This window comes from Lolium rigidum, chromosome 4 (assembly GCF_022539505.1).
Source record: "Lolium rigidum isolate FL_2022 chromosome 4, APGP_CSIRO_Lrig_0.1, whole genome shotgun sequence".
In the NCBI taxonomy this organism is placed as follows: domain Eukaryota; kingdom Viridiplantae; phylum Streptophyta; class Magnoliopsida; order Poales; family Poaceae; genus Lolium; species Lolium rigidum.
In genome coordinates this window covers 165,292,214-165,345,773 of record NC_061511.1, presented here as the reverse complement: position 1 = coordinate 165,345,773, position 53,560 = coordinate 165,292,214, and the positions used below count along the sequence as shown (strand labels likewise).

Below are 53,560 nucleotides of genomic sequence, written 5' to 3'. Positions count from 1 at the left end.
TGTGGTTCATCTCTCTCCTATGTGTGTCAATACAATAATCTCATGAGCTGCCTTACATGATTGAGATTCATATGATGATGCTTGTAATCTAGATGTCATTATGCTAGTCAAGTGGGTTTTACTTATGTGATCTCCGGAGACTCCTCGTCCCACGTGTGTAAAGGTGACAGTGTGTGCACCGTGTGGGTCTCTTAGGCTAGATTTCACAGAATACTTACTCATTGAATGGCATAGTGAGGTGCTTATTTATATCCCTTTAAGATTGCAGCATGTTTGTATCACTACTATCTATGTGCTACTCTAGTGATGTGTTATTAAAGTAGTTTATTCCTCCTGCATGTGTGCAAAGGTGACAGTGCGTGCACCGTGTTAGTACTTGGTTTATGCTATGATCATGATCTCTTGTAGATTATGGAGTTAACTATTGCTATGATAATATTGATGTGATCTATTCCTCCTACATATGCATGAAGGTGACAAGTGTGCATGCTATGCTAGTACTTGGTTTAGTAGCGTTGATCTATCTTACACTAAAGGTTACTAAAACATGAGCATTATTGTGGAGCTTGTTAACTCCGGCATTGAGGGTTCGTGTAATCCTACGCAATGTGTTCATCATCCAACAAAAGTGTAGAGTATGCATTTATCTATTCTGTTATGTGATCAATGTTGAGAGTGTCCACTAGTGAAAGTCTATTCCCTAGGCCTTGTTCCTAAATACCGCTGAGTTACTACTGCTTGTTTACTACTCGCTGCGTTACTACTACTGCGTTACTACTGCTTGTTTATTGTTTTATTGCGTTACTACTCGCTGCAATACCACCACCATCAACTACACGCCAAGCACTTTTCTGGTACCGTTGCTACTGCTCATACTTATTCATACCACCTGTATTTCACTATCTCTTCGCCGAACTAGTGCACCTATTAGGTGTGTTGGGGACACAAGAGACTTCTTGCTTTGTGGTTGCAGGGTTGCATGAGAGGGATATCTTTGACCTCTTCCTCCCTGAGTTCGATAAACCTTGGGTATCCACTTAAGGGAAACTTGCTGCTGTTCTACAAACCTCTGCACTTGGAGGCCCAACACTGTCTACAAGAATAGAAGCTCCCGTAGACATCACCCCCCCCCCCCGTGGAAGTCAACGTCAACGTACTACCTCTGCATTCATCGCCGGCAAACAACGTCACCGCCGCTCAGGATGCCCTCGCTAATCTCCCTGACACCGGGGAGGGTGCCATCTTCGTCCAGCACACCAAGGCCCTAGTCGCCAAGGCCCTGGAGCAACAGTATGTTGTCGCGGATTCTCAGGGGCGGTTGTACTCGCGCTCCACCACCAGTCGCGCTGCGTCCTCCGCGGCGGCAAATCGCGCGGTCGCCAACGTCAACAAATGCCCGCCCCCAGCAGCGCGTGCTGCTCACTCGACCAACAATCCAGCCGAGCCGCGCCCACCACGTGCGATGGTAGCCGCCGACGGACAGCCAATCTACGCGCGCACGCACATTGTCAACGATCAAGCGTGGCGAGCGCGCAACCACCTGAACGATAACTACAGGGACGAGCCCTCGCGCCAAAGCGCGTTCAACCGGGTCGGCCCAGCGTGCTTTGGTCCTATGATCCGAGGCGAGTAGTACCTGTAACATCCCAATTTTTTCAAAACAAAGAAGAAATGCAAATTCCCTTTTCCAAATTTTGGAGCCAACAAATTTTTTGAATTACAATACCCTATGTGCATAGTACCATGCATGTATGTGGTGATATTTGCCATGATGGTTTGTTGAAGTGTTTGAAAAGGTTTCAAAACCCTAAACCTTGCTCTTTGGAGTCAAAAAGAAACAAAGCAAAAGAAAAATAAAATAAAATAAAAAGCATATGTGAGCTTATGGCAACTTTTCCAAATCTTGACCTAGGCCATGATTACTTTGTGTAATGGTTTGAAAACTTTTCTAAACCCAAAAGAATACATTTTGGTCAAAGAAAATCAAAACAAAAGAAAAGAAAATGGAAAATGCAAGCCACATATGACAATGGTCATATGTGACAATTTTAACATGTTACCCACTTTGGACCCCTGTGGTTATTTATTTTGAAACCAAACTTCCCCACTTCTTTGCACCTCATCCAAGAACTCATCAAGGTGATCACTTTTGGTGTTGACCATCCATCCAAATTCTTTTTCAATTGCTTATTATAAGCATGCCAAGTGGCAACATTGAAACAGATTATAGATCATCCCCATTTTGGATTTTCACCAAACTTTCCCAAATTTCAAACCAAGACCACCAAGAGGTGCCAAACATTATGTGAGTCACACCCATAAAATTTTATGCGAAAATTCAAAAATATTTCTATTTCGGCTATTTCATCAAACACACTAGTAGGAAAACCCTTATAGGCAAAGCTTAGTTCTGTGGCGCACCACTGAAAATGCGCCACAGAATGTTATTTTGTGGCGCATCATGCTAGGTGCGCCATAGAAATAGCTTAATTTTGTGGCGCACTGCTGAACATTGCGCCACAGAAATTGTATGGGGCCCACATCCTGCCACCACCAATTATTAGTGTAGGTATTCTGTGGCGCACATGGCGTGCTCGCGCCACGAAATAACTCTTCCGTGGCGCACGTGCTTCGGTGCGCCACAGAAGTAGTTGATTCTGTGGCGCACTTGCTCGGGTGCGCCACAGAATTAAGGTAACTTATATCATCTCGCCCGTGCCCTCCCCCGCCTGTTCACCTCTCCCCTCCCCTCTCCCCTCCCCTCTCCCCTCTCCCCTCTCCTCCGATCCGCCGCGCGCCGCCATGGTCGTCGCCATCGCCGTCGCCGCCGCCTTCCTCCGCGAGGGCCGCATGCCGCCACGATCCTCCCATCCCCGCCACCTGCAGCACAAGATGCCGCTACGGCGAGGAGGGGCCGCTGTGAGGAGGGGCCGCCGTCACGTGAAGGTGGAGGAGCCGCCGCGTCCTCCTCCTCCTCCACCGCTGCCGTCATCGTCAACCTCCTCCTCCACCCCTGTCGTCGGTGAACTCTCTCCCTCCCCTCCCCTCCCCTCCCTCTTCCTCTCCCGCGCGAGCACAAAGTGCTCGACGAAATGCTTGTGTGCTGCTCCGGTTGTGCTGCTTGTTGTTGTTGCTTGTGCTAGCTGCTTGTTCTTGTTGATGTGCTACTCGGATGCAATCTATCTATCTATCCTAGCTTGATGTCATTGTTGCTGCAGCTAGATGCATGCTCTGGTTGTGCTTCTTCGTTGCTTGTTGATGTCTTGGCTGCTTGTTGCTTGTTGATCTATCTATCCTAGCTTGTTGTCATTGTTGTCTGCAGCTAGATGCATGCTCTTGCAGCTTCTCACCATTCCTGGTGAACTATACTGTTGCTATTGCTTGTGTGTCCATGCTCTAAATGGTCAAATGATCATCATGTGCTAGTGATTTACTTACTCGGCTCATTGCTCATGGTTGATGTACCTCGGTAGGGGTTCGGATGCATTGCTGTCTTGTTGCTCTGGATGCATTCGTTGTTGTTGCTCTGGATGCATTGCCCCTAATTGTTATTGATGAACCATGTGATGGTAATGATTCAATTTAATTCAATGATGTTAATTTGATTTCCATCCTTTGTTGGAAATAAATCCATGTCCGAACCTGTACAAGGTAATGAAGACTTGCTCACTTGGTATTGCTTGCTAGTTGGACATTTGGTTGGTTTTGATGCTACTTGGTTCATTTAAATGCATTAAATGCTACTATGGTATGCTACTTGTGGTATCCTTGTGAAGAAAATGATGGATTCTTGTGAGCTTATGGTATGCTACTATGCTACTTGTGGTATCCTTGTGAACATTTACTTGATGGATTGTTGTGAGCTTATGGTATGCTACTATGCTTACTTGGATCATGTGCATATAGTTCATATAGTTCCCTAAAAGAAAGAAGCTCCCTGGCCGGATGCTTGATGTCTTGGCTTAGCCAATGATGCAAAGGCTGAGGCAAAAACTTGGATAAGAACGAGATACTAAAATAGAGATATTCACATTAGGGAATCATGTAAATGAATGCCACTGTGGTATCCTTTGAAGAAAATGGGAAGTTTCGATGGTTTAAAAGACTAGGTGATGCTAGGTTATTAAGTTGGTCTGTCAAGGTTGGTTTTATCCGGTTAACTTGGATAGGCTATGTGTTCTTGCTTACTTATGCATATCCATCTCTACTTGGATTGACTAGCTCGGGCTTGGCCTCTCTCTTGCCGGCATCACTTGGTTACTACCAAGTGATGAATAATCCCTTATGGTACCCCAGCTTTGTTTTGAACTCAAGCTGAGTAATGATAAATTTCTATTTCTTGTTGGCTTTGATGAAAATAGAGATATCCACGATAGGGGATCATGTAAATGAATGCCACTTGTGGTATCCTTTGAAGAAAAAGGACTGTTTCGATGGTTTTAAAAGGCTAGGTGGTGCTAGGTGATTCAGTTGGCTACCAAGACTTGTCTCATCCGGTTAGCTGGGATATGCTATGTGTTGTTGCTTGTTTAGGCATATCTATCACTTACTGGATTTCTTGGTTCTTGATTGGCCTCTCTTTTGCCGGCATCACTTGGTCTATATACCAAGTGATGAATAATCCCTTTGGAGCATCTTCTCCATGCATTCTATGTGTGTTTGAGCATCTTGACTTATGTCACCATGGTTGCTTGGTTTGTTGGTGTTTTTGTACTTGCCGATGATTAGATGGTTGGTCGATCACTCGTACACTCGGGGTGGAGCAAGTGAGCCTGGTATGATGGCACAAGTATCAATATTTTGTGCATCCTACACGGCCTCGCTTACTCCATCCCTGGATGTTAATATTTGTTTCGCCCAACAAAGTATGAGGCATTCCATTTAGTTCATACTAGCTACTTCTTAATTGCATTGGCATTTCTTCCATTTAGTGCCGATGATTAAATTGTTTGGTCACTTGTACACTGCGGGGTGGGGCCGGTGAGCCCGGTGCGATGGCACAAATATCAATCTCTTGTGCATCCTACCCGGCCTCACCGACCCCATCCCGGAATGTTAATATTTCTTTCGACCAACAAAGTATGAGGCATATGATATCTAGTTGAGATACCACTTGGCTCTTTCTTCCATTTTAGTGCCGATGATTAGAATGTTTGGTCACCTATACGCCGCAATATACTTTGTAGACGGGCCCCCCTTTCCCCGGCCGTCGTTCCGTGAACGAGTCTTTGACGAGACAACAACGCCGACCTGCCTCTCCAGCGCATCACCACTTTTCTTCTCTCGCCGTCCAGTACGTGAACGAGTCCTTAATGCAAAGACGGTGCTAGCCTCCCTAGCATCATGCCGACCCTGTTGCCGCGTTTCAGGCCGTGTCTCACGCGCCCTGCACTCTTCGCCTTTTTGCCCGGTGAACGAATAGACCAATCGTTGGAATAAGGAAGCCGATGACGGCCGATCGCAATTTAATCTTGCGACCGGCCGTCATCGGTTTCCTTATTCCAACGATCAGTCTATTGGTTCACCGGGAAAAAGGCGAACAGTGCAGGGCGCGGGCACGGCCTGAAGCGCGGCAACACGGCCCGGCATAATGCTGGGCAGGCCGGCACGGTCTTTGCATCAAGGACTCGTTCACTGGACGGCGAGGGGCTACCGTGGTTCTGCGGCCGGAGAGGCGAGATCGGCGTCGTTGTGTCGTCAAGCACCCGTTCACGGAACGGCGGCCGGGGAAAGGGGGCCCTTCTGCAAAGTATACTGCGGTGTATACTGCAACTATGGTTTCTGTCCATAGTATTTGTGTTGACCAACAATGTATGAGGCACTTATTCCATTTTGTCATTCCATTTGCTTTGAGATTTTCAAAATGCCGATGATTAAAATGTTTGGTCAACGTACACTCGGGGGCGGCGTAAGTGAGCCTGGTAAGATAGCACAAATATCAATCTCTTGTGCATCGGACTTGGTCTCACTTACGTCGTCCCTGAATGTTAATATTTGTGTTGACCAACAATGTATGAGGCATTTATTCCATTTCTCTTGTGCATCGGACTTGTTGGTCTCACTTTCTTCCATTTTCATCATAGTAGGAACTGGATGAAGGACCCCGATGCAAGCGAGCCTGGTGGGTAGAGATGAGGGAGCAAAGGAGGAACCGGATGAAGACTACTTTGTATCTCGAAATTGTGAATTTTGTATGAATTAAGAGTTGTATGCAAAACATTTGACACTTGCCACTATATATGTATCTCGATCGTGCTCTAAGTAATGTGATGATGATGTCTATGTTATATCTGTGCAATGTACATGATATTTATATTATATCTGAATGTTGCTGTATATAACTCTGTATATACGTATATTGCTGTCTATAAACTGCATGTGTATAGCGAGCAGCACAAAATCGTGTATAATACAAGCAAATTCTGTGGCGCACTGAAAACCAATTCTGTGGCGCACGCTTTTTCTCGTGGTGCACCTAAGAACACGTGCGCCACGAAACCTTAATTACGTGGCGCATGGGCAGGTGCGCCACAGAAACCTTATTTTTGTGGCGACGTTTCTGTGGCGCACCTCCCATGCGCCACAGAAGCCATTTTTGGTGCGCCACTAATGAGGCTTTTCCTACTAGTGACACTTGGTGAGCACAATTTGATTTTGAGCATACACACCAAAATCCAATGGATCTTAGCATAAACCCTAGCCTTACTTGTCACCCACAGTGCCCTCTGTCCTTCCTTGACCTCACCATGCCCTTTCACCACTGTTCAATGGAGAAGAATGACATCATCAAAAACTGACTGCCCAGCCGTGGGCTAGGCCCACCAGGTCATGTCCCGCCAGTTGCACCGCAGCGGTTGCTACGTCCGCAATGACATCATCAAAAGTATCAGCTCCTTCATGGCAGAGCTCCCGAACAAATTTCTGAACCCGACGAAATCTGCACTACTCGATTCAGCCATTTAGAGCCTATACATGGCTATTATACATCCATCCACAGGCTTGGGGGCTACTCCCATCAGGAGCGCTAATCGCGCACCTGATAAAAAGGATTGAAGCCTCGTCGATAATAACAAACTTACCAGTTTCAACTCCCGTGTACAAGGAAGAAGTGAAACCGAAGGTTCTTCGGGTGACCCGAAGGTTTCAAACTTTTTTGCGGACCTTAAGGTTCCAACAATCTAGGTTCGAGCCCGAGGACTTGAATCTTTGTAGGGTAACGATGTTTTGCTCTGGCAGTTAACCAGTCTCGATTTATCGAGTAAATATGGGCTCGTTACTCCATCCCTTACGTGTACTCAACTGTTCGGCGATTACCAAGCCTGTATGCTTTGAATACCCAACAGATTGGAAAGTATCTGTCGGTATCAACTTCAGTCTCTGCCCGAAGCTTCGTTTCAGCCAGTCACTCAGGGGTACTGATGTGGGCATTACCCTTCGGGTACTCGGCATTGCCCTACCTCGTCTGGCCTCTGGAGCGCCGCAGCCCAAGGAGGTCCACGACGTCGGTTGCACGGTGAATAGATGTAACGAGACGATTTCTTGACGTACAGGGCAAGGAAACACACAAGTATTGAAAGATTAGATAGAATATATTTGTATTGTAACCGAATCGGGGCAGGACTCTCGGGACCTGGCCTCCTATATAAGGGCCAGGAGAGGGTTGCCGGATTTCTCTCTCTCTCAACCCTTTCACGCATACACCAAGCCCTAATCACCTTGTCTCTCCGTGAGAACTCATCCACGTAGTCTATCGGCTGCCTCATTGTAATCAATTTCACCCATAATCAAGATCAGACACGCAGGACGTAAGGGTATTACCTCTATGTGGGCCCCGAACATAGATAAATCTCGCCTCCCGCTTGTCTGGTATCCAATGTCTAGTGTGGTATCCAATGTCTAGTGCTAACATGCAGGCTTCCACTAACCCTAAGCCCCTCATGGTGGGCATTGCTGAGGAGCCACCTCGTCAATGCAGTCGTCGGTGTCTCAGCTGCACCTTTACAACATGAAGGGGGTGGGGTCCAACTTTTGAAGGAGGTCGACTACGGCTGGATGGCGGACGAAACGCAGGCGCCAGTCTGATAAATAGTGCCTCTCTCGGCCGGATCCCAATTCCTCCATCCCTGCCTCCCTACGTAGTGCGAGGAGCCAGATGGCAAACTTCTTCCCCTTGTGCGTCAGCGTTGGCGGCTGGTGTATCCCCCGCGGGGCGCGTCGACGTCTGCGGCTGGTACGGCCACCGCGAGGCACCTCGCACGTTGGGCTTGGAGGGCACGGCGCCGTCCAGGGAGGTGACGGTGCTCGTGGGTGGCATCAAGCACGATGGTGACGCAAGAGATGGAGGGTGTGGGGTCAGTTTCTTTCAGTGATGGTAGGTGATGGTAGGTGCATGCGAGCGGATAATGATGTACGTTAAACACGGGAACTACGTCCACCGTTAGATAAACTGGTTGGATGAACAAGATGGATTGCATCCGACCCTCTTGGTCTTTTATTATTAGTGGTGATGTTATTGATGCTAGATATTAACCAGAGGCTAGAGTTTGTAGCTAGCTTATGAAATATGAATACACAGTTACACACATAGGCATCCTATAATTCAAGAGTAATAAAGGGAGGGAAGAGATAATTAAAACCCAGATTTTAAATCTCTTATTTAGAAACCATTGTACTAGGAATTCTAATAAAATTAAATATATAATTTACATTGGCCACATAAATAACCTTAAACTTAACACTGAGTCACTGACATAGCTAACTGTTGCATGTCTTGTTCAGTACTAGCAAAAGATGGCGCGGTGGCACGCCGCACCCAAATGTGGTTGCAAGTTGAAGAATGAAATATAGGTATTTTTTAGAGTACGCTGCATTTTTTCCTGAATGGTTTTTCAGCATTATGATTGTTAGCGAAATCATGAATCAAGCAAAAGTGTAGTTACATGTGGATGTGGCACATGTATGTGTACATTGATGTGCATAATAGCTGACTCCTGAATGCCTATTCGTCGTTTTCAGTATCATTCGGATGTGATTGTCACAGGAATCATTTACCAGGCAAGAGTAGATGCATGTGGTACATGTATGGGTGATTTGTCTCAAATTTCATTACACCATTGAACATAAACGAAATGATAAAAATCTTGGATTCAAGAACTCAACACACACTTGGTAACCAGAGAACGTCTTGAATGAGTATATCGCTCCGGAGCTGCACCGTAGGAGACCCGACGCCAAGGATTCCAAACAGCAATGACGCCAATTCAGCTCATATTCTTATTGGATCATCACACCGCATATTCACCGATTGAAATGTATACTAAGCACTCAGGTCACTGTTAGGGCAATATACTTGTTGTATTACCAGGAGGCCAAAGGCCACAATATATAGTACATGTACAGGTGCACATATGCAGAAAGCCCCCTAACATATGGGGAAACTACAATAGACAGATATATACATCTAACACCCCCCCCCCAAACTCATGGTGGATCAACAACACTGAGTTTGGAGAGTAAGAAATCATGATGCGCTCGAGTCTGTGTCTTCGTAAAGAAATCCGCCACTGCAAATCTGAAGGCACATAATGAACCGCAACAACATCATCCTGTACCTGTGCACGTGTGTAAAAAGCATCAACACCGATATGCTTGGTCAGCTCATGCTTGACCGGATCACGTGCAATACTGATAGCACATGTACTGTCAGACAAAAGTGGAGTGGGTGTCGTAACAGAGACCCCAAAATCTGCAAGCAACCACCGTAACCAAGTTACCTCAGCAATCAGCAAAGCCATAGCCCGCAACTCAGCCTCAACACTCGAACGGGAAACTGCGACCTGTTTCTTCGTCTTCCAAGCAACAAGCGAACCACCAAGAAACACACGGTAAGCGAGAAGCGAACGACGATCCATAGGATCACTCGCCCACGTAGCATCCGAATAGCACTGGAGCTGGAGAGAGCTGGAACGGGGAAAGAAAAGGCGACGAGTGATCGTGCCACGAAGATAACGAAGAACACGGAGGAGATGACTATAGTGAACAATGGTAGGAGCTGAGACAAACTGACTTAGAATATGAACAGGATACGAAATATCAGGACGAGTGATAGCAAGATAAACAAGACTCTCAACAAGATGGCGATAACGGGTGGGATCAGGAAGAGGATCACCATCAGTGGGACGAAGCTTAACATTAAGCTCCATAGGAGTATCGACTGTGCGCTCATCCCCAAGAGCAGCACGAGCAAGAAGATCCTGAATGTACTTTTCCCGAGAGATAGAAAAGCCATCAGAAGTGGAGGAAACCTCAATGCCAAGAAAATAGCGAAGAGGACCAAGATCAGTCATAAGAAACTGATCACGAAGACGAGCCTTGACGAAGGCAATATACTCGGGATCATCACCAGTAATGATCATATCATCAACATAGAGAAGAAGAAGAGTACGTCCACGAGGAGAAGTGTGAACGAAAAGTGCTGGATCATGAAGACTAGGAGAGAAACCAGCAGCGGTCACCACAGAGGCGAAGCGCTCAAACCAGGCACGAGGGGCCTGTTTGAGACCATAGAGAGAACGTCGAAGACGACAAACCATCCCATCGAGAACAGAATACCAAGGAGGAGGCTGCATGTAAACCTCCTCACTCAACTCGCCATTAAGAAAAGCGTTCTGAAGATCAAGCTGAGATACAGACCATCGTCGAACAGAAGCAACATCAAGAAGAGTACGCACAGTGGTCATATGAGCCACAGGGGCATAAGTCTCATCATAGTCACGGCAGTGCTCCTGCTGAAAGCCACGAGCCACAAGACGCGCTTTATAGCGCTCAAGAGATCCATCGGAGCGAGTCTTAATTTTATAGACCCACTTACACGTGATGGGACGAACACCGGAAGGGGAGAAACAAGATCCCAAGTGCCAGTGCGCTCAAGCGCAGCGATCTCCTCAGCCATGGCAAGCTGCCATTCAGGATGACGCTCGGCATCCCGATAAGAAGTCGGCTCGGAAATGACATAGAGACCATACTGACTAGGAGAGTAACGAACTGGAGCACGACGCCGACGAACAGGCCGTGAAGGGGGAAGCTTATCTGCAGAAGACAAGTCATCAGAAGAAGAGGGAGTAACGAACTGGAGCACGACGCCGACGAACAGGCCGTGAAGGGGGAAGCTTATCTGCAGAAGACAAGTCATCAGAAGAAGAGGAAGAAGGGACAACATCGGAAGGAGCCGAAGCCGGAGAACGAGGAGTACTAGGTGGACTAGACGAACGAGAGGATGGCGCCGAAGGGGGCACATCAGAAGTAGGAGGGAGGGGAGGAGGGACAACAGGGGGTGCATCCGGAAAAAGAAGAATAGAGATATCATCCACCGGGTAAGTACCCGAGGTGGGGCGAGGATAGAAGGGACACGTCTCATCAAACGTGACGTCACGAGAGATGCGCATCCGACGACCAACGGGGTCCCAACAGCGATAGCCCTTATGCTCATCACTGTATCCGAGAAAAACACACTTAACAGACTGAGCGATCAGTTTGGTGCGTTCGCGAGGAAGCAGAAGGACATAGCAGACGCAACCAAATGAACGGAGAGTCGAGTAGTCTGGAGAAACACCAGAGAGACGCTCGAGAGGAATGCCACCCTGTAGGGCAGCGGAAGGCTGAATGTTAATGAGGTGGGCCGACGTAGCGACAGCCTCAGCCCAGAAATGTGGCGGAAGAGAAGAAGCAACCATCATAGCACGGGTGGTCTCAAGAAGATGACGATGCTTACGATCGGCGACGCCATTTTGAGCATGCGTGCCGGGACAAGAAAACTGAGCGAGGGTGCCCTCCTCAGCAAGGACACCACGAAGGTGTTGGGAGATATACTCACCAGCAGAATCAACACGGAACACGCGAATGTGTGAGGAATACTGAGTGCGGACCATGGCCGCAAAACGCTGATAAATAGAGAGCACCTCACTGCGAGAGCGCATGAAAAACACCCAGGTGTACCGTGAAAAATCATCAATGAATAAGATATAGTATCGATGGCCCCCTTTCGAAGCGAAGGGAGCCGGACCCCAAACATCCGAATGGACTAAATCGAACGGTCGGCGAGAGACGGACACACTAGTAGGATAGGGAAGCTGGATCTCGTTTGCCTAACCTACAACCACCGACGAGTGTAACGACCCATCTCCGGAGACGGACCCCAGAAGGCCACGATGAACCAAAGACGACGAAGCGAGAGTCACAAAGGTGACCAAGACGATGATACCACTGCTGAAAAGAGCCGGTGACAGAGGCAACAACCGGAGGAGAACTGACAGATGGAGTGGCAGCGGAAGGAACACGAAGCCAGTCTAACTCCCAAAGCCCCGGAGGCCGACGGCTACGAGGGCCAGCTCCAACCAGGGCTCTGTGTGCGACGATCCCGAACCGCACAAGACTCAGCGTCAAGAATGACGCGACAACCAGAATCGGTGAGCTGGCTAGCAGAGAAAAGGTTCATCTGAAGGCGAGGAACATGAGAAACATCAGGGACAAAGAAAGAGGGAGTAGAAAGGGTGCCTCTACTAGACACCTGAATAGAGGTACCATCAGCCGTGACAACACGGACAGGAGAAATAAGAGGTCGAAGAGCGAACTGGAATAGAAGACTCGGAGGTCATATGAAAGGAAGCTCCAGAATCCAGATACCACGGGGACGTACTCGACTGTGTAGAAAGTGGTGGTCGCGCAGTGCCAGAAGAGCCAGTCACCAGAACCAGCAGCGCCCGGCGAGGAAGAGTCTGTAGTAGCGAGCAGACCACGAAGACCCCTGAGAATGTCCTGATCAGAGAGTGCAACTGCAGAAGATCCTGAAGAGCCAGCCTGCTGACGATCCTGGAACTGCTGACGTAAACTGGGATCCCGCGTCCAGCAGGTGGAGGAAGTGTGGCCAACCTTGCCACAGTAGGTGCAATGAGGACGAGGGCGGAGACTCGGACCGCGAGGCTGCTGACGTAAACTGGAATCCCAAGCATCAAGCAGGCAGTGAAGCTGCGTTATCTCATGCGCAGAGAGGGGCGCGACTTGAGAGGTCGACGTACAATCAGATGCCGACGAGAGGAGCTATCACCCATACGCACAGAGGCCACCAAAGGGGGCGACGGAGAGCAACACGCCGATGAAGACAGAGTCGGCAAAGCGCGGTCATAACCACGTGAAGAGGCCGCGAAAGTCGATGTAGAGCGGCAGGCCGACGTAGACGAAGTCGACGAAGCGCGGCCATAACCGCGGGAAGAGGCCGCAAAAGTCGATGTAGAGCGGCAGGCCGACGTAGACGAAGTCGGTGAAGCGCGGGCAGAGCCGCGTGAAGAGGACGCAAACGGCGACGAAGAATGGCTAGCCGTCATACACGGTGGCAGCGGACAAATACCAAGTACCGAAGGGAGGCCCAAAGATAAGGCGGGATCAGCGGAAGAAGACATCGGATAACAACATCCGATTACAGTATTTTTTTTTGATTTTTGATTTTTTTTTTAACCTCAGATTGAAATCAACTGAGAGACCGGAACGGGCCCAATCGGGAGTGAAGCTAGCGGCCCAGATCGGGGAGAGACGCGGATCGGATCAGGCGTCGGGGAGCAGAGCGGCCACGCGCGGGGGGTAGAGCGGCCACGCACGGGGCGGGCGCCGGGCGGAGCAGGGACTGGCGCGCGCCTGGGCGGAACGCGTCGGGCGGCCTCGCACGGGAAAGCAGCAGAGGAGGCGGGCGCGCGGGGAAGCAGCAGAGGAGGCGGCCTCGCGCGGAATCAAGGCGGGCGGCCTCGCGCGGGGAATCGGGCCGCGGGCGGATTGGAGCAGGCGTCGGGCGTCGGGCGGGCCTGGCGCCTGGAGAGCAAGGAGATCGAGATCGAGGGACGGACGGGCGACGGAACAAGCAACGTCGGCCGGGAATTTAGGGATCAATTTTGCTCTGATACCATGTTAGGGCAATATACTTGTTGTATTACCATGCGGCCAAAGGCCACAATATATAGTACATGTACAGGTGCACATATGCAGAAAGCCCCCTAACATATGGGGAAACTACAATAGATAGATATATACATCTAACAGTCACAATGGCACTAACTTCACTTAGTTGATTCTATGTCTCTATAGATTGTGTGATTCAAACCTGCAAAAGTTTATCATCGTCAACTTCAACTGAATAAATTACCTTATACCGTAAAGTGAGACAGAAAATTTCTTTGGCACCTGAAGGAGTGTATGCATTGAAGCAAAGAGCATGGATAATATAGAAGAAAATATTGTAATGCTCAAAGTGAGAAAGAAGATTCTTTGGCACTTGAAGAAGAGTATGCATTTAAGCAAAGAGCGTAGATAATATAAAAGAAAATTTTGTAATGCTCAAAGTGCTATCCTTAGAGATATGTCCGACACTCAAAGGGGACTCCTGCTAATTTATTTTGTGTTCTGATGCGCTTATGAGAGTCCATACAGTAGTACCTAAAACCAGGTGTGACATGTTGGTGCAGTGAGAAAATAAGGATGACGTAACTTCTAGGTGAGTAATCCAGATGTAAACATATTACCAAGAAGAGAACTACCTCCTGCTGCTTTAAAAACACCTAACGAAATTGCAGGGTATCAAATCCTCACAAGAGAACAAATTTCTTTGAGGACTATGGTAGAGATAATCAACCCTCTAATTTCTGCTTCTCCCATAACTCATGTTTCCCTTCCAATGTTGCAGTGGCATATACATACATGCAACATGTAGTCTCCTTTTTAGTAGTTAAATCCTATAACCATGCTTCAGCTATGACATTATGCTCATATCCAACAATGCATACATTGCAAGATCTCAACTTCCATAACACTGAATGCAAATGTATACTGGCAAATTAGTCCTACTGAATTGCCGACCAAAGAAAATGCAATTGCAGAAACTTAATGTTCAAGCATGTCCAATGGTAGATAAACTATGGAGCTGATATTTTAGGAAGAAACACGGCATCGAATACACCGCCTAGTTATACATTTTGAGTGTACAAATTTAAAAACCACTTTTGCCTAGGCTTACCACCATATCTAGTTATTTGCTATATAACTTTTGGAAACAATATTTGTAATTTTTCTTGTGAATGTAATCAATGAAAATTCTGACCCTTGCAGGTGTTTTAGCCTCAAGGTAGGTGACCTTTTGACTGAGGCAATGTATAGCCATTTCCCAGGTCTACACTACTTTAGTTGATTTGTGAGATATATCTTCATCCAAAATTTGTGAGCGGAATATAACAAAGAAAGTAGCATTCAAACTAAAAGTGTTAGATAATGAATAATAATTCGCTAAAGAATAGTCATGATATAACAAATATTTAGGCCATATCATGCACAATCTTTTTGAACATGATTTCCACCTTAATATCATCTTTTATTGCCATAAGAAGCATTTCTTGGTTATGAAGAAGCAACCAAAGCTTTGGCATCAAGACAATAGCTTCTAACTGATACAGTAAAAAAGCACCAGTAACTAGTAATATTAACTGGAAGGCCATAGGATCACATTTTTTGTAGATGTTCTTCAGCTTTTAAATACTAAGTTCCGGATCTACATGTTTTTCTGCTGAATAAAATCACATGATATTCAGTGAGTACGTAAACCACTCTAATCATATCCTGTAGGCCTTAGGTAATTCTCGGCTCATGAACAGAACATAGGCTTAGACCACTAATATTTTCATCAGGCAGCAGGCACCTAAATCAACTATAAAACGCTAGTGCAAAGAATTTATACCTGAGAATTCACAGTGTCGAGGTAAACGAAATCTTAGAGCTGCTAGTTCTACCAGGGCCTCCTCTAAGAGCGTACCTCACGTCCTGGTCTTCATCTCTAACATCCATCCACCTCTCACAGGAGCAGCTTCTAGTGAACGTGTAAGGGCTGAATCTTCCCATCTTCTATGTTCTGGAAGTTAAATATATAACCATGTTCTCAACATCGTCTTCTTTCTTTTAAATTATGCTTGATTATATTTTAAGAAACGAAAGAAACCATCCAGAGTTGCTCACAATACAATTCAGTAGTCTTTTGAGTAATGTCTATAGATAAAATGATTTCTTCTGAGATGTTATACCAAAAGAGCAGACCTAATAGAAAACCAAGCACCATGGACCTTTCAATAAAGACACGGTCATCAATTGATTAACCTTATGGGAAAGAACAATTATAAAGGCATATTTCTTTAGCTTCTCTGATATATATGAACTCATATGGGACCTATAAGCATTTGCATGGTTGATATATATGAACTCCTATGACACCTATAGGTATCATAGGATCGCGGTAGCACAACGTCATTCGCTAGACAGGCACATTACTTCTTCGGGCTTGCCCTCTTAACCTGGAGACCAAAAGCGAACTAATTTAGGAACCATAATATATTAACACTACTTTCCTCTTACCTGAGTTATGAGATTACTTTAGATAAGGGGAAGGCATACATTTTACTTATTATCCACACAAATACGTCGATGTACATAAACACCATATTTTTACTGCTCAGTGCTCCTCGAGATAATATACAACCAATATTATACCTTCAACACACATGGAAGTGACATCAAAGGCTTTTATGAAGAAATGACAACATGATTAAGAAATATTGTGGCTCTTCTAGCACATACCAAATTCATAATGTAGCACCACACACTTCAACACAAAAGTTCGAACATAGTTCCAATGTGCAAAAAAGATCAATTTATATTAAAGGGTTTTTGATTTGTAGGTACATAATAGGGTGGAAAAACTATAGCTTTGATGAAACATAAGCCAGAACATTATTTACAATTGTAACAATAAAGCTTAGAAATACTTATGTTCAGAATAAATACTTGTGTTTGCCCGTAGTTTTTTCCTTATATATTCACTAACTAAAATTAGTATAGTATATTTTCTATGTACCGAATAGAAGAACACCTTACTAAGATATGCCTGGTTAGAACTACTTGCGAAGACCATGGTCCCCATTTCCCAAAACCTCCTATTTGGTTGTGTTGCAACAGTTTCACCATCTCTATTTTGGCACTCTCTTATTGGACATAATTGTTTCAGAAAAAGATTGAGCGGCATATAGAAGAAAACCAACTAAGTTATGTATATTTCATAAGCAAGAACACCACAAGGAATTAATGTAAAATTGTTCGTTTGAATCAATAACAAACTTGTACATGATTCATATGCTCACAATACCGCAAGCTAACCAGTGATCATTCGAAAATAGATGCACATAAATCCAAATTATATGAAAGTTTGACATCACATACTTATTTTTTAGATAAGCAAAGAAGCAATTTGGCCAATTGATCTTCAGGGCAGCACATTTTGCCCTACTATATGGAACAAACAAATATGTGAAGTTTCAGAAAGCAAGAGAAAGAATAATACCTAAGCAAGTTAAACATCTTAGCGATTCATTAACAATTGGGGCACTGTAGATTCGTTTTGATGGGGAGCGTTGCGCTTCCTCCTTGCAATGCGTGTCCTTTTTCCACAAAAGGATTATGCGTAAGTAATTCAGGTTACCTATCAATAGGATGTAAAAAAACAAATAAAGATAGTACAACTGGAAGATAGTGACTAAAAAGAATTATACCGAGAATATGTCTAAAAAGAATTAGATACAACATTTGCAATCTTTTCACCTTAACAGAAAAATTAATAATTTCCATGCCAAGTAAACTACTCCTAACTCTTATAGTTACTTTAAGCTGACCATCGGACCAAAAAAAAACAGGTGTAGATATAACAAAAACAAACTGGTACTCCTCAAAGGAAAACCTCCTAATAAATTTCTAAGGTCCTTAGTTCCTCAATCTGATTGAAACAAATTACTATTCTCTGTCCTACATTGACATCTGATACACACCATTTTATCATTAACCTGGTTGAAAAAATTTAAGTTTCCTTCCCTTAACATTGAAACGTGATGCTGAAATAACGTCACATGGTAAAAGAAGATAGGGAATTACATAAGCACTTACACCATACCCGAGCCTTCATAAGAGTTATAGCTTAATGTTTTCTTCTTGAGATGTACATGAATCCCTGAATCACAGAACTGAGCCATTCTCAAAACGCCATCTTCAGTTTCTGCATCTAGTCGAGAGTAAGAGCTTCAAATTCGGAGTGGAGTGACTAAAGTTGGCAGCACATATGCAGTTCCACAATTTTGATTCACTTGCCTGAGATTTGCATCAGTATGGTCAAGTCAGTAAAAGGAAAAATATGCAAATTATCTGAATATGAAATGAGCATATTACTGTACATGAGTATGGAGAAATATTCATTCAGCAGGTGAACGACCTATATCAAGTCTGATGTGTTGTGCATATGAATATAAAAGAAACTGAACCCAACCAAAAAAGCCTTCCTCAATTTGGAAGAACTCGGAGAACTCAACACCACAGAACACAAGACGCATAGTGGCAATCGTTGATGATGTTGAGTCGAACGGCAATCTATCATGCGTCTCGGAAACTACTGCCGAATAGCATGGAGCAGCACGTACACATACCCCCCTAGGCCCAGACCGCTCCCCACATTTGTAATCCGTGATAATCACCAAACAATTTTTCATATAAGTTGATAACGAACCAAGTCGAGAGACTCACCAGATCCACATATGCAATGGCTGGGCGTGGTGTGAATCAAGGGGACGCGGTCAGAGCATCGGCGGTGGCGCCTAGCTTCTCGGCCCGCCTTTTCCACCCGTGCTCCCCGAGCCAGCGACAACAATTTGGTTGTTGCACGGGCGTCCACACGTAGAGCGCCGCGGCAGTGGAGCCGTCCTCGACCATACCGGCAATACCTCGCTGGAAGCTTGTACCGGCCAGGCCCTGGCCGACCTCGACGCTGGCCGCTGTTCCCCGCCTCCTCTACCACGTCGCCCAAGCAGCGCCGCTTGCTGACGGCTACCTCCGGCCCCAATGCTTGGCTCCAACTTCTGCTCGACCGGTGCCGCAACGCCCCTCCTCAACTCCCGCTCGTTCGACCACAATGGAGTCTGCCGGCGTCCGCAAGGGAAGGAGGAAGAGGAGCTCGCTCGCCCCAGACCCTGCGCCGACCAACAAGTGACCAGATCCCAGCGCGGCGCCTGCTCCTCCCGCTCCGCACTGCCCCACTGCAAGCAGCGCATTGACGGAGATCTCGAGCTCCTCCGTGCAGGAGAAGAGGAGCAGCGGTAGACATCCTTATGCCTCACCCACGCCGCTCTGGGGCACCACGCTTTCGTCCCAGAGCACCCCGCCGAACGGGGCCCAGCACGGCGCTGTGAAGAAGCTGGGACGACGGGTCGATCTCGACCATGGGCCTGACGTGGCTGCAGTTGGAGCGGATGCCTTCCTCTGTGCCGCCCTCCATCGGGAAGTCAAACACGATTTGGGCGTGGTGTTGCAGTGAGGCCTGAGTGATGCATCCACCTCTGCCCGGAGGAGGCGTCGGTGGAGGACGCCATGGCGGAGACGTAGTTTCCCATCGCCCCTGCGTGTCGGCCGTTGGAGGTGGGACTGCGGAATCCCGAGTTTCCGAGGCTGGTGGATGTGGTTTACCATCACAGGAGCAGACGCGTGATGTGGTCAGGCCCCTCCTTCCCGTGATTCCCGAACAACGACCAGGACCTTGTCGAACCGCTCGTAAACGTAGAGAAGGCGGGAACAACGACGTGGTTAGCCGGCGAGCACACGCACGTCCACTCTGAAGCAGCGTCTAGGCCAGCACGGGGTGTCGGTGCGGTGGCTAGGGAGGGAGAGGAAGACGATGGATGGCGGGGCAAAACGACCGCTCGATTCGTTTGGTAGTGGAGTTCTCAGAACCGCTTTGACCAGCCACACGTGGGCACGAACAGAAAAACGAAAATTGTACGTCCACCCAGTCCATAGAGAAAATAATCACCGTCGGAGCAATACTGAGGAAATCAACCTTTCTCAAATTGCAAGATGGCACCTAAACTGCACACTGAAAAAATACTGCAGAAATCACTTATAAAAGAGCATACGTGTCATCTCCACATTAACACAAAAGATAACTCAAAATTATGAGAAAAAAGATGTTGGTTACCCTATAATATAGTAGTTATTAAGTAATTACATGAACTCAGCAATATCCATCCGTGTGTGTGTGTGTGATAGATTAACGGTAGTAATAATATGCATATCCTTCTCGTGTGTGAGGCCTGCGAATTTGTGGTCATCGTTTCGTCGAAGATGGCCCAACACACACGCGAGGATCCACTCCGGGTTCAGAGCCCTTGACAACCGCCCTAGCCTCGTGACATCCTCCTCCCGTGTCCATCCGCTCTTCGACCAGCTCCGGTCCCCATGGTCTCCACGACCATCGTAACCCCATGCCCTTGAGGACCGCCGGAGACAGATTCAGAGCCGACAACGCCTTCCTGTTTTCCTTGGAGTAGCCATGCCCACGCCTCAGCGTCTCAGCCCTGGCCGCTCCCAGCTGAGGCAGCCCTGCAGAGGATGATCGCCCGAGCCTAGTGTTCTCCTTCTCCGTGGCCAGCCGCTCCTCGACCAGCTCCGGTCCCCATGGCCTCCACGACCAGCGTAGCCCCATGCCCTTGAGGACGGCCGGAGAAAGATTCATGGCTGAACACGCCTTCAGGCCTTCCTTGGAGTATGTGCACCTGAACGTATCGGCCCTTGCTACCCTGATCAGCTGAGCCCGCGGCGGCGTGTTGGCGGGAGCGGCAATGACGACGGTGGTGGCGCTGTACGTAGCCATTTGCTGATGCGTCTGATGTGTGGTGTACTCGGCGGGACAAGTGCTGTACTCTGTGCGAGTTTGGCTACTAAGGAACGGCGTATGTAGTCCATATGTAGTCCTTGATCATAGGCATGCAACTGCACTTGCCACCCTGACATCACAGATTCTTTTGGAGTTCCACAACGGGAGACGAGCGCAAGCAGGTGTTCGCTGCCAACCTGGAAATCCAACAGACAGCGTCACAGGAATGAGAAGTTTGCAAGCAGGGCTGTAGCTTGATAGCGACGAAAGATGAAGAAGGGCAAATGAAATGTGCGCTTTTGGCTGGAGCCTGGAGCCACAGAGAGGTAACAAATCCTTTTGCATGTACGGTAGCTAGACATAAACACAACCGCTGGAGACAGATTTGTTATAAAAGCAAGCAAATAGCCAAATAATAGGGGACACAAGATTTTAACGTAAAAAACTCTCTCCAATAAAGAGAGGTAAAAAACCATGGGCGCCAGCCAGCAAAACTTCACTATATCGGGTGGTTATTTACAAACACCGTGAGTTATCTTATATTTTGATAAGTCATAGTCGGTGGCTTGCAAGAGGTATTTATAGACGGGGCATCGATAAGTACTGCGGGGGCTGCCGCCCCCGCACTCCCCTTCACGGGCGTCCCTTTAGAAATGAATTTGGATCACAATATAACAAACTCCATCTTGAGATAAATTTCATCTTATAGCAAGAACTTCAATAGACTCATGCCGCCAACAATCACTTGGGCTAAACAGTTATACCAATCAAGCTTGAACAAAGCTCAAACTTGAAAACATGAACTGGTTTTGTCATCATATCAGCAGGATTATCATGAGTACTTATCTTGCATATCTTCAGTTTACCTTGTGCAACAATATCGCGAATATAATGGTACTTGATATCAATGTGTTTTGTCCTCTTATGAAATATTTGATCTTTAGTAAGGTCTATGGTATTTTGACTGTCAGAAAACAAGTTAATACCATGTACACAAAGCTGAGTATACAAACCTTTCAACCAAACCGACTTTTTGCAAGTTTCAGCAATAACCATATATTCTCCTTCGGTTGATGTCACCTGCGAAAATGGCGACCCCATGGCTTTCCTAGACTGTTTTGTCTCGTTGTGTGCTCTAGTATATGATATCTAGCTAATTTTTCATGGTGGGGAAGTATATCTTGCTAGCTAGATTTTTTTTAGGGTAGTACATTACGCTAATATCAAGCTAGATTTTTTTTGTAGTGCAAAAGGATCGGGTACCTGTGTGGCTTCAGCCAAAATGCATATTTCCCTAATTTGTCTTTATTCACTTATATTCGTCCATCCTTTGTCGCTAGCTATGGTTCTTGTCGTGTACCATGGGATCTTGAATCTTCTGGTACCTATATCGCTTGCAGCCCTCTTATTCCTATGGCTTGGTATGTTGTCTTTCCTTTAATCAAAGTTGATTGCGATCGCCCGTTTGGCCTCGTTCGTCAGCCCCCCTGCAAGACCCCTAGCAAATATCGCACGAGGAATCTGTGTGATGTACAGGTAGCAAGTGCATATGCCCGTCGCACGTACCTATGATCGGGAGTACATATACGGTTCCTCGATACCCAAACTCCTCACACGACCACATACCACACCTCATGCTGCCATTCGTGCGCTCGCTCCTCGCTGCACCTCCCCGAAAGCACACACCAGCAATGGCGACATTCGGCGCCACCACCGTCGGTATTGCATCCGTCGCCAGGCCGCGGCCTCAGCTACGGGTGGCCAGAGTCGGATCTCGCTTCGCTCGTTAGAAGTTAACCTCCATTTATAATAAATTTAGATCACAATATAACAAGATTTACACAACCACACAATTCGAAGCGGTCCAACCAATTTCGATCTTGAAGGAAGAAGCTAGGAAACAACATGCATCCTGTTTTACTCGAGAAAGAAAATCCAGTAGACCAAGTTATAAGATATCACAGGGTTGCAACAGGTACCCGAGGATCGAATGGTATGGCAAAGGCTGTTGTTGGTATCAGCAAAAGGATGATGAAGGACAAACGAAATGTGCATTATAGCTGGAGTTGTCACGCAGAGATAGCAGATCCATTTCACTGCGTTGCTAGATGTACTAGAATCGGACTACGAGACACAGGAGACAGAAGTGAGTTCAGGAAAGCATTGTCGCCGCCATTCCCGCAGGTGGCATCGACCTGTCCGGCCGAGAGGCGACGGGCTGAAGGAAGCTGGGTATACGTCGAGGACAGAGGAGAGTGCAGCAGTACCAGCAAAAAAGAAATGACCAGGTTCTGATTTGCTCGATTTCACCTGATGATTCAGGTGAATACATGACGACCCAAGTTGTCGAGGAGCAGTTTCATCATTAGTGGTCGTGAGAGAAGAATCGAAGCCAACTGAGCAACCTCCTCGTTGAGTTACTACATCGAAGCAATACATATCAGTCACTTCCTAACTGTTGGGGGACAAGTGCTGAGCCTAGCTTAATTGGTTGGATCCGGGAAGTAAAATTATCCCCATTTTAATTGTCAAGAGGAAACGCATCTAGAAACCCTCCCAGCTCGCTCCCTCCCGAACGACTCTGGAGGCGGCACCCTCCACCCTCTCCGCCTCTGGCCGCAGCCGCTCTCACCGGCGGTGGTAGCGGCCCCTTCCCGTCAACAGCGGTGGGGATGGAGATGTGCTTCCCGACGGCTTCTCACGGGAGTTGGGGAATCGCTGGTGGGGGCATAGAGCGGCGCAGTCATTGCTGGCCGAGGCCTGAGGATCTCCGTCGGGGGTTGACGAGGAAGAGGCGGTACATCGATGGCACGGCTTCGGCGGGCACGACGGTGATCTGCGCCATCTGGACGAGATCTAGGTTGTGAGGCCCGATCTTGACCATTTGGGTTCAGCCAGGGCCGGTGTTGTGTGGTCTCCTCTGGACCTCGTTGACTTGCATCCAAGCGATGGACTACCTTCTTCCTCTTCGGTTCCATCAAGAAGACGACTAGCGGCATGGGGGCATGCTAGTCTCGTGAATAAAGGTGGAGGTCCTAGAGTTTCTCTTGTGCGAAGATGAGAACTGCCCGAGGTTTGTCATTATTGATATGGCCGGAGTGTTGAGCTCCGGAAGGCTTTGCCGGCGAATGTAACAGTGCGCATATTGCCTGGAGTTTGTTGGGTCAGGTGTCCCGATCGTTTGGTTCTGTGTTGACATCAGATGCTCAATTTCCCCTGATGAAGGAGCTCAAATGAAGTTCATCGGTAGTCAGCTACAGATCGATAAGGACCACCAAAAATTGAAACGCCGAAGTCGAATTTGAAGCAGGATTTCATGGAGGAAAAGAAATCCCCGATCGTAGTTATGAAAAGCACTCCCTTGAACATAAACAAAAAAACATGATTAAGTTCACATATGCTCAATTTCGCCTGAAGCTTCAGGTGTAATGCGACGACCCAAATTTTCACTGAGCATTTCATCATTACGAATCATTTGTTTGGGGTGAGAGAGGCTCGAACTCTCGACCTCGGGATCACTAAAACTGAAACCGGGAAGTCGACTTTGAAGCAGGGTTTTGGAATTTGTCGAGGAAAAATAAAGCTCCGATTGAAATTATGAAAAGCACTCCTTTGAACATACAAAAAAAGATGACGAAGTTCAGATGCTCAATTTCCCCTGATGAAGGAGCTCAAATGAAGTTCGTCGGTAGTCAGCTACAGATCGATAAGGACCACCAAACATTGAAACCCGGAAGTCGAATTTGAATCAGGATTTCGTGGAGGAAAAGCAAAGCCCCGATTGTAGTTATGAAAAGTACTCTCTTGAATATAAACAAAAAAAAAAACATGATGAAGTTTAGAGTTGCTCAATTTCACCTGAAGCTTCAGGTGTTATGTGACGACCCAAGTTGTCATTGAGCATTTCATCATAACGAAACATTTGTTTGGGGTGAGAGAGGCTCAACCTCAGGATCACTAAAACTGAAACCAGGAAGTCGATTTTGAAGCAGGGTTTTGGAATTTGTCGAGGAAAAACAAAGCTCCGATTGAGATTATGAAAAGCACTCCTTTGAACATAAATAAAAAAAAGATGATAAAGTTCAGATGCTCAATTTCCCCTGATGAAGGAGCTCAAATGAAGTTTGTCGGTAGTCAGCTACAGATCGATAAGGACCACCAAAAATTGAAGGACTTTGCTATGCGGCAGCGCCGCACAATTACCGATCCGTGCGGCGGCTTCTGCTGGGCTGGACGATCGCCTATAAACACGCGTTGCATGCATACCGCATAGTAGTATACTATTAAATAAATAATTAAGATGTCTAGGCGGAAGTTAATTCTATTTTATTGCATGTAGTAGTAGCAAGCACGCATGCAAGAGAAAAGTTAATCGTGCATGTAGCTGTCAGTGCACATAAATGTACTACCCGACATTGGCACAATTTGCACTAGCTTTCTCTTCCATATTGTACTACGTAGTTCTCCAGTATTAACTAGTTTTCAAAATTGCAATGCATGATTGCCAAGTTAATTATATTTTTGAGCTAACCAAGTTAGTGCCTAACTGCCTGGTTAATTTCACCTAGTTGCCAAGTTTGTAGTGCATTGCTTGCAAGTTCATACATTTTGTTGTCAACCAAAATTAGTGTCTAATTGCCAGGTTAATTTCACCTACTTGCCGGAATTGCAGTGCATAACTAACAGGTTAATTGCATTCGGTATTCAGCCCAAATTAGTGCCTAAACTGCCAGGTTAATTTCACCTAGTTGCCGGAATTGCATTGCATGACTGACTAGTTAATTGTATTTGGCCGCCAACCAAAATTAGTGCCTAAGCTGCCAGGTTAATTCCACCTAGCTGCCAAGAATTGCAGTGCATAATTGCAGGTTAATTTCGCAAAAAGAGCTTTTCCTCCAACAACGAAATCGGAGAGTTCGAGACACAGAACTATAGAATCACTCACAGGATTTTGGTGCACATACAAAATTCCAAAACAAACAGATAAATTGCAAACAATTTGAGATCTAGGGAGAAGAGGAAAAACTCAGCCGGCTGCCACAAAAATGATCACCGTGCGTGCCTCCTCCTGCTCGGCGGCGACGGCCAGACAGAGCCCCCGCTGCATCCTGCTTCCTCTCCCCTTGTCGGAGGCGGACTGTTGAAGCCCTTGCTGTGACGCGCCGCCTCATCCCTTGTCGCCGGCGGCGGACTGTTGAGGCCCTTGCTGCGACGCGCCGCCTCAACCCTTGTCGCCGGCGGCCTGGTGGAGCTCGTACTGCACCTCACCTCCTCCTTCCTTTCGTTGACGGCCTGGTGCCGCATCTCCTCCTCGCTCGTCGGGGGCAGTGGAGCCCTCCTTTGGCGGAGCTACGCGCGTGCCTCGCGTCCTCCTCGATCGGCGGCGGTGGCTTAGTAGAGACGTCCGTACGCCGCGCGTCCTCGTTGCTGGACGGCGGCGGCTTGGCGGAGCTGGGCGTGCGCCGCGCGTCCTCGTCGATTGACGGCGGCGGCTTGGCGTAGTTGGGCATGCGCCGCGCGTCCTCGTAGCTCGGTAGCGGCGGGCTCGGCGGCTTGGGGGAGCCGGGTGTGCGCCGCGAATCCACCACGCTCGGCGTCGGCGGAGCAATCCATGCGTCGCGCCTCGCGCGTCCTCCCGTAGACGCGTGGCGATTTTTCTGTGAGAGAGAGAACGAGTGGACAGGAAGAGTCCGTGAACGGATAAAGGAGAAAGGATTAGGAAGAGTTGATGTGGACCGTGCGATCTCTTTATGCGAATCGTCATGCACCGCCGCACGCGGAAGGCAGCCATGCGGCGCTTATAAGTAGATTTTCCCAAAATTGAAATGCGGAAGCCGAATTTGAAGCAGGATTTGGTGGAGGAAAAGCAAAGGCCCCATCATAGTTACGAAAAGCACTCCCTTGAACATAAACTTAAAAACATAATTATGTTCAGAGTTGCTCAATTTCACCTAAAGGTTCAAGTGTTATGTGAAAACCCACGTTTACTAAGCATTTCATCATTAATTTGGGGTGAGAAGGCTCGAAATCTCTACCTCAAGATCACTCGCATTAGCTATGAGACCTACACACTAGCCAACTGCGCGACCACCCCTTTGTGTTGGTTATGTGAAACAAGCTTTATTTAATTGAAACCTTTCCACTTAAGCAAGCTCCAAAAAGAGCGAGGATGCATGCAGGATATGAATATGATATGTTAACTAGGTGATACCCCGCGCGTTGCTGCGAAAATTGGTAACGAATATATATTATGCTTGGAAAAACCCCATCAAAAATAATATTTAGAGTGAAGGGTATTACATATCACACACAATCAAAAACATAATCATAATAATTATTTGTAAGAATTTAGGCCAACAAACATCCTCTTTTGCACGGAGAATTAATGAAGCACATAAGTTGACCCAAGAAGTATTTGATATGGTTAATAGTTATGAGAATGTGAAATCAAAGCTTACAATAATATTTCCACTTCTAATGCTTCCGACCAAGTGAGCTATTCGATTTTGTTGCATGTTGTAGTTTGTAAATGTAAAATGTAACCGCAATACCTGTATACATTGATTTAGATGCATCAGACGGTCCTCTAGAAAAAATGCATCGAACGTAATCAGTTTTAGCAATGGCTTCAGCTCTGCCCAATTCAGACACCCAGGACATGTAAACTTAAGCCTAAAGTGCAATGGACCAACTGAGTCGTGAAACCAATGCAACTATGGATTCCATGCTTCTTTTTCTGCCAGAAATTGGACGCGCACATGGATAAAAGATAGATCTGTCTATCAAGGCCACACAAAATAAATCTTCATCTTTCCCCTGATTCACAACATGGAGCCGAATCTGGGACTTGCATACAAAAACCCTGAGCAGAAGATAACTGACAAGGAAATACCTGGACCTCACCAGGTTAGAGAATACAGCCATGAAAACCAGTCCTTGGCAAATTGGATGACCATTACATACAGGCTGCGCTAGCCACATAACTCTGATTGATACGATGCCAATATAACAAACAATCAGCCACCATATCTACTATTCAGGAATCAGGAGTATAACATCCACGTCGAATCCCGACTCAGGCAATAGGAAAGAAATCGAACCTGGATTCCAGAACAAATCACATGGCTGACAGAAAAAAATACCTAAATTAAACAGAATCGGCTAAGGGGATACATAGAGAGAGGAGGACCAAGGTTCGAGGAGAGGAATAGAGTATCGACAGGGAAGGGGAAGATATAGTGCCAGACATGCAGGAGAGAATGCGAGCAGTTGGGAGGCGAAGCAGCATGGACGGCGACCCTTGATGTGGAGGATTGCGAACAGTTAGGACATGGGGGAGAAGAAGTGTCTCGGACGGGCGACGCTTGGTCTGGCTGGAGGATGTCGTGGTTTATTACGACTGACGACGATGATAACAGAACTTAAGGAACGCTCTTTTTTCTTCTTTTTTGCAAATAAAAAACGGTGTTGGGCTGGCCTTGATGTAAGGTAGCATTTGTGGGCTGGGCCCGTTGAAGGTTTCACCCAGCTGGTAGTAGAACCATATTGGCGAAGGCTTTGCTCAAAACATGATGGGGAACAGAGTTAGGCAGGATTATGTGGGTAATAAGATGACGTGGATACTCTGCATGTGCAGCTTGCAAACATTAAATGAAGAAAGTGGGGATCAACTTTATAGATATTATATATTACGAGAGATTATACGGTACCCAGGTACTCTATAAATACAGGCCGGAGTACCACTTTAATATGACCATCCATATGAAACGGTTATTTGGTCTGATCTAATTGCCCATTAAACGGGGTACTAATCCGCGACTGAACTGCTCGGCGGCAACGCTCGCCATTAGACTAGTCACAATAGGAGTACTATCATACTTAATCATATAGTAGTATCAAGTATATGATATTAGTGTATGATATTATCTTCACAATGCATATTATTATATAGTAGTATCATATATTTATTATATTATGATTTGTAGAATCTCAATATAAAAGTGTGTACAAGATTTGTTTAACATTTTTTTTTGTTCTACGTGATCTACCTATGATCATTAATTGGTATGACAAATCATATTTTCGCATACATATAATGCATGATACTAGCTATGATACTCCCATTGTGGGTAGTCTTAGCGGCTATCATCAGGCCGCCGCCGTCCCATTTAAGAGGACGTGAATATATTTTTTTGATAAAGGAAATATATTAATATTAAAAAATACCAATTACACCTAGCCTTTGCAACAACGCACCGCTCTAATGGTAGTACGGATGCTCATAGCAAAAAAAAACTAAGTAACAAAAGTCCCGCTACAGTATGACATGCCTAATAATAGCAATACATCCACCACCAAGACAACACCTGAAATACAGACTCTCCAAAAGTGGCGCCTCCAAGAAGGGAACATTACTCCAACACCGTCGTCGCTCGACCAAAGATCTTAGGTTTTCACCTTGAAGATAGTCCCCGCTCTCAAAACAATGCCTCCAACAAGATCATTGCCATGCACAACCAGTTAAGGGCATACCTTGGATTTTCACCATGAAAGGTAAAACTCAGAACTTCACATGTGCTATCGCCCCCACTTTCATACCTCTGCTGTGAACTCGGAACACCGAGAAAATCCCTCAACGACGCGGGGACTTGAACATCCCTTAGCTAGTCCTTACATCCGGCTTTCATAAATATTCTCTTCTTCTGACTTTCATCATGGATCCATAGTCACTTGATGTCAACACAGAAAAAGAGTTTTGCGCCGCTCCCTCCAGCACCAAACGTCGGAATAAAAGCATGGGTACGCGCGACCGAATACCACCCGATCCAGCAAACTCCAGGCAAAAGATGTGTTGTTCCATTCGCCGGCGGAGCCTTCCGGAACTCAACACTCCGGCTAGATGAAAAGGATCAGAATCCGGTAGGTCTTCATCTTCATAGAAGAAGAACCCTAGGATCACCACCTTCAAACCCAAAGCAGACAAACATGCCCCCAGGCCGCTATCCGCTGACCAACAGCGACGAAGGAGGAATCGGTGGACGGCGGAGCCGCAACCACACCATCCTCGCCCCGTAAATCGCCGCACCCTTCCTCGCGTCACCAGCAAGCCGACGATGGATCTCGGCGGGCACAAGATCCACCAGTCGCCGCCACCATCCAACGTCGGAGGCCGTGGAGGAGGAGCTGCCGCCGCACGTCCAGGGTCGCCGCCCTAACATGCGGAGCTCATCGAATCCGGTAGCCGCCGCCCCAGCTGCCACTGCCGGTCGCCGCCTCCATCACCCCCCAGGCACTTTCCCGCTGGGGCCCGCCACCACCGTGGCCAGCGCCGACGACAGCGGCGGAGGGAGAGAGGGCGCGGAGGGAGGGGGAGGCAGTGGATGGGTCTTGGCCCCCGGTGGCGCCCTGGGGAGCACCACGGGAGGGATGGGTTAGGGTTTTCTAGCTCGATTTCCTCCTGTCGGGTGATATACGCTGACGCCATCCGATTTCAGGTGAGTTCTCGACTGCACCGGCCCAGTGGTGGCCGCCTCTCCTTTGCAAACGCGATGCGCCATCCATCAGTACCCATTGGCATTAATCAATCGAACACCTGATAGGTCATATTTTTCGTTGCATAAAGTGTTACCGCTAAAGCAAACTATGGCTATAATTCTCTGGGAAACAACAGAAATCCCTAAGATAGGCCCTGGAATTCTAAAAGGAAAAATGATCGCGTTATGGAACACAGATTGCCACAAGAAATATTTATCTTCTGAGATAAAGGTACGACGTAGGGGCTTGATCCCAAGCAGAGCAGGCCGACTGCTGCATGCGTGCGTCGCTCTGGGCGGTGACCGTAGTAGACGCCGTCGAGCGACCAACTCCATTCATCTCTGGGGTGTGCATGGTCACCCACGTCATAAAATGAGGCAAATATTAATAAAATTACAGACTGCAGTGTAGATTACAATTTTACCCCTAAGGCTTCATTCGGTTATCACGGAACAAATTCAAGAATTGATCTGAGCCCCAGGCTCGACAAAATCCCTTCAGGGGTTAATCACCATAATCCAATGTAACAATTTTTCGTTTGGTCATCCTAGAACCAGTAAAACCTCACCATGGAAACAAGGAGGTCACAGCTTCATTTTCGCGTTCGCTCTCTCATGGAAATAATTCCAAAGGTAGCGTGGAGCGAAAAAATTTCAGGCCCAGACAGAAGAAAATAAACAGGTTGACCTGTGCTGTAATTCTGGAAACTGCTCGCTAGCGCGCGCTGCCGAGCACCGTTTCGCTGAATGGCTCGCGTTCGTGGGCCGACCCATTTACGGAGGCGTATGATCACCGTTTCGCTGAATGGCTCGCGTTCGTGGGCCGACCCATTTACGGAGGCGTATGATCGTAAAAAGGATACAAACTACGGTACGGGCCGGGATTCGATCCCAGGTGATTAAGACGGCGACTGAACAGTTGGCCGCTGGGGCAGGGATGCCAAGTTTGTTAGTAATGCACAGAAACTTTATTTATTCATCCCGACGCGAGTAGGATGAGTTGGTTCTAGTAGGCAGCGTTTAGTTGCTCGTTCTTTTTTTACCTGAGCGTTATTTTCTCCTCTTACCTATTTCGTTTTCCATTTTCTTTTATTTTATACATGTTTCTTTTACTCGTTTTTGTCTTTCTATTTTTTCTTTAACCTTTTTTCCTACACCTCTCCTTTTCTTCTTTCTTTTTTGTTTTTGTTTTTTTCCTTCTTCTTTTCATGTATTGTTCCCTTCCGTCTAGTCTATTGTTTCTTTTTCGTCTAGGTTGTTGTTCCTCATCTTTTAGGATGTTGTTCCTCTCCGTGTAGCGTGTTGTTCCTTTTCGCCTAGGCTCTTGTTCCCTTCCGTTTAGGATGTTGTTCCTCTCCGTGTAGGTTGTTGTTCCCTGATACGTCCCAAACGTATCTATAATTTCTTATGTTCCATGCTACTTTTATGATGATACTCACATGTTTTATACACACTTTGCATCGTTTTGATGCGTTTTCCGGAACTAACCTATTGACGATATGCCGAAGAGCTAGTTCCTGTTTTCTGCTGTTTTTGGTTTCAGAAATCCTAGTAAAGAAATATTCTCGGAATCGGACGAAATCAATGCCCAGCATCCTATTTTTCCACGAAGCTTCCAGAACACCCGAGAGCCAGCAGAGGAGGGCCACGGGGCCACCAGATGACAGGTGGCGCGGCCGGGGCCCGGGCCGCGCCCCTATTGTGTCACCGCCTCGTCGGCCCTCCGACTCCGCCTCTTCGCCTATTTAAAGGTCCTCGACCTAAATCTTCGATACGAAAAAAAGCCACGCGTACGAGAAACCTTCCGCAGCCGCCGCCATCGCGAAGCCAAGATCCGGGGACGGGAGTCTCCGTTCCGCACGCCGCCGGGACGGGAAGTGCCCCGGAAGGCTCCTCCATCGACATCACCGCCATCTTCATCAACGCCGTTGTCTCCCATGAGGAGGGAGTAGTTCTCCATCGAGGCTAAGGGCTGTACCGGTAGCTATGTGGTTAATCTCTCTCCTATGTACTTCAATACAATGATCTCATGAGCTGCCTTACATGATTGAGATTCATATGAGTTTTGTATCACTATTCATCTATGTGTTACTCTAGTGATGTTATTAAAGTACTTTATTTCTCCTCCATGGTGTAAAGGTGACAGTGTGTGCATCATGTAGTACTTGGCGTAGGTTATGATTGTAATCTCTTGTAGATTATGAAGTTAATTATTGCTATGATAGTATTGATGTGATCTATTCCTCCTTCATAGTCTGATGGTGACAGTGTGCACGCTATGTTAGTACTTGGTGTAATTGCAATGATCTATCATGCACTCTAAGGTTATTTAAATATGAACATCGAATGTTGTGGAGCTTGTTAACTCCGGCATTGAGGTGCTCTTGTAGCCCTACGCAATTAGTGGTGTTCATCATCCAACAAAAGAGTGTAGAGTGGTTTTATTATGTGATCAATGTTGAGAGTGTCCACTAGTGAAAGTATGATCCCTAGGCCTTGTTTCTAAGCATCGAATCTCCGTTTATTTACTGTTCTGTTGCATGTTTACTCGCTGCCATATTTTATTCAGATTGCTATTACCACTCAAATACATCCATATTACCTGTATTTTACTATCTCTTCGCCGAACTAGTGCACCTATACATCTGACAAGTGTATTAGGTGTGTTGGGGACACAAGAGACTTCTTGTATCTTGATTGCAGGGTTGCTTGAGAGGGATATCTTTGTCCTCTTCCTCCCTGAGTTCGATAAACCTTGGGTGATCCACTTAAGGGAAACTTGCTCGCTGTTCTACAAACCTCTCGCTCTTGGAAGCCCAACACTGTCTACAAGAATAGAAGCATCCGTAGACATCAAGCACTTTTCACGGCGCCGTTGCCGGGGAGGAAAGGTAAAAGGCACTCATACTCCGGTCCCGGGTAACTAAGTACTTTTCTCGTTGCCGTTGTGTGTGTGCTCGAAGCTATTTCCTTTAGATCCCGCAATTGCATCTTTTTGTTTCTTGTTAAACACTAGTAAGGCATAATGGAAAACATCTGTGAGCTTTTTGTACTATTTCCTGAGTCAAGACATGAATGGTTTAATGCGAAAATTTAAAAACCTATGGAACCTTATTTGCATGCTAGTAGCAATGATATTAGTATGAACGCTTTGAACACCATTGTTAATAATGATATAGAAAATTCTAAGTTTGGGGAGGTCGGTTTTGATGAAAATGATCTCTTTAGCCCTCCGGGTATTGAGGAGAAAGTTTATGTTGATTATGATATGCCTCCCATATATGATGATTATAATGATAGTGGTCTTTTGGTGCCGCCTACTATGGAGGATAAAGCTTGTTATGATTATAATATGCCTCCTACACTTGATGAGAATAATAATGATAGCTACTTTGTTGAATTTGCTCCCACTACAATTAATAAGAATGACTATGCTTATGTTGGGAGTAGTAATAATTTTATGCATGAGACTCATGATAAGAATGCTTTATGTGATAGTTATATTGTTGAGTTTGCTCATGATGCTACTGGATATTATTATGAGAGAGGAAAATATGGTTGTAGAAGTTTTCATGTTACTAAAACACCTCTCTATATGCTGAAATTTTTGAAGTTACACTTGTTTTATCTTTCTATGCTTGTAACTTTGCTCTTCATGAACTTGTTTATTTACAAGATTCCTTTTCATAGGAAGTGGGTTAGACTTAAATGAGTTTCATACTTGCCTTTTGATGCTCTATTTTGCTTCAACTACTATTTCTTGCGAGTGCATCATTAAAACTGCTGAGTCCATCTTAATGGCTATAAAGAAAGCACTTCATGGGAGATAACCCATGTCTTTATTTTACTACAGCAATTTTGTTTTATATTTGAGTCTTGGAAGTTGTTACTACTGTAGCAACCTCTTCTTATCTTTATTTTATTGCATTGTTGTGCCAAATAAAGTCTTTGATAGTAAAGTCAATACTAGATTTGGATTACTGCGCAGAAACAGATTTCTTTCTGTCACGAATTTGGGCAGTGTTCTCTGTAGGTAACTCAGAAAAATCTGCCAATTTACGTGCGTGATCCTCAGATATGTACGCAACTTTCATTCTATTTGGGCATTTTCATCTGAGCAAGTCTGGTGCCTCTATAAAATTCGTATTTACGGACTGCTTTATTTTGACAGATTCTGCCTTTTATCTCGCATTGCCTCTTTTGCTGTGTTGGATGGATTTCTTTGTTCCATTAACTTTCAGTAGCTTTGGGCAATGTCCAGAAGTGTTAAGAATGATTGTGTCACCTCTGAACATGTGAATTTTTGATTATGCACTAACCCTCTAATGACTTTGTTTTGAGTTTGGTGTGGAGGAAGTTTTCAAGGGTCAAGAGAGGAGGATGATACAATATGATCAAGAAGAGTGAAAAGTCTAAGCTTGGGGATGCCCCGTGGTTCATCCCCGCATATTTTAAGAAGACTCAAGCATCTAAGCTTGGGGATGCCTAAGGCATCCCCTTCTTCATCGACAACTTATCGGGTCACCTCTAGTGAAACTATATTTTTATTCCGTCACATCTTATGTGCTTTACTTGGAGCGTCTGTGTGCTTTTATTTTCGTTTTGTTATTTTCATTCTCTGAATAAATTCATGCTTGTGTGGGAGAGAGACACGCTCCGTTGTTGCATATGAACACTGGTGTTCTTAGCTTTACTTTTAATGTTCATGGCGAAGGATGAAACTGCTTCGTTCATTGTTATATGGTTGGAAACAGAAAATGCTGCATGTGGTAATTGGTATAATGTCTTGAATAATTTGATACTTGGAAATTGTTGTGCTCATATAGATCATGTTTAAACTCTTGCATCATGTACTTTGCACCCATTAATGAAGAACTACATAGAGCTTGTTAAAATTTGGTTTGCATGATTGGTCTCTAGAGTCTAGATATTTTCTGGTTAAGGTGTTTGAACAACAAGGAAGACGATGTAAAGTCTTATAATGCTACAATATGTTCATATGTGAGCTTTGCTGCACCTTTTATACTTGAGTTTGCTTCAAACAACCTTGCTAGCCTAGCCTTGTATTGAGAGGAATTCTTCTCGTGCATCCAAATCCTTGAGCCAAATACTATGCCATTTGTGTCCACCATACCTACCTACCACATGGTATTTCTCCGCCATTCCAAAGTAAAATACTTGAGTGCTACCTTTTAAATTTCTATTCTTTACCTTTGCAATATATAGCTCATGGGATAAAATAGCTTAAAAACTATCGTGGTGAAGAATATGTACTTATGTGTCTTATTTCTTAGTAAGTTGCTTGTTGAGCGGTAACCATGTTTTTCGGGGACGCCATCAACTCTTTTACCTTTGTTGAATATCATGTGAGTTGCTATGCATGTTCGTCTTGTCCGAAGTAAGGGTGGTTTTCACAATCAAATGGTTTGAGTATGCATACTTGTTAGAGAAGAACATTGGGCCGCTAACTAAAGCCATGATTCATGGTGGAAGTTTCAGGTGTGGACAGCCTAATCCTCAATCTCTTATGAGAATATTAATCGTTGTTGAATGCTTATGCATTAAAGAGGAGTCCATTATCCGTTGTCTATGTTGTCCCGGTATGGATGTCTAAGTTGAGAATAATCAAAAGCGAGAAATCCAATGCGAGCTTTCTCCTTAGACCTTTGTACAGGCGGCATAGAGGTACCCTTTGTGACACTTGGTTGAAACATATGCTATGCAATGATAATCAGTGTTAATCCAAGCTAATTAGGACAAGGTGCGAGCACTATTAGTATACTATGCATGAGGCTTGCAACTTATAAGATGTCTTATACATAACACATATGCTTTATTACTACCGTTGACAAAATTGTTTCTTGTTTTCGAAATGAAAAGCTCTAGCACAAATATAGTAATCCCTGCTTCCCTCTGCGAAGGGCCTATCTTCTACTTTTATGTTGAGTCAGTTTACCTATTCTTTCTATCTTAGAAGCAAACACTTGTATCAACTGTGTGCATTGATTCTTACATGTTTACCTATTGCACTTGTTATATTGCTTTATGTTGACAATTATCCATGAGATATGCATGTAGAAAGTTGAAAGCAACCGCTGAAACTTATATCTTCCTTTGTGTTGCTTCAATGCCTTTACTTTGAATTTATTGCTTTATGAGTAACTCTTATGCAAGTCTTATTGATGCTTGTCTTGAAAGTATTATTCATGAAAAGTCTTTGTTATATGGTTCAGTTGTTTACTCATTATCTTCATCATTGCTTCGAATCGCTGCATTCATCTCATATGCTTTACAATAGTATTGATGAAGATTATGATAGCATGTCACTTCAGAAATTATCCTTGTTATCGTTTACCTACTCGAGGGCGAGTAGGAACTAAGCTTGGGGATGCTTGACACGTCCCAAACGTATCTATAATTTCTTATGTTCCATGCTACTTTTATGATGATACTCACATGTTTTATACACACTTTACATCGTTTTGATGCGTTTCCATGCCGAAGTGCCAGTTCCTGTTTTCTGCTGTTTTTGGTTTCAGAAATCCTAGTAAGGAAATATTCTCGGAATCGGACGAAATCAATGCCCAGCATCCTATTTTTCCACGAAGCTTCCAGAACACCCGAGAGCCGGCGAAGAGGGCCACAGGACCACCAGATGACAGGGTGGCGCGGCCAGGGCCTGGGCCGCGCCCCCCTATTGTGTCACCGCCTCGTCAGCCCTCCGACTCCGCCTCTTCGCCTATTTAAAGGTCCCTGACCTAAATCTTCGATACGAAAAAAAGCCACGGTACGAGAAACCTTCCAGAGCCGCCGCCATCGCGAAGCCAAGATCTGGGGGACAGGAGTCTCTGTTCCGGCACGCCGCCGGGACGGGGAAGTGCCCCCGGAAGGCTCCTCCATCGACATCACCGCCATCTTCATCAACGCTGCTGTCTCCCATGAGGAGGGAGTAGTTCTCCATCGAGGCTAAGGGCTGTACCGGTAGCTATGTGGTTAATCTCTCTCCTATGTACTTCAATACAATGATCTCATGAGCTGCCTTACATGATTGAGATTCATATGAGTTTTGTATCACTATTCATCTATGTGTTACTCTAGTGATGTTATTAAAGTACTCTATTCCTCCTCCATGGTGTAAAGGTGACAATGTGTGCATCATGTAGTACTTGGCGTAGGTTATGATTGTAATCTCTTGTAGATTATGAAGTTAATTATTGCTATGATAGTATTGATGTGATCTATTCCTCCTTCATAGTGTGATGGTGACAAGTAGTGCATGCTATGTTAGTACTTGGTGTAATTGCAATGATCTATCATGCACTCTAAGGTTATTTAAATATGAACATCGAATGTTGTGGAGCTTGTTAACTCCGGCATTGAGGTGCTCTTGTAGCCCTACGCAATTAGTGGTGTTCATCATCCAACAAAAGAGTGTAGAGTGGTTTTATTATGTGATCAATGTTGAGAGTGTCCACTAGTGAAAGTATGATCCCTAGGCCTTGTTTCTAAGCATCGAATCTCCGTTTATTTACTGTCTGTTGCATGTTTACTCGCTGCCATATTTTATTCCGATTGCTATTACCACTCATATACATCCATATTACCTGTATTTTACTATCTCTTCGCCGGACTAGTGCATCTATACATCTGACAAGTGTATTAGGTGTGTTGGGGACACAAGAGACTTCTTGTATCTTGATTGCAGGGTTGCTTGAGAGGGATATCTTTGTCCTCTTCCTCCCTGAGTTCGATAAACCTTGGGTGATCCACTTAAGGGAAACTTGCTGCTGTTCTACAAACCTCTGCTCTTGGAGGCCCAACACTGTCTACAAGAATAGAAGCATCCGTAGACATCATTCCCCTCCGTGTAGGGTTGTTCCTTTTCGTCTAGGCTATTGTTCCCTTCCGTTTAGGATGTTGTTCCCCTCCGTGTAGGTTGTTGTTCCCCTCCGTGTAGGGTGTTGTTCCTTTTCGTCTAGGCTCTTGTTCCCTTCCGTTTAGGATGTTGTTCCCCTCCGTGTAGGTTGTTGTTTCCCTCCGTGTAGGGTGTTGTTCCCCTTCGTGTAAGTCGTTGTTCCCCGCCATTCTAGGCCGTTGTTCCCCTACCATCTTCGTTGTTGTCCCCCGTCGTCTAAGATGTTGTTCCGCATTCTTTGTTCCATCTAGGCTGTTGTTTCTTTTCGTGTAGGTCGTTGTTCCGCTCCGTGTAGGTCGTTGTTTCCCTTTTTCTAGGCCATTGTTCCCCTCCGTGTCGGTCGTTGTTCCCCTCCGTCTAGGCCGTTGTTCCCTTCCGTGTAGGTCGTTGTTCCGCTCCGTGTAGGTCGTTGTTCCCCTCCGTGTCGGTCGTTGTTCCCCTCCGTCTAGTTCGTTGTTCCCTTTCGTGTAGGTCGTTGTTCCGCTCCGTGTAGGTCGTTGTTCCGCTCCGTGTAGATCATTGTTTCCCTTTTTCTAGGCCATTGTTCCCCTCCATCTAGGTCGTTGTTCCCTTTCGTGTAGGTCGTTTGTTCCGCTCCGTGTAGGTCGTTGTTTCCCTTTTTCTAGGACATTTGTTCCCCTCCGTGTCGGTCGTTGTTCCCCTTCGTCTAGGTCGTTGTTCCCTTCCGTGTAGGTCGTTGTTCCGCTCCGTGTAGGTCGTTGTTTCCCTTTTCCTAGGCCATTGTTCCCCTCCGTGTCAATCGATGTTCCCCTCCGTCTAGGCCGTTGTTCCCTTCCGTGTAGGTCGTTGTTCCGCTCCGTGTAGGTCGTTGTTTCCCTTTTCCTAGGCCATTGTTCCCCTCCGTGTCGATCGATGTTCCCCTCCGTCTAGGCCGTTGTTCCCTTCCGTGTAGGTCATTGTTCCGCTTCGTGTTGGTTATTGTTCCGCTCCGTGTAGGTCATTGTTTCCCTTTTTCTATGCCATTGTTCCCCTTTGTGTTGGTCGTTGTTCCCCTCCGTCTAGGCCGTTGTTCCCTTGTGTCTAGTCTCTTGTTACTCTTCATCTAGGTTGTTGTTCTCCACCATGTAATCTATTGTTCCCCCTCCATTTAATTTGGTGTTCCCATCTGTCTACTGTGTTGTTCCCCTCTGTCTATTTTGTTGTTCCTATCTGTCTAGGTTGTTGTTCCCATCTGTCTAGTGTGTCGTTCCCCTCTGTCTATTTTGTTGTTCCCACCCATCTAGGTTGTTGTTCCCATCTTTCTAGTGTGTCGTTCCCCTCCGTCTATTTTGCTGTTCCCACCCGTTTAGGTTGTTGTTCCCATCTTTCTAGTGTGTTATTCCTCTCCGTCTATTTTCGTTGTTCCGTAGTGTAGAGTGAGTTGTTCTGAAAATTTTATTCCTTTTGTTTTAGAAAACAAGTTTCGTAACTTTTTTTTGTTTTATTGTTGTATTTTTTTTCCTACTATTTTTGATTTGTTACCTTACCCAGAAATTATTTTTCAGCATTTTTGTAGCTAGTGAACTTGCGACAGTCCATTAGAAGGACTAGTACCTCGTGTGACAAAAGGTCTCATAAAACAGAAAAGATTTGCATGTCATCAGCAGACTTAGAAGGAGTTGCTTTAATTTCTCTCAAGCCTAATAGCAAAGTACAAAACAAAAAGGTTCACAGCCCGCCATGCTCAGATGCATAGCGAATTTGGTGTTTACCGTAGTTAGCAGCAATAGACTGACATGCATGATGCATACTCCTCCGTCCCAGTTCGTAAGGCAAAGTTCTAAAAAATATGTGTCCCAAAATGCCTCACCTCCTAGGCACATTTGCATTTAATGTGGGAGTAAAACTGATTCATTATTGCATGCAAAAGACTCCTCCTTTTGTATCCCACCGTGTAAAACGAGGCTCATTAGTACTTTGCATGCACCATGTGTGAAACGGTTTCAGTTTTTGCATGTTCATTAGTACTTTGCATGCACCATTTGTATTTAATGTGGGAGTAAAAATGAATTAAAGGGTATAAAATAAAGTTCTTTTTAATTTCTCAATTAATTGCATTAACGTTTTTACGTGGAAATTTAGAGCCAATAAGAATTCACCTTGGGCCAAGATATTTGAAAACTTTGCCTTGCGAACTGGAGCGGAGGGAGTACTACAGATCACGCAGGACAGTGAAGGGTTATGGGCAGCAGTAGCAGTTAGCAACTAGCGCTTGAATTTTCAACCAACGTGCGTGAGTACGGGTCAAACTAGTAACTGTAGACTACGTTTGGCAAACATGGAATTATAAATACATGCATGCAGTCCTTGTACTTCAGAGATAGAATTAGATACATGCAGCAAGTGGCGATGGACTGCGTTTGCCAGGCCGGAAGCAAGTGAGAGAAAATTCAAATTTAATACATTCTCACAGCTGTCAGCTATAAATGCATGCACTGACTCGAAGTTGGGCCCCGGTTGCTAAATGGGCCTATCGGTCACCAGGGATCCTTTAGGAAACGAAGCGGACAGGAAACAATCCGGAAGAATAGTCCTACCTCGAAAGCTGAGATACATTCTGACCGGTTTATATACCGAGCTAGCTCTATTGTTAACACCAGAAGCCCGAACGCGCAGAATAACGGCCCGAAATGAAGGAACTAGGCCTGGAACAGAAAAACCCAACGTGAACGAGTTGGGCCACGAACAGAGGCCCATTTAAAGAAATCCTTCAGCGAAGTGGAGGATAAGGGGCGCGCGAGCACGAGGGAGGAGGACCCGTAATTCTGCCTGGGTGTAAACGAAGATGTCAGATTTGATGGGCTGGAAAATTTCACTCGCTGGGCTGGAATCCAGAAATCCGGCTGCAATCCAGGCCAATCCATGCATGTTGGGGATTAAACGAACAAGGCCTTAGTTGGAATTACGAAGGGAATGATTACCTCTTGTTTCCCGAAATTATTAGAAAAAAGTTGACCTTCGCAGAGGGAAAATAACTGACTCCGTACGTGATAAGTAGCGCATTGTGGTGCCAAAAATTTTATGAAAAGTGGTCTTCCTGCTCACCATGTGTCGCAAGGGAAAACAACGTGGAGATGAGGGAGGAGAGAGAAGACATGGGGAGGCTCATCTTTTTTTTTTCTAGATTCATTTTTTTCAAAATGAAATATCTTGAGAACCGTAAGTCCAAATTACGAACCGTTTCCATTTTTAAGATCCTCGCGTCGAGATCTTCAAAACTAGATCCCATGTTGATAAGTTTCGAGATATTTTTTTCGTACTTCCTATACTAGTATGGTTGTACTCGTGGTGTATATCTAACTGTACTCGTGCATGAGGTGATAAATAATTCTATTTTAAATGCATTTGGTGCAGTTTTTCCCTTTACTCGTGTGTGCAACTGTAAATACACTCATTTGTGTGCGCGACTGTACTTACTCGTGCGCGACTGTACCTGTACTCGTTCGTATGTGCGACTGTACCTATCTTGTGTGCGCGACTGTACATGTACGTGTTCGTGTGTGTGACTGTACCTGTCTCGTGTGCGACTGTATTTACTCGTGTGCATGACTATACTTGTCCCATGTGCGTGAATGTACCTGTCCCATGTACGCGCGCGGGCCGGACGTACGCAGATGTACACGCATCGGGCAGCCGGACGTTTCACGCGGGGTTGACACGTGTCAACCGTACGTACACATGTAGGATGAAGTTTCCCTTTGCGAAAGTCGGTCTTTTAACTAGTGGTACCCTTTGTTTCCACTGTGGCTACTTTTCTTCGGGCCTTATTTAGCACTAGAGTTCTAGTAGAAATTAGTAGGATAATACTCTAGAATATTAGGTGAAACTGGTATCGTCACCCAATCTCCTTGAAACCCTATCTCAAATTCACTAGGTAGGGATAAACCATTGGGGATTGAGAAAAAACTAAGAGTTGAAGAAAAAACGGATATAAGTGGGGATTAAACTCGCTCAGTACCCTACTAGCAAACATGGGTTTAAAAATAAGTGGAGATTTGAGATTTGGTGGGGATTATCCCCACTATTCCCCAAAAAAACTCTAGTAAAATAGCGCCAAACAAAGAGGATACCTTATACCTTATGAACCGTATCCTCCCGTGTCGCTCCCAGGCAACACCGGGGGAGCTGCAGCACCGCCGCCTCCCACCCCTCGCCGCCGCTGCTGCCGCCCCTACGCCGCGGAGGCGGCGGGGCCCCCGCTGCCAAATGGCATTGTGGGGGAGGCTCCTTCTCAGGGTGGCGCCGGTGGCCTCCTGGCTCGGCTGGGAGCGACGACGTCTGCTCGCCGGCGCGGGAAAGCAGGGATGGCGGTCCCGGAGGCACGGTGGCGGCCTAGCTGTGGTGGACCGGCGGTTCCTTGCCGTGGGGACCGATGGAGGCCACGATATGGGCGTCATCGCCCAGATCTCGCAGTTCTGGTGTTGGCCGCGGCGAGCTTCCTGGCATGGCAGGCTGGCCGGGGCGTGATTGCTCCGTCCGGCTCCTGCAGATCCACGGTGTTGGCGGTGTACCACGGATCGAGGTTGGTGGCTCGGCTACCTTTGTGTGGTTGCATCTGCGGTGCTGGGAGGATGTCGGGGCGGCGGCCCCGGATCGAGGGAGACGTTCTTCATTGTTGCGGCCTGGCTCGTTTCAGGTCGGCACGGTGGGGTTCCTTTGTGGCATGAGGCGCTGCGTAGGGATGCCGCCGGTGTTGTTTGGTGGTCGACAGAGAAGGCCCGTGGCGCAAGTTGCTCAAGCTTCAGTCTGCACATATTGTTGTGTTGTTCCGCAAGGCTTTTTCAGCGGTTGGGAAGGAGATCCGGGCGAAATCCTAGCCCCGGCTTGGTTCGGTGCCGACGATGACGGTGTCTATGGGTGTCGCTCGCCTTCTAGGGGCATCGTTGAGGAGCCTCCCTTTTTCTCCAACGACATTGACTTTGTTTCTCCGGGTGAAGACCCAAGCCCCGGTTATCTGGAGCGGGCGATGATGGCGTCTTCGTCGCTTCCTTCTTGAGGGCACTATCTTGGAGAGTCGATTGATACGTCTCCAACGTACCTATAATTTCTGATGTTCCATGCTAGTTTTATGACAATACTTACATGTTTTGCTTGCACTTTATAATGTTTTTATGCGTTTTCCGGAACTAACCTATTAACGAGATGCCGAAGGGCCAATTCTGCTTTTCGTTGTTTTTGGTTCCAGAAAGGCTGTTCGGGCAATATTCTCGAAATTCGACGAAACGAAGACCCAACATCTTATTTTTCCCGGAACCTTCCAGAAAGTCAGAGGGAGACCAGAGGGGTGCCCTGGGGACCCCACACGTGGTGGCGGCGTGGCCCAAGGGGGGGCGCCCCCCTAGTGTGAGGAGGCCCCGTGGCCCCTCCGACTCCGACTCTTCGCCTATTTAAGCCCTGGTGACCTAAAACATCGATACCAATGGACGAAACTCCAGAAAGACTCCAGGGGCGCCGCCACCATCGCGAAACTCCGTTTCGGGGGACAGAAGTCTCTGTTCCGGCACCCTGCCGGGACGGGGAAGTGCCCCCGGAAGCCATCTTCATCGACGCCACCGCCTCCATCATGCTCCGTGAGTAGTTCCCCCATGGACTACGGGTTCTAGCTGTAGCTAGTTGGTACTCTCTCCCCCATGTACTTCGAGTACAATGATCTCATGAGCTGCCTTACATGATTGAGATTCATTTGATGTAATCGATGTTGTGTTTGTTGGGATCCGATGGATTGTTACATTATGATTAGTCTATCTATAAAGTTTATGAAGTTATTGTTGCTGCAATCTTGTTGTGTTTAATGCTTGTCACTAGGGCCCGAGTGGCATGATCTTAGACTTAAGCTCTATACTTATTGCTTAGATTGTATCTACAAGTTGTTTGCACATGTCTATGTCCGGAACCCGAGGCCCCGAGTGACAGAGAATCTGGGATAACTGGAGGGGAAGGCTTAGATATGAGGATCACATGTTTTCACGGAGTGTTAATGCTTTGCTCCGGTGCTCTATTAAAAGGAGTACCTTAATTTCCAGTAGATTCCCTAGAGGCCCGGTACGCCACCGGCTGGTAGGACAAAAGATGTTGTACAAGTTTCTCATTGCGAGCATGTATGACTATATATGGAAAACATGCCTACATGATTAATAATCTTGATGTTTTGTCTTAATACTATTTCAATCATATCAATTGCCCAACTGTAATTTGTTCACCCAACACTTGTTATTGGAGTTACCACTAGTGTAGATAGCCAGGAACCCCGGTCCATCTCTCATCATCATATACTCGTTCCTATATGACATTGGAAGTAGTATCAACTATTTTCCGGTGCCATTGCTCTCATATTATCACTACTGCTCGTCGTGTTACTGCATTACTACTGCTCTCATATCACTGCTACTTTCACATCACCCTCGTTACTAGTGCTTTTCCAGTGCAGCTGAATTGATAACTCGGTTGTTAAGGCTTATAAGTATCCTTTACCTCCCCTTGTGCCGAATCAATAAATTTGGGTTTTACTTCCCTCGAAGACTCGTTGCGATCCCCTATACTTGTGGGTTATCAAGACTATTTTCACGGCGCCGTTGCCGGGGAGGCATAGCTCTACTCATAAGTTCACCTGGGGAGTATACTCTACCTCTCTCTCTGTTTTATTTTATTTTGTTTTGCTTAGTTTACTTTTGTCTAGTTTATTTGTGCTTAGTTTATTTCTGCCTAGTATTATTTTGCTTAGTTTACTTTCATCTAGTTTATTTTTGTCTTGTTTTATTTTTCTCATATACCCAAAAATCCATAAAAATTTGAAAAACCGAAAAACTAAAAACTGTTGTTATGGGAGAACCCACAACCTATTTGGAGCTTATTGAATTATATATGAATTATAGAGAATCAAGAACGGGAAAAGTTATGAGTGCTTTGTGATAGAAAAATTGAATACAATTGCTAAAATCTTGCTTAAACGCCATGATATAAACTCGTTGCTCTAAACAGGATACTAAACATCTTAAATTTCAATGTGGCTTTAGTGAGGAAGTTTTAATTAAGAACTATAATTGGAATAGCTATATTCATTTTGGGTTCGAAGAAGTAGAACAATTTGTTTTGTTTATGGGAGCTTCGAGATCGAATCCTTCATTGCTAGAAATTATGAAACTTGTGTTGTTTGTAAGGACCTTAAAGATTATGTCTCTTCTATCCTTCATTTTTGCATAGAAAGCTACAGTGATAATCCTTATATCATTGATTATAAAGAGAGACTCATTAATGCACAAGAATGCAATCACAATTTGCAGGAACCAATGGAAGAAGAAATTGATGAACCTGAAAGATCATTGGATGAAAAAGAGGAGGAAATTGATAAACCTGAAAGCTCATTGGATGAAAAAGAAGAGGAGAGTGATGAACAAAAGGAGGTAGAGTGGATTATCTACCCATGCCAACCTTCTAATGAGAGTAACTCTTTATCTCTTACACTATTTGATTGTCCTCACCATGCTTACCAAAGGCGGATGAATGTTATGTTCCCGTGGATTCTCTTGAAATATTCCGTATGAGTAAAACTTGCGAGAATAATTATGCTACTGTTATTCATGATAATCCATGCTATTTTGATAAATTTTATGATAATGCTTTGTTTGTGCTCGATGTCGATATGCATGGTACTAAAGAGTTTTGCTTGGCAAATGTTTATGATAAATCTCTAGATGATGGTCCTATGTTACTTGATAATATTAATTGTACTACTAATGAAAATGAGATTGGAGAGTTCTTGACTTTATCTATGAGTCCCATATCTTTTGAGATTGATCAATCATCTTGTTACACTATTGATAAAAGTGGGTTTGAAAGTTTTAATCCTATTATTTCTGAGCTCGATAAAAATTATGTGTTTATGGATCATGAAAGACATGCTGTATGTGATAGTTATGTTGTTGAGTTTGTTCATGAAGCTACTGAAAATTATTATGAGAGAGGAAAATATGGTTGTAGAAATTTGCATGGTACTAAAACACCTCTCTATATGCTGAAAATTTTGAAGTTACTCTTGTTTTATCTTATTATGCTTGTCACTTTGTTCTTCATGAATTTATTTGTGTACAATATTCCTATGCATAGGAAGTGGGTTAGACTTAAATGTGTTTTGAACTTGCTTTTTGATGCTCTCCTTTGCTTCAACTCTTATTTCTTGCGAGTGCATCATTAAAACTGCTGAGCCCATCTTAATGGCTATAAAGAAAGCACTTCTTGGGAGATAACCCATATCTTTATTTTGCTACTGTTTTGTTGTGTTTTGGAAGTTGTTACTACTGTATCAACCTCTTCTTATCTTTATTTTATTGCAATGTTGTGCCAAGTGAAGTCTCTAATAGAAGGTTGATGCTAGATTTGGATTTCTGCGCAAAAACAGATTTCTTGCTGTCACGAATCTGGGTATGATTCTCTGTAGGTAACTCGGAAAAATCTGTCAATTTACGTGAGTGATCCTCAGATATGTACGCAACTTTCATTAGTTTTGAGTTTTCTGATTTGAGCAACGGAAGTACCTCTTAAAAATTCGTGTTTACTAGCTGTTCTGTTTTGACAGATTATGTCTCGTTTTTTGCATTGTCTCTTGTGGACTTTAAGTGAGGCTTTCTAGACGTGGAGAGCTGTAGCTAATGTTTTATTGAGTTCTTGCAATGTGTCACTACAGGGCTAAAGTGGATTAAAGTTTTTTGAATACTAACCCCTCTAATGAAGTTTATGAGAAGTTTGGTGTGAAGGAAGTTTTCAAGGGTCAAGAGAGGAGGATGATATATGATCAAGAAGAGTGAAAAGTCTAAGCTTGGGGATGCCCCCGTGGTTCATCCCTGCATATTTCAAGAAGACTCAAGCGTCTAAACTTGGGGATGCCCAAGGCATCCCCTTCTTCATCAACTTATCAGGTTCTTCTATTGAAACTATATTTTTATTCGGTCACATCTTATGTGCTTCACTTGGAGCGTCTGTGTGTTTTTATTTTTCTTTTGTTTGAATAAATTCGGACCCTAGCAATCCTTGTGTGGGAGAGATACACGCTCCGCTTTTTCATATGAACACTTGTGTTCTTCGTTTTACTTTTAATGTTCAATGACAAAAGTTGGAAGCTATTGCATTTATTGCTATTTGGTTGGAAACAGAAAATGCCTCATATTGTCTTGGATAATTTGATACTTGGAAATTGTTTTGAGCTCTCAAGTAGATCATGATTAAGCTCTTGCATCATGTAGTTTAAACCTATTAGTGGAGAAATACCGTAGAGCTTGTTGAAACTGGTTTGCATGATTGGTCTCTCTAAGGTCTAGATATTTTCTAGTAGAAGTATTTGAGCAACAAGGAAGACAGTGTAGAGTTTTATAATGCTTGCAATATGTTCTTATGTAAGTTTTGCTGTACCGGTTCATACTTGTGTTTGCTTCAAACAACCTTGCTAGCCAAAGCCTTGTACCGAGAGGAAATGCTTCTCGTGCATCCAAAACCTTGAGCCAAAACCTATGCCATTTGTGTCAACCATATCTACCTACTATGTGGTATTTCCTGCCATTCCAAGTAAATACTTCATGTGCTACCTTTAAACCTTCAAAATGCTTCTCAATTTGTGTTGATGTTTTATAGCTCATGAGGAAGTATGTGGTGTTTATCTTTCAATCTTGTCATTTACTCCTGACAGACTTTCATAATGGACTAGTGGCTTCATCCGCTTATCCAATAATTTTGCAAAAAGAGCTGGCAATGGGGTTCCCAGCCCCAATTAATTAACTTGCATTAATAATTCTCTTCACGTGTTTTGCCCTGATCTATCAGTAAGCAACTTAATTTTGCAAATAGACACTCCTTCATGGTATGTGAATGTTGGAAGGCACCCGAGGATTCGGTTAGCCATGGCTTGTGTAAGCAAAAGGTTGGGAGGAGTGTCAACCATAAATAAAACTAAAATACATGTGTAAACAAAAGAGAAGAGGGATGATCTACCTTGCTGGTAGAGATAACGTCCTTCATGGGAGCCGCTCTTGAAAGTCTGGTTGATGAGGTAGTTAGAGTGCCCACTATCATTCGTTGAAAACAACAAGCACCTCTCAAAACTTTACTTTTATGGTCTCTATATGATTTCAAAACTTAAAAATCTCTAGCACATGATTTAATCCCTGCTTCCCTTTGCGAAGGGCCATTCTTTTACTTTGTGTTGAGTCAGTTTACCTACTTCCTTCCATCTTAGAAGCAAACACTTGTGTCAACTGTGCATTGATTGTTACATACTTGCTTATTTGCATTCATCATATTACTTTGTGTTGATCATTATCCATGAGATATACATGTTGAAAGTTGAAAGCAATTGCTGAAACTTAAATCTTCCTCTGTGTTGCTTCAATGCCTTTACTTTGAATTTATTGCTTTATGAGTTAACTCTTATGCAAGACTTTTGATGCTTGTCTTGAAAGTACTATTCATGAAAAGTTTTGCTATATGTTATCTATTTTTTAGCAACTATAGATCATTGCCTTGAGTCACTACATTCATCTCATATGCTTTATAATAGTATGATCAAGGTTATGTAAGTAGCATGTCACTACGTAAATTATTCTTTTTATCGTTTACCTACTCGAGGGCGAGCAGAACTAAGCTTGGGGATGCTTGATACGTCTCCAACGTACCTATAATTTCTGATGTTCCATGCTGGTTTTATGACAATACTTACATGTTTTGCTTGCACTTTATAATGTTTTATGCGTTTTCCGGAACTAACCTATTAACGAGATGCCGAAGGGCCAGTTGTTGTTTTCTGTTGTTTTTGGTTCCAGAAAGGCTGTTCGGGCAATATTCTCGGAATTCGACGAAACGAAGACCCAACATCTTATTTTTCCCGGAACCTTCCAGAAAGTCAGAGGGGGACCAGAGGGGTGCCCTGGGGCCCCACACGTGGTGGCGGCGCGGCCCAAGGGGGGCGCGCCCCCCTAGTGTGAGGAGGCCCCGTGGCCCCTCCGACTCCGACTCTTCGCCTATTTAAGCCCTGGTGACCTAAAACATCGATACCAATGGACGAAACTCCAGAAAGACTCCAGGGGCGCCGCCACCATCGCGAAACTCCGTTTCGGGGGACAGAAGTCTCTGTTCCGGCACCCTGCCGGGACGGGGAAGTGCGCCCGGAAGCCATCTCCATCGACGCCACCGCCTCCATCATGCTCCGTGAGTAGTTCCCCCATGGACTACGGGTTCTAGCTGTAGCTAGTTGGTACTCTCTCCCCCATGTACTTCAGTACAATGATCTCATGAGCTGCCTTACATGATTGAGATTCATTTGATGTAATCGATGTTGTGTTTGTTGGGATCCGATGGATTGTTACATTATGATTAGTCTATCTATAAAGTTTATGAAGTTATTGTTGCTGCAATCTTGTTGTGTTTAATGCTTGTCACTAGGGCCCGAGTGGCATGATCTTAGACTTAAGCTCTATACTTATTGCTTAGATTGTATCTACAAGTTGTTTGCACATGTCTATGTCCGGAACCCGAGGCCCCGGAGTGACAACGAACCGGGATAACTGGAGGGAAGGCTTAGATATGAGGATCACATGTTTTCACGGAGTGTTAATGCTTTGCTCCGGTGCTCTATTAAAAGGAGTACCTTAATTTCCAGTAGATTCCCTAGAGGCCCGGCTGCCACCGGCTGGTAGGACAAAAGATGTTGTACAAGTTTCTCATTGCGAGCATGTATGACTATATATGGAAAACATGCCTACATGATTAATAATCTTGATGTTTTGTCTTAATACTATTTCAATCATATCAATTGCCCAACTGTAATTTGTTCACCCAACACTTGTTATTGGAGTTACCACTAGTGTAGATAGCTGGGAACCCCGGTCCATCTCTCATCATCATATACTCGTTCCTATATGACATTGGAAGTAGTATCAACTATTTTCTGGTGCCATTGCTCTCATATTACTGCTACTGTTGCTGTATTACTTGTTACTACTGCTCTCATATCACTGCTACTTTCACATCACCCCCGTTACTAGTGCTTTTCCAGTGCAGCTGAATTGATAACTCGAGTTGTTAAGGCTTATAAGTATCCTTTACCTCCCCTTGTGCCGAATCAATAAATTTGGGTTTTACTTCCCTCGAAGACCATTGCGATCCCCTATACTTGTGGGTTATCAAGACTATTTTCTCAAGCGCCGTTGCCGGGAGGCATAGCTCTACTCATAAGTTCACCTGGGGAGTATACTCTACCTCTCTCTCTGTTTTATTTTATTTTGTTTTGCTTAGTTTACTTTTGTCTAGTTTATTTGTGCTTAGTTTATTTCTGCCTAGTATTATTTTGCTTAGTTTACTTTCATCTAGTTTATTTTTGTCTTGTTTTATTTTTCTCATATACCCAAAAATCCATAAAAATTTGAAAAACCGAAAAACTAAAAACTGTTGTTATGGGAGAACCCACAACCTATTTGGAGCTTATTGAATTATATATGAATTATAGAGAATCAAGAACGGGAAAAGTTATGAGTGCTGTGATAGAAAAATTGAATACAATTGCTAAAATCTTGCTTAAACGCCATGATATAAACTGTTGCTCTAAACAGGATACTAAACATCTTAAATTTCAATGTGGCTTTAGTGAGGAAGTTTTAATTAAGAACTATAATTGGAATAGCTATATTCATTTTGGGTTCGAAGAAGTAGAACAATTTGTTTTGTTTATGGGAGCTTCTGAGATCGAATCCTTCATTGCTAGAAATTATGAAACTTGTGTTGTTTGTAAGGACCTTAAAGATTATGTCTCTTCTATCCTTCATTTTTGCATAGAAAGCTACAGTGATAATCCTTATATCATTGATTATAAAGAGAGACTCATTAATGCACAAGAATGCAATCACAATTTGCAGGAACCAATGGAAGAAGAAATTGATGAACCTGAAAGATCATTGGATGAAAAAGAGGAGGAAATTGATAAACCTGAAAGCTCATTGGATGAAAAAGAAGAGGAGAGTGATGAACAAAAGGAGGTAGAGTGGATTATCTACCCATGCCAACCTTCTAATGAGAGTAACTCTTTATCTCTTACACTATTTGATTGTCCTCACCATGCTTACCAAAGGCGGATGAATGTTATGTTCCTGTGGATTCTCTTGAAATATTCCGTATGAGTAAAACTTGCGAGAATAATTATGCTACTGTTATTCATGATAATCCATGCTATTTTGATAAATTTTATGATAATGCTTTGTTTGTGCCTGATGTCGATATGCATGGTACTAAAGAGTTTTGCTTGGCAAATGTTTATGATAAATCTCTAGATGATGGTCCTATGTTACTTGATAATATTAATTGTACTACTAATGAAAATGAGATTGGAGAGTTCTTGACTTTATCTATGAGTCCCATATCTTTTGAGATTGATCAATCATCTTGTTACACTATTGATAAAAGTGGGTTTGAAAGTTTTAATCCTATTATTTCTGAGCTCGATAAAAATTATGTGTTTATGGATCATGAAAGACATGCTGTATGTGATAGTTATGTTGTTGAGTTTGTTCATGAAGCTACTGAAAATTATTATGAGAGAGGAAAATATGGTTGTAGAAATTTGCATGGTACTAAAACACCTCTCTATATGCTGAAAATTTTGAAGTTACTCTTGTTTTATCTTATTATGCTTGTCACTTTGTTCTTCATGAATTTATTTGTGTACAAGATTCCTATGCATAGGAAGTGGGTTAGACTTAAATGTGTTTTGAACTTGCTTTTTGATGCTCTCATTTGCTTCAACTCTTATTTCTTGCGAGTGCATCATTAAAACTGCTGAGCCCATCTTAATGGCTATAAAGAAAGCACTTCTTGGGAGATAACCCATATCTTTATTTTGCTACTGTTTTGTTGTGTTTTGGAAGTTGTTACTACTGTATCAACCTCTTCTTATCTTTATTTTATTGCAATGTTGTGCCAAGTGAAGTCTCTAATAGAAGGTTGATGCTAGATTTGGATTTCTCGCGCAGAAACAGATTTCTTGCTGTCACGAATCTGGGTATGATTCTCTGTAGGTAACTCGGAAAAATCTGTCAATTTACGTGAGTGATCCTCAGATATGTACGCAACTTTCATTAGTTTTGAGTTTTCTGATTTGAGCAACGGAAGTACCTCTTAAAAATTCGTGTTTACTAGCTGTTCTGTTTTGACAGATTATGTCTCTGTTTTTTGCATTGTCTCTTGTGGACTTTAAGTGAGGCTTTCTAGACGTGGAGAGCTGTAGCTAATGTTTTATTGAGTTCTTGCAATGTGTCACTACAGGGCTAAAGTGGATTAAAGTTTTTTGAATACTAACCCCTCTAATGAAGTTTATGAGAAGTTTGGTGTGAAGGAAGTTTTCAAGGGTCAAGAGAGGAGGATGATATATGATCAAGAAGAGTGAAAAGTCTAAGCTTGGGGATGCCCCCGTGGTTCATCCCCGCATATTTCAAGAAGACTCAAGCGTCTAAACTTGGGGATGCCCAAGGCATCCCCTTCTTCATCAACTTATCAGAGTTCTTCTATTGAAACTATATTTTTATTCGGTCACATCTTATGTGCTTCACTTGGAGCGTCCGTGTGTTTTTATTTTTCTTTTGTTTGAATAAATTCGGACCCTAGCAATCCTTGTGTGGGAGAGATACACGCTCCGCTTTTTCATATGAACACTTGTGTTCTTCGTTTTACTTTTAATGTTCAATGACAAAAGTTGGAAGCTATTGCATTTATTGCTATTTGGTTGGAAACAGAAAATGCCTCATATTGTCTTGGATAATTTGATACTTGGAAATTGTTTTGAGCTCTCAAGTAGATCATGATTAAGCTCTTGCATCATGTAGTTTAAACCTATTAGTGGAGAAATACCGTAGAGCTTGTTGAAACTGGTTTGCATGATTGGTCTCTCTAAGGTCTAGATATTTTCTAGTAGAAGTATTTGAGCAACAAGGAAGACAGTGTAGAGTTTTATAATGCTTGCAATATGTTCTTATGTAAGTTTTGTCTGTACTGGTTCATACTTGTGTTTGCTTCAAACAACCTTGCTAGCCAAAGCCTTGTACCGAGAGGAAATGCTTCTCGTGCATCCAAAACCTTGAGCCAAAACCTATGCCATTTGTGTCAACCATATCTACCTACTATGTGGTATTTCCTGCCATTCCAAGTAAATACTTCATGTGCTACCTTTAAACCTTCAAAATGCTTCTCAATTTGTGTTGATGTTTTATAGCTCATGAGGAAGTATGTGGTGTTTATCTTTCAATCTTGTCATTTACTCCTGACAGACTTTCATAATGGACTAGTGGCTTCATCCGCTTATCCAATAATTTTGCAAAA

At 44.6% G+C, this 53,560-nt stretch overlaps 1 long non-coding RNA gene across 1 annotated transcript; it reads right to left on the bottom strand.

Annotated features, from left to right (window-relative positions):
- Positions 1 to 14,101: 14,101 nt before the first annotated feature.
- Positions 14,102 to 18,212, bottom strand: LOC124705840. The gene is made up of 3 exons (XR_007004171.1): positions 18,016 to 18,212; positions 15,770 to 15,940; positions 14,102 to 14,146 (listed from the first exon to the last, which is right to left on the bottom strand). It is a non-coding gene; the product is annotated as an uncharacterized LOC124705840 (long non-coding RNA).
- Positions 18,213 to 53,560: the final 35,348 nt, after the last annotated feature.